Raw genomic sequence first — 72089 nt, 5'->3', positions numbered from 1 at the left:
GTACTACACTCACGACCGAACAATCAAAAAGTTTCAGTGACATACCTAATTATGGAACGGCAATGGCAGGTGGAACCTTTTCATTGCTCGCCAGTGTACTTACGTATTTCTATGGGATTGATTTGCTAACTACCAATATGACGCTAGACGAAGTCTATAGAACTTATTTTACAGGGTAACTCAGGGGTTATTCATCCGAAATAACTTTTATTCTCTACGAATCTTGAAATTCTCGAAAAATATCATCTGTTCCTCTTAGTAAAAAGTCAAGTGACTAAAGTGTTAAAATAACAAAAGTTGTTCAGAATCTTAATAGGGGATTAAGTACCTTTTCTTGCAACACCCTGTACAGCACACAGTACCCTACATTTCCTCGTGGTCTCTAACCTAATTGGGTTAATAACTTCTCAATATCAATTTCATAGGTAAAACAGTATAATTTTCAACTTAATCGCGAGTACCGTGGCCTTTGATGAGCAACCTTCACCTGTTGAAGGCATTGTTATGTCATCACAATTATGAGGCGGCTAGTTAAATGTGGAATTATTGAGTCGACATTAACATCATCATCAGTCTAGCATTCTGAGACCTAATTATGAGGCAAGGACACTGAAATCGGTTTAGGTTTAATTAGGTTTAAGTTTGACAGCTTTATGGTACCTATTAAAAGTTTTTATAAGGAAAAAAATAGTACTTATATCTAGGTATGCTAAGACAAGTTGGATTGATTTTAAACATAGAAATATTCTTCTTATGATGTCGGTGACAAATATTGGAGTTGAACTAGGGTAACTAGTCGTCGTGGTGAGAGCTATTATTCAGTCACATCAGGTTGTCAGTCACTGAAGGACCTGTATACTTGTACCTTAGGGAACCGGCAACCAATGCAACACTCGCTCGCGTGCATTGAAAAAGTCCCACTCATAAAATGCCGACACCAACAATAACACTTTTTTATTTCATTTAAAATTTTAACACAATATTTTAGTTTTTAGTTGGTAATATCCAGACGCGCTGTAAAATGTACTGCATACAGCGTCATTAACCTCGTCTTTTCCGCTTATTCCTTTAACTTCTTTCGTTTTGACTTCGCGATAGGACCCTCTTGCCTAATTTCTGTTGTTGTTGACAAAACATATCAAGTAGCTACATCTAATTACGTTGGTGAAAGTCCATTTTCAGATATCCTTTACGACCGACAAGGTGACGATAAGATCTCATTCTAGATAACCTAGCTACTTAAACTAGCAAGACTACCCGTGTAGGAGATAAATGTGAGATTTCAATTTATTGATTACTGTCTGTGCCCATGATAAGTAAGCTTACCTAATTACTCATTAGATAGGTAAGTACTGTTTATTTATAGATGTGTAACTATTGTTGTAAGCATCCAAGAAGAAGAAGATTCAGTTGTAAGAAATCAGCAATTTTCCGATGATTTCCAAAAAATATTTTCCATATTTTTTCAAAGCTGTAACCTGAGCTACCATTGTAGTTGTAAATATACTTAACAAAAGTTATTGAGTCCTGAATTACCCCCTTTCGGCTTACTCTACACAACTCTAACACATTTCTATTCTACACTGGCCTGTAGATCATGTTCACTATAAAAGGCAATTATGCTTTTTATTATACTTTTTATAATGTGCCTGCATGTTGATTTATAGCTAAGTTTCAAAACGTAAAATATATGCTCGATTTTCCTAAGATTATGTTGTATTAAGTAGGGTAACGTAACGTACCTTAGGAGGGTCTCCCCTCATCTCGCCTAATCTATATTGCACAAAACTCGTTTCGCATAACTCGTAAGGTCTAAACTTTTTTGGTCGAATCATCACTTTGCAAAATCTTAAGTGGCAGAAGACTCGTTATGTCTAAAACTCTTTTGGCACAATCTTGAAACACATAAGTCTCGTTTGCTCAAATTGTTCGTATAGGTATAATCTTGTTTCTCCTAATATTATCTAAATAAATCATATATTAAGTATGTTGTAAATGAACAAATTGTGGTGTTTTTCTCCTACATCCCGAAAATAACGATATTGAATGATCATAACATCGAAAGTGAATGACCATTATAATTATTACAAACGCCATTAAACCACATGGGATCGAAACCTAAAGATAGGTGCGACGACGAGCAAAGCGAGGAGGAGCGTGTTAGGTGCACATTTTCGTCAAAAGCAAAGCGGAGCGCAGCGAAGCGGAGCGGAGCGTTTCCTACATACAAGGAAACAATACAAGGCACCAGTTGCGCTAAGTCGCCCCATCCAAGTTAAAGCCCGAATATTATTACTTTATATAACCTATGTCATAGCATTATTAGACTATTCAAGATTTGACCATACCATTATTAGGCTAAACAATATTATGCGAAATAACTTTTTACTAAACGAGATTTATGCCATACGATTTTCGGCGAAACGAGACTTTGACCAAACATTACTATGCAATACGAGATTAGGCAAACAAATCTTATGCCAAAAAAGGTAGAACCCCTACCGAATAAAGAAAATTTCACATTAATATCTTGGTTGCACGCTGCGATAGCTTCATTCAAAGTTGGGGTAGTCGAAAATGTCCCTAGGTACGTTACGTTACCCTACTTAAGTGCCAATTTCGCCATAGTGGGTTAGAGCATAACCAGCGATTATTGCTTGACTTTTGACAAATTGATCAACCTTTCCCTGGTTACGATCTAACCGACTATGGATAAACAGAATGTTAACGGATGTTAATTGTTATGTTGGGCCATAAATTGGTACACATCTAAGTATAGGTACCTACGTACCATCTACAAAATACTAATGTAAACAAGTCTGCGTTATTACATAGGTAACTAGGGCTAAACCAATAGGGTAAAGGTCTTGTTCACACCAACAGTTAAGTGCAATCTCATTTACAGCTACAGCTATGTAACATACCATTCCCATCACCCTGAACTAAAAAGTTGCTGAACATTTCGTACAGGTACTAGCTATTCCCCGGAGCAATTTCCTCCACGTTCACATTCGCTGTATTGCGAGCGCACCACGCTTCCGCCGTAGCGCCTGCAGATGCAATGTCGGCAATCTCACAAAAATGTGACTCTGCATTCTACATCAGCTAGGAAAATCATATTTCAGAACGGTTCACTTGAAAATCAGTACAATTTTATTTATTTATTTATTTATTTATTTATTTATTTATTTATTTATTTATTTACTTAGAGACAAACAGTCATACAATTTATCTGTAAACATAACTAGGTAGTATATTTTAGACCTATAGTCCCATAAATAAAGTATTTATAACAATAATAAGCTTAAGATCGAAAAGTTAGTATTTAAGTAAGTTAGGCTTTAATCAGTTACATTCGGCATCTTATTAATTTTAGTGGAAACAAGTTTTTTGTACTTAGATAAAGAGGCTGAAAAAATATCTATATCAGATAACACATCGTTATAAAATTTGCACGAGCGTCTTATAAAACTATTTTGTACATAACAGGTTTTACACTTACTTATTTTGAATAAATGTTTTTTACAACATGTGCGCTCACGCCTTCGAGGTACACGAATGTTTATATCTTGTAATAGTGCGGGGGCATCGACTTTTGAGTTAATGATTTTAAAATGCCTGCCGGGTACAAAATGCCTGCATACGTTACTGTCTCACTGTACCACCTAGAACACACGTAACACCTTTCATAAATAAAGCAGGGATCTTGAAGATTGAGGCCAGAATGAAGTTACATCTTTCCGTTCTACTGTTTGGTGTCGTAAAAACGCATAAACCAGCGTACCTCTTCACTGAGCTTTCCTGGCGCAACTCGCTGCGTCGGTGTACAGCACCTTTGTTAACTCCCCCTTACCGTACAACAAAATTTCGAGGCTGTTTCAAGTATATGGCGACCAAATGCTGGAACAATATACCCCCTCCCATCAGAGATCTTATCAATAAACACACTTTTAAACTGCGCTTCCGACTTTACTTGCTAGCTGTACAAAAGCAGGCTGCGTAGCTTACGTTCTAGCATTCTCTTCGCCATATACTTTTTCTAGGTGTCACCCAGCAAATTAACTACCACATCACTTGCTATCATTTTCACACATATCACTTAAACTCACATCACAATATATTCGTTTACACATACTACATAGCATACACCCATAATCATTTAACACAATTTATTGTTACATATTATTATATACATACATTCATAACATAATATATAAATATCTATTTTATTTTAGTATAAATATAATTATAACGTACCACAACACACTTTTACATATTTACTACACACATATTTATGTTTAGTTGAGGCTCCACTCCCACTCACTAAAATTGGTCCTGGCAGAATACCAGCGCTGTGATTATTTAATTATAATCATAGTATTATGCTGAGTCAGAACCCTTTTGCTAACATGATAAATACACATGTTGCTTTTCTATCTGCATGTCTTTTAATAGTGTTTTGTGTTTATGTAATCTTAAACTTTATGTTAAAAATCTTGCTGTGTAACCTGTGTATGTGTTGTGTTAAGTAAATAAATAATTTATCTATCTATCATCTATCTAAAAAGAAAAATGGCATCAATATAGTCCCGGCGGTGTTTCAATAATTCTAGCTTGTATCGTTGAGCTGATGATTCGTAATCTGTATAGTTATTACCCATTCTGTAATCAAGTGACTTAACGAATTTCTTTTGTAATCGTTCAATCCTATCGATATGGTTTGCATAGAACGGGTGCCAGACAGGACACGCAAACTCTAAACGACTGCGGACATAACTATTATATAGAAGCCGGTATGTAGAAGCATTTTAACGTTGTATTTTAACGTTGAAGATTTTATTGTAGTCCGAAATTTGATAGATACTTTTAAACTATATTATATACTTTATTCGGCAGATAGCGACTCTGATTTCTGTCAGACTAACTACTTTGTCCTTTCACCACCGTAAAAAATGGTAGAATAGCACTACAGTGCAGATCACAGGATTCGATACTATTTTCAAATCTACACGAAGGGTCACTTTTACCAAACGCTAAACGTATTTAAATCAAATTTTAAATACATTTTGTGCCGACGTATGACGTCGTTTAGTAGCCTGTCATACGTCTGAACGACGTACTTTCCCTTACATTTTGACAGTGACATTTGACGATACGCAACGTAAACGGAGGTTTCGAATCCTGTGCTCGCGGCTCAGTTTGTAGGTAACCTACACGCAGGATTTTATAAGTAGGTAAGTATCTTAATTAATAGACTAGCTAGTCCAATGTCCAATATCTATTTGTAAGTACTTAATGATTTATTGAGGTTAAAACCGATAAAATACATAATCATTATGACTATGCAAAATTGAATGTCATGTGACTCGTCTATTTTAGAAAAAATAAACAACACCGAAAACACGAGTAAGATTGAGGTAGCTACGTCTATCTTCTCCACGTGTCTTGCGCTTTCGGGTGGTCATCGGATCTTTGTATACGATTGTTATTGTATTGATAGCAGAGAACGTTGTTTTTTTTTACTACCTATTTGACTTAATTACGTATCAACCTACACCAACTGATATCGCCATGTGTATTTAAAGATGCTATAAGCTTGTACATGCTTAAAATAGAGTCAGTCGCTATCGCGAGCGTCTGTAAACATGTTGTTATTGGTAGCTCTGGCGGCGGTGGCGCTGGCGGCGCTGTACTGGTGGTCCACCAGCAAGTTCGACTACTGGAGCCGGCGGGGGGTGAAGTTCCCGCGGCCGGCGCCGCTGCTGGGCAACTACGGCGCCTACCTGCTGCAGCGCCGCAACCTCGGCGAGGTGACGCGCGCCATCTGCCGGCAGTTCCCGGACGAGCCGCTCGTGGGCGCCTTCTACGGGCCGCACCCCGTCGCCGTGGTGCAGGACCCCGCGCTGCTCAAGCTCATCACCACCAAGGACTTCTACTACTTCAACGGCCGCGAGGTCTCCGAGCACACGCACAAGGAGATCACCACCAAGAATATGTTCTTCAACAGCGGAGACAAGTGGAGGGTGCTCCGGCAGAACCTCACGCCGCTGTTTTCCTCGGCTAAGATGAAGAATATGTTCCATTTGATAGAAAAATGCGCGCGGGACTTTGAGGTGTTGCTGGAAGAAGAAGCTAAGAAGAGCGAGATCGTGGAGGCGCGCACGCTGATGTCGCGGTTCACGATGGACGGCATCGGCGCGTGCGGCTTCGGCATCAACAGCGGCGTCATGCAGAACGACGCTAAGAACAATCCCTTTGCGGAAGTCGGTGAAATGATATTCGAGGAATCCAAATGGAGAACCTTCCTGACGGCTTTCCGAGCAATTTTCCCGTCAATATTCTATGGATTGCGATTCTCTTTGTTCCCTGACGCTATCAACTCGTTCTTCCACTCTGTTTTAATGTCCGTGTTCAAAGAACGCAAATGGGAGCCCACTTCCCGCCAAGACTTCGTGGACATGGTAATTGGCTTGAAGAAAAACAAATACATAACTGGTGACAGCATGAGGAATATGAAGGGGGGTTCCGATAAACTACAGATTGAAGTGGACGATGATTTCCTGGTGGCGCAGTGTGTTCTGTTCTTCGCTGCCGGATTCGAGACGTCTTCGACCGCTTCGTCCTTTACTCTGTACGAGCTGGCGAGGCACCCCGAGCACCAGCAGCGGGTGATCGACGAGGTGGACGCCTACCTGGCCACTCGCGGTGAAGTCAGATACGACTGCACCACTGAGTTACCCTTCCTGGACCAATGCGTAGAGGAGGGCTTGCGGCTGCACACCACAATCGTCACTCGGGAGGTGGCCGAGGACTACACTCTGCCCAACGGCGTGAAGCTAGACAAGGGTCTGCGGGTCCACATCCCGCTGTTCCACATACAGAGGAACCCGAAGTACTTCGAAGACCCGGATGACTTCAAGCCCGAGCGCTTCTCTCCAGAAGAGAGGAAGAAGATCGTGCCGTACACCCACTTTCCTTTCGGGGAAGGACCCAGAGCTTGCATCGGTAAGTGATAATTATTTTGTACTCATTACGGTAATAGCCATGCAGTTGATCAGGGGTTCATAGTAATTACAGCCAGATTTCGTCGCCACCTATTAAGACTTCTTGATATATTCGCTGCAGCATATTATAATTAAAGCAGTAATAACAACATATTATAACGTTTCGAAGATAAGCAAAAGGTAAATAGATAGTAGCTGAACATCAAACCATAGATAAGGGATCAAAGGATGGTTAAGGTAGATAGTAAGTAGCTGAGCATCAGTCTTCCCTCTAATTCTATGCACATCCTCTCATAAACCACCTCTTCCTCAGGAATGCGGTTCGCTCGGATGCAGATGATGGCGGGTCTAGTTACGGTGTTCAAGAGTTACCGAGTGGAACTGGCGCCCTCCATGCCTCGAGAGCCGCAGTACTGCGCCGGGACCATGGTGGTGCGGTTCAAGGGAGGCATCCAGCTCAGGCTGATCCCTAGAGAGAACGGACAGAAGTACAAGCCTACGTGAATAGTGAACGGTGTAGAAACTGTAGAATATATACATTCACCAGCAGTTAAAAAGTTCCATTGCCGTTTCATATGTTACTGGAACTTTTAAATAGCTCGTGAGTGTAACAGACTGAAGCTGAAGAATGGTAATGTTTAGTAATAATACCTAGTAAGGATAATTTAGTTAAGTAAGGTATATTTAAGTTAAACAACAGTTCAAATTATGTTTTAAGTAAATAAAAATATAAGCTTATGTTTATTTAGACATTTTAGTTACTTACCTACTTATAATAATTTAAGTTGTACGTATAGTTACCTACAAAATATCATTAAGTCTGTAGGTACGAGTATATACTATATAGGTACCTACGTTGTGTACTTTGCCCTTGTTGCCTTATAAAATGTGTCAGATGTTTTAACAAATGCCCTATCGGCCTCATATACCGGTTACTTACCTAACACCTACTTTTAAAAGGGTACAATTTAAATCATCACCAAAAAAAATATTTGTACGCTAATACATTGCACCAAAAAAAATAATTAAAACCAAATTAATTAAACCAACTCCAAAATCGAAATCCCAAAAAAATACATTTACGTTCCAAAATAAATAAACACGCCTCCAAATAATTGCAAGTTTACAACAGATAATCTTTTTTGTCACCAAAACGGATAAATCATCACCAAATCATGTGTCCTATAATATTGTAGAAATGTTGGCACTATTTACACACCATAAAAATTATATGAACATCATTATAATTTATTTCAAACCAAATAAGGTTGCCGTCCCCGTCCCGTCCCCAAGGTGTCCAAGGTGTCCAAGATGCCCAAGTTCCCCTAGGTGCCCAAAGTGCCCTAGGTGCCCTAGGTGCCCCAGGTGCCCCAGGTGCCCAAGGTGCCCAAATGGCCCAAGATGCCCTAGGTGCCCTATGTGCCCAAGGTGCCCAATGTGTCTAAGTTGCGCAAGGTGCCCAAGGTGGCCAAGGTGCGCAAGGCGCCCAAGGTGCCCAAGTTGCCCAAGGTGCCCAAAGTGCCCAAAGTCCCCAGGTCCCCAAGGTCGCCAAGGTCGCCAAGCTCCCCACGATGCCCAAAGTCCTCCAGGTCGCCAAGGTCCCCAATATGCCCAAAGTCCCCCAGGTCCCCAAGGTCGCCAAGGTCGCCAAGCTCCCCACGATGCCCAAAGTCCTCCAAGTCGCCAAGGTCCCCAATATGCCCAAAGTCCCCCAGGTCCCCAAGGGCCCCAAGGTCCCCAAGGTGCCTAAGGACCCCAAGGTGCCTAAGGTCCCCAAGGTCGCCAAGGTCGCCAAGGTGCCTAAGGTCCCCAAGGTCGCCAAGGTACCCAAAATCCCCAAGGCCACCAAGGTCGCCAAGGTCCCCGTCCCCATCCCCGTCCCCGTACATATTCCCATCCTTATCTTAATTCGCATCCCTATCCCCACCCTTATTTGAAGATATTATAAAGATATATTATTGTAACTTTGGTTTAGGGTACAATTAATATTTTTTTGGCTTAGCAGGGTTACTAAATTGGTACTCATAAAATAATATATTGGTTACATCTACTTAGCGACAATATAGTTTATCTGGTTTGAAATAAATTTAAATGGTGTCGATATAATTTTATGGTATGCAGTAAAAAAATAATTGGTAAATTTCTGCAATATTATAGGACACATGATTTGGTGACGATTTATCCGTTTTGGCGGAGATTTCGAATTTATTGGAGGCAGAATTGAATATTTTTTGGTGGAGGTTTAAATACAAGCCCTTTTAAAATATGGGTAAGGTTCAACAACCTAAATAGAAACAAGTTATTAGAGAGATACCTATCTACATACGTAAAGTACATAAATCATGGATCCACTTACAATAACACATATATTATAACACAACACGTGGTGAGTATCTATCTACCTATAACTATAACTTGGAGCAAAAAGCTTCCGTATTTGTCTAGCTCAGTAACAACGCAAAAGGTTTTATATGTACAGGCTGTTGCTAAAATATTCATCAGAAACATTGCCGATTAGACTGGGGTGCATAGTTACTAGGTAGTAAAACTATTCTATTCTAACTAGTCTATTCTGAGAGTGGGCGAAGTGCCTGTAAGTGGCTCTCTCGAGTGGAACCTTTGTACAGTAGGTATACCTATCCCCTTAATTTTAGCTCAGCCAGCCTAGCTCCCGAGTAAACTGGAGCAGCAAGCAATAGTTGAGTGAGGCGGCATATTAAAAATAATAAAAGCATATTTATTTCCTGGGTGAGAGCGGAGCGGTGTCGTAGCTTAGCTAAAGCTGCGTACACACCGGGCCAACGAAGGCCAACGAACGGGTTACGTTGGCCTTCGTTGCTGCAATCTGCCCTGTATTATGTATGATAAATATCCATCGTTGGGATAACCGTTGGCGTTCGTTGGCCCGGTGTGTACGCAGCTTAACAGGGACGCAATCTTCTAAGCGTGTCGTTCTAGAGGGTTTGTCACCCAGCCTGGTGTAAGGATTAGCTAGTCAGAAGAGCGTCAGTCGCTGACTGCACAGTTAGCGCCAGAAGTCTATAAAATAAAGTTACTTCACTTGGGTAAGGTGGGGTGGATTGGTGTAGCTACGTAAGTAGTATGTACCTAACTAGCAGGATTTTTACTTTAATTTCTTTCAATTAGTCCGGCCCTCAAAGAAAACTAAGGTAAAACTGACATAGCTTTAAAAATGTGCAAACCGAAGTGGTAGTGGGCTGGTCATAATTATCTGCCGAAGAACCGATAACCGTTGGGGTAGACGAGTTCTCGAGTGGAGACCAAGACCAGGCAAACGCAGCGTGGGACGCCCTCCTGCCCGCTGAACTGATGACCTTAGGCGGGTAGCCGGTAGTGGCTGCATTAGGAAGGCCGAGGACCGAGTTTTGTAGTGCTCACTGGGAAGGCCTGTCCAACAGTGGATGACTATTGGGTGAGGATGATGAATCCGGCCCTCACTAAGCAGATTTTCTCTTAGGAACCAATAACACCCTGTGTGTTGTTTGACCTCGACGTTTTTTGATATTTTGAGAGCCAATACGGCAAGTCATGAATAATATTAATATTCGGTGTAACGAGTAGGTGAGGCATGTCAGTATATTGATTTATAAGAACACACTTTGAACACAACATAATAGGTAACTATAATAAGTAATATTATGTCTTCTACATTTAGGTAAAAAAGATACTTACTTATGGGTTTTATAATATATGTACAGAGTGTTGCAAAAAGGGTATACTAAGCCGAAACCTACATGTGCAGCATGGTATATCTAAGCCTGAAACTGAAATCAGAATTTGAAAATTTGCGAAAAAAAAAAATCATAGTAAAAAGTCACGTGACCAACAAAGTTTCTATGGAAAATGAAATTTTTTTTTCGCGAATTTTCAAATTCTGATTTCAGTTTCAGGCTTAGATATACCATGCTGCACATGCTGGTTTCGGCTTAGTATACCAATTTTGCAACACCCTGTATATTAACCTGCTTGCGAGTAAACTCCTAGGTAGGTATACCATCCGATTCAAATGCTCCATGAAGCAATCGTTTACCTATCGGTATCGTGGGTATCGGGTCAAACAGACTTTCATACGTACGGAGAAACGGCGTCGGCAATGCCGCTGAAGTGGACGCACTGATGTGAATTACTTCTTACAAATTTTGTACAATTATATTTAATATTTTGTCCTTATAATGATTTAAAAACACACACGCACTCACGCCTTGTACTAATGTACTCCCTTGCGGGGTAGGCAGAGGTGCATTGCTGCACCCACTTTTCGCCAGAGTGTTATGTTAGTAATAGGGGGCGGGCCTATTGCCATTTTACGGGCACATCCAAGACCTGAGAACAAATATCTGTGTTTAAACAATATATCTGCCCCAGCCGGGAATCGAACCCGGGACCATAGGCTCAGTAGTCAGGGTCACTAAGCACTACGCCATTCGGTCGTCATAATGATTTAATAATACGGAATGTCCGTTGTGTACGATGCCGAAAGGTGCGCGCTTACCATAAGGGTGCCTGCACACGACCGACAATCGGTGACCTACATTTAGTAAAATAAAAATAGAACCTGATTGCTCATAAGTCAATGCTGATTGCAGTAATAAAATAAGTAAGAAGGTATAATTTTTTTTTTGCGAACTAACATAAGTCGTAGGACAAAAGTTGTGCAGAAAATGACCCATCCGTTTCTATCTGATGCCGTGACGGCCGGTCGATTGAGTTGCGATATATATACCTTTCTAAAGAGGAGATTATTTCTAACAGAAATTTATCTCGATGCTTGAGATACCGTAGGCCACTGTGTGTCACCGAACACCCTCTGTCGGCGTCACTGTGACGTAGCGGCGCCTACTTACACGCGCGGCACAAATCAGTGTACTTTATAGCAATCATACAAATCGGGTGCATTCACATCAAATCATTAGAATTATCATAATATCATAGTAGGTATTTTCGGTATAAATAAATAGTGTTAAACTTTAACCGGACTATCATTTTATCAATTACATCAAAGTAAAGTAGCGACCCGCACATTGGTCTTTCGAGCCGGATCTGAACCGATCTGATGCCGTGACGGCCGCGGAGATTATTTTTAACAGAGATTTATCTCGATGCTTGAGATTATCTCCGTAGTGGAGATTTTTTACATAGATAACTGTAAAAGATTGCCTTTAGCGGACACTGCAGTATAGTATTTTTTTTGACTAATATAGTCGAATAGATACAGGTCTTCATAAATCCACAAAATGAGATTGATGATATATTATGATGACTTTATGACACTATTAAGAAACCCATACCCATTGTAGTAAATAAATAAACTATTATTATGCCTACCTTCGTAAGCCTTCGATACTGTGCTAGGCTAGATACAAAATTATCAGATAATCTGAGTACCTACCTTAATATTTTATTTATATTTGTGTGAGCTTCAATCGAATCCCATCATAAATTTAAATAAGTAAGTACCTTATTATCTATTATATATACCTACCAATAAATAGATACTTAATCATTGTTTTCTTTAATTTGGCTAGGAATGCGTAGATAAGGCTTGTATCTATCAGTAGCTAGGACAATAATATATAACACATTGCGATTAGAACTAATCAATTTAATCACAGCCTTTGTTTCTAAGTTTCTGTCTATGATAGTGTGTAATTTACATAATCTTCTATGCCCTACGTAATAGATTATTTAGTGAAAAAAAAAATAGTATGAAAGTAACTACTTACTTATTAAGGTACTTTTATTCTATTATATTCTTATCTATTACATAATATGAAAATCTTATTTTATTATTTCCTTACATAGTTATACAAAACTAAAACTTACATTAAAATATTTTTCTACAAATCGGCAACGACGGACCAACATACGCAATGTTACGTTAACTTACGCAGAATATTCACATGTCAGGGGGGTCACTCTATATGACCAAAAACTAAGTTTTGGAGCGCTGCTGCGCGAGCCACGACACTATCTCGTTGTATTTAACGTGCCGATTGCACGACAGCTCTCGTTCATTCGTTTTTCCTCAATATAGAGTAACCCTTCTGGTCAGTCGCCGCCTTTAGACCCATCTAATTAGCGGTCTTCACACGAGGCACCAGTATCAGCTTGATGCCGGTGGTGAACTGGGTGACCATGGCCGTGGAGGAGTACGACACCTCCGTGGGCATGTCGGGCGCCAGCTCCACTCGGTAGCTCTTGAACAGGGTCACCAGACCCGCCATCATCTGCATCTTGGCGAACCGCATTCCTGGAAGGAGAGGAAATTGGGTTCAGGTTTTGTCACCGCTGGTGGAGTTTCGCCTACTTTGTGCAGGGTTTTGCAATGGTCAGGTTGGTTAGTAGATAGAAACTTTGCTATATAAAGTTGGCAGGAGACAGGTACCTCCTACTATCTATGTATTTAAGGCCAGTGGAGGCATAGGACGGTCTACTTTTAATAATCGCATTACCAAGATATAATTAATTCATCTACAATATTGTGACAATTAGATTGTTCTAACTCTCTAGAAATTATTACTGGCAGTAAAGTTGAATTGAATAGATATATGGATAGCCCTTATAACTATAAGGTAAGTAATCATACAGAACATAAACAATAATCTGGACCACTCACCTATACATATTCTGGGTCCTTCACCGAACGGGAAGTACGTAAACGGCACAATATTCTTCTTGTTCTCCGGCGAAAACCGATCAGGGTTGTACTCATCAGGGTCTGGGAAGTACTTGGGGTTGCGATGCAGGTGCGTCATGGGGATGTGAACTCGGAGCCCCTTCTCCAGGGTCAGGCCGCTGGGGAGCGTGTAGTCTTCCACCACCTCACGAGTCACCACCGGAAGCACAGGGTACAGTCGCAGAGTCTCCTCTATGCACTGCTCCAGGAATGGAAGTTCCGTCGTACAGTCGTAGCCAACTTCACTGCGCGTCGACATGTAGGCGTCTACCTCGTCGATGACCCGCTGCTGCAGCTCGGGCTGCTTCGCCAGCTCGAACAGGGTAAACGAAGATGTGGTAGAAGATGTCTCGAAGCCAGCCGCGAAGAACAGAACACACTGCGCCACCAGAAACTCATCGTCTACCTTTATCTGCAGTTTGTCATTTCCACCTTTCATGTTGTTCACGCTGTCACCGGTTATGTAGTTGCTCTTCTTCAGAGCCAGGATCATGTCTACAAAGTCTTGCCGGGAAGACGCCGTTAGGCTGCGCTCCTTGAATACAGTCATCAATACTGAGTGGAAGAACGCAGGTATTTGTGGCGGAAACATAGAGAGTCTTAAAGCATAGAACAGGGACGGCCATATCGACCTGAAAGCAGTGAAAAAGCCTCTCAATACTGAAACTTCGAAAATCTTATCACCGATTTGTCTGAAAGGGTTTACTTCGGAGTCTTTCTGCATGACTCCAGTGTTGATCCCGAACGCGCAGGCGCCGATGCAGTCCATGGTGAACCGGGAGATCACCGACCTGATGTCCACTCCGTTTTTATTCGTTTTACTCTGTTCATCCAACAGCTTTTCGAGGTCACGTGTACAACTTTCTATCAAAGGGAACATGTTCTTCATCTTGGCCGAAGAGAAGAGTGGCGTGAGGTTTTGTCTGAGCACCTTCCATTTGTCTCCGTACGTAAAGAATAAGTTTCTGGTCAAGGTTTCCTTGTGCGTGTGCTCGGAGACCTCGCGGCCGTTGAAGTAGTAGAAGTCCTTGGTGGTGATGAGCTTGAGCAGCGCGGGGTCCTGCACCACGGCGACGGGGTGCGGCCCGTAGAAGGCGCCCACGAGCGGCTCGTCCGGGAACTGCCGGCAGATGGCGCGCGTCACCTCGCCGAGGTTGCGGCGCTGCAGCAGGTAGGCGCCGTAGTTGCCCAGCAGCGGCGCCGGCCGCGGGAACTTCACCCCCCGCCGGCTCCAGTAGTCGAACTTGCTGGTGGACCACCAGTACAGCGCCGCCAGCGCCACCACGATCAGAGCAGCAGCATACAACATGTCTGCGGCCGCGCGGGAGGATGACTGACGCAAATTGTAATTATGGTCATTTTATAAAGACTCGTTAAGTAGATAAGTATTTCTATAGATGTAGCTAATACCCAGTTATCATTATCAGTTGTTGATTGTTGACATATTATTGTACCTTCATGAAGCTTTTTGCGCTATTACAATCACTTACCGCTGGACGTGTAAGTACATACTTAATCTTATACGGGATGGCCTTGGTTAGATTGTCTCTGACAGTTTTTATAATGTTCTCAGATCTAAATATCTAAATAGCTCTCAGTTTAGCTCCAATAATTGCAACCATCCCCATATTGCCAATAATTGCCACAAATGAAAAGCATCTGTTCCAGTCGTGAGCAGAAAAAAAATTAAAATCAATAAGTCTTGATTATTCTAATCACTTTTATTGAAATTGATTTATTTGTAGGTAAGGACATACTTCTGTTTAAAATATAAAAACTGGAAATTAAACAATGTTTCAGGATCAAGGCATGGTCATCATTATCTGAATTGAAGACGGCTGATAATACTGATAAAACATATAAATCTTTGCTTGAGTATACTGAGGTCAGATGTCATCTCGTCGGATAAGTTAGTAGCTATATCATGCATGTCGCGAAAATATGAGTAAACAATTATACAGCATACGTTATCTATATTTACACATTAAATTCAACTTATAATGGCACTATCTACACATCCACATAATGATTTGTAATTATTGTAACTAACAACAGCGCGAGGCCGTTTTTATTTAGAGATAACTACTTATAAATAGGCACTTAACAAATTTCTAAAAACAACATTATCAGGCCCATCCGATACCACAACATCATCTAGGTACAAAAATATATTTTCTGCGAGTCATCCTGTTCTAATAGGCCTATAACCCTTCTAAAGGAGACCCGTGCCCAAGCGGGGACGTGATGGGTCGTGATGTTGATCCTGTCCTAGTTGCTCTTGAATTTCTGTCCGCCGTCTTCTCTTGGAACCAGTCTCAGCTGGATGCCGCTCTTGAGCTGGGTGACCATGGCGGTGGCGTAGTACGAGGTCTCTTTAGGCATGGAGGGTGAGAGCTCCACGCGGTAGCTCTTGAACAGAGTGACCAGCCCCGCCATAAGCTGCATTTTTGCGAACCGCATTCCTGGAAGGAGGCAAAGGAATTGTTGTTAGGTTTGAGGTTATTCGGTATGGATGCCACGATATGAATGAGGGAAGTTTACTGTTAAGATACAATGTCTTGAGGTAAGTTGAAAGAACACTGCTGGTATGACAGAAGGCTGATCAGGGACCAATTTATAGCTCCTTCATATAACAAACAGAATCTACAGAAACAAACAAATCAAGTAACTGTCTCAATTACCTATGCATATCCTAGGTCCCTCGCCGAATGGGAAGTAAGTGTAGGGTGCGATCTTCTTCTTCTCTTCCGGGGAGAACCGGTCTGGCAGGAACTCATCGGGATTCGAGAAATACTTCGGATTCCTTTGAATATGTCTCAGAGGAATGTGGACACGGAGGCCCTTCTCGAGTTTCAAGCCATTGGGGAATGTGTAGTCTTCGGTGACGTCACGAGTTATGACTGCCAGCGTGGGGTACAGGCGGAGGGCTTCAGCTATGCAGCTCTCGAGGAAGGGTAGCTCGGTGGTGCAGTCGTACTGCACCTCCCCGCGCGAGGCCAGGTAGGCGTCCACCTCGTCGATGACCCGCTGCTGGTGCTCGGGGTGCTTCGCCAGCTCCAGCAGGGTGAACGAGGTCGTGGTCGAAGAAGTCTCGAACCCAGCCGCGAAGAACATCACGCACTGCGCCACCAGAAACTCATCGTCCACTTTTATCTGCAACTTTTCTGACCCATCTTTCATATTCTTCAGACTGTCACCAGTAATATACTTCTCCTTCTTCAAAGCCAGGATCATGTCCACAAAGTCTTGACGAGAAGATTCCTGTAGGCTGCGCTCCCTGATCACAGACATCAGTACTGTCTGGAAGAAGTTGAAGATTCTTATCGGGAATACCTTCAGACCTACGGCATAGAATGCAGTCGGCAGTATTGATCTGAAAGCGGTAAGAAAGCCTCTGACTGTCGACACCTCGAATATTTTTTCACCGATCTGCCTGAATGGATTGCTCTCGGAGTTCTTTTGCAGCACGTCCGTGTTGAGACCGAACGCGCAGGCGCCGATGCAGTCCATGGTAAAGCGAGCCATCAGCGTCCGCACTTCTACCGCGTCACTCATCGCACACTCTTCCTCCAAACACTTTTCGAAGTCGCGCGAACACTTTTCTATCAAATGAAACATGCTCTTCATCTTGGCTGAGGAGAAAAGCGGTGTGAGGTTCTGTCGCAGCACCCTCCAGTTGTCTCCGCTCGTGAAGAACATGTTCCTGGTCAAGATCTCCTTGTGGGTGTGGTCGGAGACCTCTCTGCCGCTGAAGTGGTAGAAGTCCTTGGCGAGGATCAGCTTGAGCAGCTCGGGCTCCTGCACGATGGCGACGGGCTGGGTTCCGTAGTAGGCGCCGATGAGCGGCTCGTCCGGAAACTGCTTGCAAATGCCCTGCGTGACCTCGCCGAGGTCGTGCCTCTGCAGGAGATACTCGCGGTAGTTTCCGAACAATGCCGTCGGCTCGGGGTACTTGATATTCTTCTTCTTCCAGTAGTCGTACTTGCTGATGGACCAGTAGTACAACGCCGCGAGGGCCACGGCCAGGAGCGCCACGACATACAACATGGCTGAGGGCGCGCGCGCGAGTTACTGAGCCAAATTAAAGTAACATTTACCTTTTAAATTAGAAATAATCAATCTTATCCTTGTTGTTATCACCGACTCATTCTCAATAAACAAATCTGCCCGTTTTTGATTCATAGTCCATATTGTATTTAAATACCTAGATACTTACCTGATGGGTTATTTTTTGTTCATCAGACGGATTTGATTAGTTAGAAGTGATAATTGTATCAAAGGTATGTACTTAATAAAATCCTTTGTCGTATGTTTCATGTCACTAATATATTGGTCTATTCATCATGATAGCATAATAATTATTTTATTGCTAGGCCGATAAGATATTATAGGTGCTAACTCTGTCAAAATAATTATATACTTAATAAAAACATTGTGAATTCTGTTCTCTGACCGGCTTACTTAGTTTGGAAGCTTTCAGTTTACTGTAGGTACGATCATTGAACTAATTTTACTTTACATTATAGAAGAAGGTATAATGTGTAAATCGATGGATTGTAATATATCATCTAGCTACTTACTTATTTATAGTTAAATAAGTACTTACTTATATTTTTTATTAATTTAAGTGTTTAACAAAACAATATCGTGCATCATGTACGCAGTATGTATAAATAAGTAGGTAGTAGGTAACTAAGTAGGTTTAATTTGTAGAAAACAAAAAACATCCGCAAAAACTGCCAGCTGGGATGACAGTACTCATTTTCCTAGTCATAAGTGGGAATATAAGTGGGTATAAACTACCAATTTAATTAGAGTGTTTAAGATAACAACACACTTCTGTACATATTGATAATGGTGCAATTTGCGTCGCGTCGTTTACAAAGTGGTCCGAGTGCTGTGAGATTCCGCATAGAAGAACAAAAACTACCAAACAAAAATAAATCCTAATGACATAGCGCTTACAGAGCCTAGGTAGGTACTTAGGTATTTATAATTTTGTTTTTTAACGCTATTGCAACCTACTCGTAGTAAGGCCTTGGTCTCCTATTTACGCCGTAGTTCGCGTCCAGCGTCACGCCGTAGGCCGCGTCACAATGCTCACTATAGAAATGTACTGACGCGGTCTCCCTCACACGCCGACGTTGGCGCGTAGATGTTATGAGTATCGTGACGTGGCCTACGGCGGTGACACTTGACGCGACCTACGGAGTAAGGCCTGGGTCTCCTATTTTATGCTATATGCGGCGTCCGACTTTGGCGTAAACGTTTCTGTCAACGTCCTATGGCCTACCTACGGCGTCTACGCGCCAACGTCGGCGTGTGAGGGAGACCGCATCAGTACATTTCTATAGTGAGCATCGTGACGCGGCCTACGGCGTGACGCTGGACGCGACCTACGGCGTAAATAGGAGACCGAGGCCTAAGGCCGGGGTCTCCTATTTACTCCGTAGGTCGCGTCAAGTGTCACTGCCGTAGGCCGCGTCGCGATGCTCATACATCTACGCGCCAAACGTCGGCGTGTGAGGGAGACCGCATCAGTACATTTCTATAGTGAGCATCGTGACGCGGCCTACGGCGTGACGCTGGACGCGACCTACGGCGTAAATAGGAGACCAAGGCCTAAATAGGAGACCCGGGCCTAAGTCAGATTTTAGATTTAACATACAGGGGATCTACATACTTTCTCTTGACGAGATAGGACGAAATAGCCGGTGCGTCACCGTATGTGACAACATATTTTCATGGTGGCTAAGTGGCTATGGCTGTATGGAAATTATTTTCCAAAATATGTGAATAGGCTTTTTTCCATAGTTAATTTGCGGCACAGACTCAACCTGGCGGCGGCGGTACTAGCAAACATTTATGTATGAAAAATGACCGAGACATAGGTACACCTTCATACACTTTAGCTCTCTCGGGCCTTACGGCTAATGGAATATCGCCTAATGCATATTTTATGATTCGAAAATATATTGATTACTTATTGATTACAATATTCATAGAAAAAATTGACAGCTTGCAAGTGTCATCGTGATACTCGAAGCAGAAAATCATAATTCGACCATCGTAATGACAGTTTGTTCTATGAAAATATGAAAAGGGGTATACTTAGGTACTTACCTACCCTAACAATTGGCAAATAAAAGAATTTGTTATTTATTTTTATGTATTTACTCACTTATCCAACAAAGTTTACATGCATATTCTAGTTCTAGTTTAGCTACTTCGATGCTAGAAGAATGATGATACCATGGTGTTTTTGGTCTATGCTATGCTACTACTAATATAATATCACACATTTATTAAATAAAAAATCCAACCACTACGTAATACAACAGTGTTCGCAAAACTACCTAAGCAACTAGGTACTTATCTAACTATACTATATCTCATTCTTAAATAATATAACTGGCAAAATAACTTTTACGTAAATTAAAAATACTTACAAATAACTTTAAAGTATTATTTAACTATCATCACTATTAGGTAAGTATCCTAGGTAATCATTAAAATCACAACCACTATCAAATATTAGGTTCCGTCCAAGTAATATTTTAGACAGACCTCGTCGAATATTACCTTATTGCAAAATATTTGAATATGCATTTTTGATCAGCACTTTATTTACTGAACGAAATTATTTATTAGGTACTACAAACAAAAAAATATTTACTTATATGCATTTAAATGTTTGGTGTAACATATTGGTGATGACGATGATGAAGACTTGTTGTTTCTCATCAAGAGCTCAAGCTTTAAACCTGCAATGGGCACATCACATCAAAATGCAATTAAATAATGGCCATTTAGCAATTTTGATACACTACGCCTCTAAAGAACTAATGGTAAAAAAATGTGATCCTACTCTCGATACTGTGGTAGTTTTCAAGTCCTTCCAGTTAGAGATCACTGGAAGGACTTGAAAACTAGGGTAAGGTACCCGGTCGTCTTATGTTGGTATGGGGTGGCCCGGACTTCATTTCCTAGTGTCTTGTCCGGAGGACCCTTGCTTTAACAAGGGCTTGAAAAAAATGCTCCCACGGTATGGTGACGATGGCGTGAGGGTCTACTGGTAGAGCCTGGTGTCCCATGGTGAAGATGGCGCGAGGGTCTACTGGTAGAGCCTGGTGACGATGGCGCGAGGGTCTACTGTTAGAGCCTGGTGACGATGGCGCGAGGGTCTACTGTTAGAGCCTGGTGACGATGGCGCGAGGGTCTACTGGTAGAGCCTGGTGACGATGGCGCGAGGGTCTACTGGTAGAGCCTGGTGACGATGGTGCAAGGGTCTACTGGTAGAGCCTGGTGACGATGGCGCGAGGGTCTACTGGTAGAGCCTGGTGTCCCAGCCGGCGCGCGGCACCAGGCGCAGGCGCAGGCGCTCCCGCGGCATGGTGACGATGGCGCGAGGGTCCAGCGTCAGAGACGAGCTCATGCCGGCCGCCAGCTCCACGCGGTACTTCTTCAGGATCGTGATGAGCCCCGCCATCATCTGCATCCGAGCGAACCGCATGCCTGGAACAAGGGACCGTTCAAACATTTCTAATGCATTTATATACTACGGATGCTTCCATGGTGGAATAGGGAGCAATGACGGGGAATTTGTATTTGATTATTTAAATAAGACCAATGCTTTATGCAGTTATGATCATAGTGAAACCGAAACACTGAAAGAAATACCAAAGCCGGTGATAGTGCCCTCTAGTCGGATTTTTAAATGAACTATATCTCTAACCGGGATATCAAAAATTATGTTTGGAAAAACAATGCCTACAGTAAATTAAAACAAACTCTTATCAGGACAGTAAACAAAGATAAATAAATGATTAATAATATTAGCACCGTTACGCAACATAATTTTGTTGCTAATCAATAGACTAGACACGGCAAAAACCAACTAAGTTTACAAATAGACTCACCGATGCATATCCGGGGCCCCTCCCCGAAGGGCATGTAGGTGTACGGGAGCAGGTTGTGGCGCTCCTCGGGCGAGAACCGCTCCGGGCGGAACCGGCGCGGCTCGGGGAAGTACCGCGGGTGCAGCTGCAGGTGCAGCACGGGGATGTGCACGCGCAGGCCCCGTGGCAGGCGCAGGCCGCCGGGCAGCGAGTAGTCGTCCACCAGCTCGCGCGTCAGCACCGTCAGCACGGGGTACAGCCGCATGGTCTCGCTGATGCACTGCTCCAGGTACGGCAGCTCCGTCAGACAGTCGTAGCCCAGCTTGTTCTCTCTGGCCCGCAGGTAGCGGTCCACCTCGTCGAGCACTCTCTGCTGCGCCTCGGGGTGCTTCGCGAGCTCGTACAGCGTCAGCGAGCCGGTGTTGGCGGACGTCTCGTAGCCGGCCGCGAAGAAGGCCATGCACTGCGAGATCAGGATCTCGTCCGTCACCTCGATGCTCACCTTCTCACTGCTCGAGGTCTTCATGTTTGACATCTTGTCGCCGACTATTGTACTATTTCTTTTGAACTCCGAGAGCAAGTCGATGAAGTCCTGTCGCTTAGCGTCGGTCTTCATGCGTTCCTTGAACACTGCACCCACGAACTTGTTGAAGAAGTTGACAGCCGAGTCCGGAAATGTCTTGAAGCCAAGTCCGTAGAATATGGCGGGCCATATCGCGCGCAATATCCACCTGAGACCACGCGAGTACGTGTTGCCGAGGATGGAGGCGCCAACGTCCCAGAAAGGGTTGTCTTTCTCGTTTATCATGGCCCTCGTCTCAATCCCGAACACGCAGGTGCCGATGCAGTCCATGGTGAAGCGCGCCATCAGGTTCCTGGCGTCCACCACATCATTCACCTTTATCTCTTTATCCAATAAACTCTCGAATTCTTTCGAGCAGTTGACGATGAGGTAGAACATGTTCTTCATCTTGGCGGACGAGAACATCGGCGTGAGGTTCTGCCGCAGCACCCGCCAGTTGTCTCCGTAGGTGAAGAACAGGCTCTGCGTCATCACCTCCTTGTGCGTGTGGTTGGAGATCTCGCGGCTGCTGAAGTAGTAGTAGTCCTTGGTGGTGATGAGCTTCAGCAGCTGCAGGTCCTGCACGATGAGCGCGGGCTCGGTGCCGTAGAAGGCGCCCACCACGGGCTCGTCGGGGAACTGCTGCAGGATCTTGGACACCACCTCGCCCACCGTCTCCCGCAGCAGGATGTACTGCCCATAGTTGCCCAGCAAGGGAGTGGGCTCCAGATAAGGCACATTTCTTTTCTTCCAATAACTGTACCGCCACTTTGACAGAAAATATAATATGGTTATCACTAGAATGAGCGCGGCAAACACGATGCTGAGTGCAGCCATGACTGCGTATATCTGATGTTAGGTTCGGTCTTAATAAAGTATTTATATTGCTACATACTTATCCTACTTAAGTAATTACTGAACGCTGCTATGCAGAAGTGAACCAGTGTTATTATATTTTGGAAACTGTCTTCGTTGATTGATATCAGCAATTCAGCACACATCAGCTACCCAACTCGGCTCGGTACGTGAATGTATGTTTACCGATTTTCATATTCTATTTTATTCTTGAAGGTAATCCTGGGTATGCTAACAGCTAAGGTAGGTGATATTTTAAAACTGAAGTGTTGATAATGTTAAGAGTCGTTCCTAGAGACTGTTTTTAGCACGCTAACAGAATGTGTTCGATTGTCTCATCCACTTCGTTTCTAATCGTTATTAAAGTGTTTATTTATTCATTTTTGATAAGTATTATATCAGATAGATACTACGGGACGGAGACAATATCGTGAGATTAGTGTTTTATGTTAATAATATTGTGGTGACATCTATCCTCGCTACGTGGAAGTTACAAATGGAACTATAGATCTCATGAAAACGTTCCAACGATTTTGGACAGATGGCATTGCAAAAGCTTCCCTACACATACAATGTATACTGTGCGCCGATAAATCAGAATTTATTTATTTGTTAACACGTAGTTGTAGTGTGTGTGGTCAGACACAGGTAGGTAGTTTAATTTATTTAGGGGACAGACTAATGAATCATTCTTAGATCACAATCTTTCGTAGATGCACATTCGACATTACGTCACTTAGCTCTTCATTCTGATTCAAAAATATGTACTCCCCACACACAAAGTAATTTTTGTATGCGGTATATAAAAAAACGGGATATCCCAAGTTTATTACAACAAAAGTTATTCATAGATCTTTTGAAGAAATACATTAGACAAAAATAAGTAGTTCTGTCTGTACTTACCTAGTTCCTGAACATTTAAATTATATTTTTCCTTAAACTACATACCTAAATAGTTTTTACAAAAAACGTATTATAAGCCAAATTATGTCAAACATATGTCAGATCCACAAAAGTAAGGTCAGTCATTTGACAAGCTTAGTAAGTAATTGCTAATGTTCGGTGGTGGTAACCCCACAGCAATAGCTGCGTACACCGTACGGGCTTATGATGATGATATTTTTGCCAGTTACATTGTGAGTATTGTGACGAATACCCTTCTTAAGCTACAGATGAATGTTCTGGCATTAGGAATTTTATCAATATCACAGCAGGGGAGAGTTTTTACAACCTACCTGATCTAAATATGCTAAATGTAGTTATTAAATACTTATATTATTTATACTTATGTAATTAATAAAGACAAAGACAGCTCATCCATAAAGGTTAGTACAGTTGAAGAAAAAATATAGCTTACCCAAGCTACATAAATAGATATCCACGAATGAAGTAGGTGTATTGTATACACCTAAGTGATCTATGGTAAGTAGGTACCTTACTTATCACTTTATTACCTATCTCACTCACTTCCAATTTTTTTGGTTGTTGACGATCTTTACGAAAAATGTGTCATGCGAAAGAGAATAAATAATTAATGCCTGTACCAAAACTACCAAATAAGACTCCTTTAACTTTAATATTAGTATAAATCGTTTCTGATTCTGAATTGACAGAGATGTTCATAAAAAGCCAAAAAAAGGAAAATGAAATACCTACCTATTGTAAAATTATAGTAAGTAATAGGTAACTATTCATAGATTTTTCTCATATTAAACCACCACCAACCATAACAATCACCCACTGGAACTTATTGGCTTTAAGCTTTTAATTCAGAAACATCTTCTATTATCCACATTGCGGCCCAAATATGGATTATTTTATTAATCGTAACATCATTTAAATCAATAAAACCAAAAGGTATAACAGAAAATAAGATAAACCGATACGACGACTGTTGGATAGTACACCGTAATATCGATAATATACAGTTTTTATTGTAAATCTAACCCACGAAGAAAGATAACTTTAGATAACCTTTTGACACTTTATGTTATTCAGTAAGTTAATCAATAATTATGTACTGCAATAATAAAATTATTGTAGCAAAGTGTATTTATTCTGTGTAGGTACATCTTTACTGATGTGAGCATATCATGGTGTCAATTTAACAACTCAAACAAATTCATAATCTACATAAAATACTGGTTCACTTCTGCATTAGATAAATTGTTATGGTCGGTAGTAATATAAATACTTTATTGAGGCAGTACGTAACGACAGTACATTCAGTCATGGCGGCGCTTAGCATTGTATTTGCCGCGCTTATTTTGGTGATTACACTTTTGTATTTCCTTCACAAGTCGCGGTACAGTTACTGGAAGAAAAGAAATGTGCCTTATCTGGAGCCAGTCCCGTTGTTGGGCAACTATGGGCCGTACATCCTGCTGCGGGAGACGGTGGGCGAGGTGGTGTCCAAGATCCTGCAGCAGTTCCCCGACGAGCCCGTGGTGGGCGCCTTCTACGGCACCGAGCCCGCGCTCCTCGTGCAGGACCTGCAGCTGCTGAAGCTCATCACCACCAAGGACTACTACTACTTCAGCAGCCGCGAGATCTCCAACCACACGCACAAGGAGGTGATGACGCAGAGCCTGTTCTTCACGTACGGAGACAACTGGCGGGTGCTGCGGCAGAACCTCACGCCGATGTTCTCGTCGGCCAAGATGAAGAACATGTTCTACCTCATCGTGAACTGCTCCAAGGAATTCGAGAAGGTTCTGGATAAAGAGATAGAGGTGAATGATGTAATAGACGCTAGAGACATGTTGGCGCGCTTCACCATGGACTGCATCGGCACCTGCGTGTTCGGGATCGAGACCCGGGCCATGGAGAACGAGAAAGGCAATCCGTTCTGGGACGTTGGCGCCTCTATCTTCGGCAACACGTACTCGCGAAGCATCAGGTGGATCACGCGTGCTATCTGGCCTGCCATATTCTACGGACTCGGCTTCAAAACCTTCCCGGGCGAGGCTTCCAACTTCTTCGGAAAATTCGTAGGCGAAGTGTTCAAAGAACGCATGAAGACCGACGCCAAGCGACAGGACTTCATCGACTTGCTCTCGGAGTTCAAACGGAACAGCACAATAGTCGGCGACAAGATGTCAAACATGAAGACCTCGAGCAGTGAGAAGGTGAGCATCGAGGTGACGGACGAGATCCTGATCTCGCAGTGCATGGCCTTCTTCGCGGCCGGCTACGAGACGTCCGCCAACACCGGCTCGCTGACGCTGTACGAGCTCGCGAAGCACCCCGAGGCGCAGCAGAGAGTGCTCGACGAGGTGGACCGCTACCTGCGGGCCAGAGAGAACAAGCTGGGCTACGACTGTCTGACGGAGCTGCCGTACCTGGAGCAGTGCATCAGCGAGACCATGCGGCTGTACCCCGTGCTGACGGTGCTGACGCGCGAGCTGGTGGACGACTACTCGCTGCCCGGCGGCCTGCGCCTGCCGCGGGGCCTGCGCGTGCACATCCCCGTGCTGCACCTGCAGCTGCACCCGCGGTACTTCCCCGAGCCGCGCCGGTTCCGCCCGGAGCGGTTCTCGCCCGAGGAGCGCCACAACCTGCTCCCGTACACCTACATGCCCTTCGGGGAGGGGCCCCGGATATGTATCGGTGAGTCTAGTTGTAAACTTAGTTGGTTTTTTCCGTCGATATTTTGAATATTAACAAAACATAACATGTTGCGTAACGGTGTTAAGGTTATATTGTTAGTGGTTTATCTTTGTTTATAATATTACTTTTGTTTTTTGATAAGCGTTTTTAGCTAAAATTGATTGACTATCAAAATTACTGTGGTGCCTACTGCGGCACTGTCTGTAATAGATCAAATGCAAATTCTTCTCATTCTTCTGATCGAAACCACCCTTGCTAGGTACCCTAGCCCCCTATTCCACGTTGGATGCGTCCATAGTTGATAGGTAATGATAAGTATCCATGCATGAGGAGTATTTGATTGGTCCCTTGTTCCAGGCATGCGGTTCGCTCGGATGCAGATGATGGCGGGACTCATCACGATCCTGAAGAAGTACCGCGTGGAGCTGGCGGCCGGCATGAGCTCGTCGCTGACGCTGGACCCTCGCGCCATCGTCACCATGCCGCGGGAGCGCCTGCGCCTGCGCCTGGTGCCGCGCGCCGGCTGGGACACCAGGCTCTACCAGTAGTGAGGGAGGGACCTCACTGGTTTCCCCCCTCATTGTAGACTGCTCGTGCAAAGCAGTTGCGATGCGCGAGGAATAGCTATCCAATGGATGGATAATACGTATACTTTACATATTTGACGTGGATCTTAAATGATTCGTATTTGAATGGTTGTGATATTTTTAAAGCTAAACTTTAATGTTTAAGGTTGCAAGGCACGTTAGGTTGCCAGGCACTTTAGGTTGCCAGGTACTTTAGGTTGCCAGGCTCTTTAGGTTGCCAGGTACTTCAGGTTGCCAGGCACTTTAGGTTGCCAGGTGCTTTAGGTTGCCTAATACTGTTGTTTTGTTATGAGTACCCATATACCGACTTACTTTTATTTAACTAGGTATGTAGTTAAATAAATGAACCTGATGACAAATTGTAAATTTATTGACAAATTATAAAATCTGTCTTTTCTTCAATTAAGTAATTATTTTATAATAGATTGAACTTACTTGAATTCATAAGTATTAAGAATAATAAAAAATCATGTTTATTATCTTACTCGTAATTCTAAATACTCAGATGTAGAATATTTTTTAAGTTAATAAATTAACAACTAAATAATGCAATGAATTTTATTTTGGCTACAACAAGCACATTATTTTTATAAATTTTTCGAAATATAATTTAGTATCCTTCGCCTACTAAATTATATTGTACTTAACTAAAAAAAAACTAAATGTTGAATGGTATTGATTGACAAAATGGAGGCCCTGGGGCTATGATCCAACGACCCAACTGTGTTTTAGTTGTTGTTCGAACGGTGACCTTTATTTTTTTGATATTCATTTATTATTATGTAGTTATTATAAGCTCATTAAAAAGGGTTTAGGTAGGTAGTTTTTTGTTGTTCACTATGAATGTTGTAAACAAGAGTTTTTTCTTTTACAAGTTCCTTGACTGATTTCTCCGTTTATTCACTAACGATCAACAGGTTAAGCAACGGCAACGCTTCTTGAGAGTTTGAGACTAATCTTGGATCGATTAACCACAATATTAAATAGGTAGATGCATTTATATGCATGAATATAATGAATGATTATAAGTACATATATTATGATGATAATATGAATGATTAAATAACTTTTCTTTCTTTCTTTCTTTCATTATTATCTAGCTTTTGAAATATTTGACGGTTTTTGAATAAAATTTACTTAGACCAAGTTTGACGCAGAGTGTTAAAATAGCGATTATCTAAAAACTAAACAGGTACTTATTCCCCAATATTGTACAAAAATCCCATACCCATAGACCTCTAGTAACACTCAAAGAGGCCGAGTAAGATTGTTCCTGGCTCGAAGTAGTTTTAGAAAGCTTGAAAATTTACTGCGACGCGACTCCGCAGGCCTACGACGTACCTAATTTCGTAGCTAATGGAGGACTGGCCCCTTTGACATACACTGACTGCGACAAGTAATATTGATACAATCAGTATATCTAAATATTAAAATATGTTTTATAATACTTATTATTTGTCTAAAAACAGGAATGAATTTAATCCCATAAGAGTTAAGACAAAGGGCATTTAAATTTTAAACCTAAAGAAAATCTGAAAAACAAAACAAAACAGAATCTTTTTATTCTTTTTATTTTCGCATCACAACTGGCCAGCATCTTAACCAAAGAGTTTGCATACTCGATGGTCCGATAACGCTCGCTCTAGGGTTGTCAGCTCGGAGATATAAATAATGTCTGGAGGCAGCAGCCTTCGCGGGGCTGCGGAGGCCGGGCCGCGCCTGCGCGCCGCGCTGCTAGGGGGACCACGCTGCAGGGGTAAGTGGGACAGAAGGGAAACATGGAAGGGAATTTTATTAATGTTTTGTAGATGAATGTTAACTTCCGAAAAAAATATAAATTAAATAAGATGTACTTAAAGCTTTCCTCGCGCTAATACTAATAAAATTATCAATAATTAAAATAAACAAAAAATGCGAAATCATATGAATGGCAATAACGTTGAATGACTCAAAGAACTTATAGATAAGTATAACCAAACTACGTAGTGGAAGAAAGTTGTCATTTTACTGTACCAATCGTAAAAATTGGTCAGTAATTAACGTAATTTTAAATAAAAGGAAAGATATGTTATTTTTCATTTTTAATTAAGTAAGTATTTCTTTTATATTTTTGTATTGAAATAAGTAATTTTCTAATTTTCCCATTTCTCTCGTACAAGTTTGTAAAAAGGAGTCTTAAGAATGCAACATCAAACATGAATTCATTTTTTTTTTAAACCGTACGAGTAGCAAACGATTCTTTCATAAAATGAAGATTGTATAAATTTGTACTTTTATGAATTGAAACGCCTGGCAGCTTCATAATTTTTCACGCACTAAGTACTTCACCAACAAAACTTTCAACCCTTTCAGTAGAAACAAGAACAACTAACAACGCGAATTAATCTTAATAAGTTATCCCCTAAGTACGAGCTAACTAGGAACGCCAAATAAACCTTGAAACTTTGCAATAATCGTGGACACCCTGTTCTCTCCCCTACGTCTGTTGTCAGCCAGTCCCATGCCGCGACCCGCAGCATCCAGGCAGCTTACACTACCGCAAAAAAACTAAACCCAATAAGATTTGAAATTTTGAAAAAAGAACATACACGACATTCAATACCAAAGAGTTTATTAACATATCCCGTGGATCTACATATCAGTGCAAGGAGGATCTGTTTTCAGTGATTTTCAGGCAGTGCTTTTTGAAGCTGATTTAAAAATAGTGTGATGGAAAAATATGAGGCTACTAGAGATGGGAAGCAGCTATAGATGCAAGGTAACATTATGATTAATAATCTTTGATAATGTTATGTTAGAAACTTAAGTACCTCTGTACTTACTTACTAAAGTAGATCTATATTAAATTTATTGTGCCTAATGTTATTTGCATGTTCCACCATCTGTTAAAATCAGCAGATAAGATTATTTTGTTTTAACATATAGGTACTTAATTAATTAAGTATTCATTGTCATTAAATATTTTACTTATCTCAATAATCACTATGTATCTTTGTCTATCTATCAGTATTTGATAATATTTATTCAAAATATTTCCATCACATCTTGCATAGTGACGCTCGATAAATACTTATTTATAAATATTATTAGCTATCTAATGAATAAATTATGCGAGTGTCATCTTATCTATAAACGTCAGTAAGTACCTACCTAAATAAGTTCCAGGTATTTTATTCAATTATATCCACTTATCACTTCACATATCCTGTGGTAGAAGGCGAAGAGGTAGAATAGCTACCAGCAGCAACACCAAAATATTGGACGCGTGTTGTAGTCTTCGACATCCAGTCGAAAACCAATGGAACTCTTTTCATGGGTAATATTTTTGACAGAATAGCTAAACAGGGTCATCTGTTACCTGTTGCCAAGTTAGCATTCAGTCACTAAACAGTCTCAGATAGGTCATTTGACTCATTCATACGGGGGTCTCCTGACCAGAAGGGCTAGCACGGGGTGCAAGACGAGCACATCAAGACGTGACAAAAGTTTTGCATCGCGCTACAGAGAACTTTTGTCATGTCGTGGCGTGCGCCCCGTGCTAGGCTAGCTGTGCGAATATACCTACGTTTAAAATTGGACTGTGCGCGTGTGATTGGACGTGGCAGGGTGGTTCCTTAGTTAATTCTAGGTCGATTTAACCCGGGAGGCATCGGGAGGAGCTTGATCCGCCGAATCTTCACTTTATCTATACTTAAGTAGATTTCTCTAATTTAAAAGCAAATCGGTTAAATTCTTTAGAAAATAAAGCAGGCCATTTTTTGGCAATATTCTGTTGCGCTGTTAAAATTAAATGTACTTTGTACTTACCGACTTCAATATTCCATTGCATTTTAGGAGTAATGTGGTGCTATGTCATTGGAACTTTTTCATTGCTTACTCGTAATACAACTTGAATTTATGTAATTATACTTACAGCTTACAGGTAAAGGAAACAAGTGTTGATGTACACAGCCCTAAAAGCGACGATAAACGTTAAAACGTTATCCCCTTTGGGCAGTAAAACTAGTCTTCATTTAGAAAACTCTTTCAGGAATAGTAATGGAGACATTCTACGTAATACTTACTGAGAGAATCGCTGAAAAAATAAAAAAAACTTGCTATATTGGCTTTTATCTTATTGTTACGGTTGCTATAGGAATAAGGCTTATTAGGAACGTCTGGCCTTCAGGCGGGTCCTGAAAGACAATTCTTTATTATTTGTTTCCATGTGAATTGTGAAATTAATAATGTTTTTTTTGTTATCGCATTGAATAGGTGTAATATGTATAATATAAATTAATAAACGTAAAGTTATACAAATCAAATGAAATCTCCTGTGTCGGTGGTGGTACGGTAGGTGGTGGCGATGAGGGAAGGCTAATCATTATGATGATCAATGTTCAATGAATCAATTTATGTGTTTGTGTGCAATAAAGAATTATCTATCTATCAATGGCAGTCTGGAGTGTATTGCAACCGTTCTTTCTTCTCCTAAGAATATAGGAGCCCTTTATTTACGATTTTCGTTACAAATTCTGACATTTTAAAACGAAGAAAAATATATTTCAATTTGTAGGTTTTCTATATCCATCTAGTGTAGTGAAGACTTTCGATTCTATTGTCAAGAAAGTATTTATTAACTCTAATCTACGTCTGATACTGTGAGGTCTTTGACCTGAAGGGCAAGTACCCACTAGAAATGCGCAGTCACGATCTTCATTCAACACGTCGACGACTATTGGTTGTTTTCGACAGACGCAACAAGCGCTAGCGAATTTCATCGGAATCAATCCTTATGTTTCAGTCAAATACACTAATTGTCACTAGACTAGACACTATTATAGCACCTCTTAAGGTGCAATAGGTTGTCGATGATATTTTATATTATGTAGGTAGTTGCGGCCGACGCGACGTGTCGCAACTTCATCACTACTGAGCCGCGAGCACAGGATTCGATACTATTTTCGAATGTACACAAACATATGGAAAAAAACAAATGCCACTTTTGGAACCAACAAATTTACATTTTGACAGTGACATTTGACGATACGCAACGTAAACGGAGGTTTCGAATCCTGTGCTCGCGGCTCTGATATTATATAAGTATCGTACACATTAGAAATTAACAATCCATAAGTAGCATCGCTCGCGTGTCAAACATATGTCAGATACATACAAGTTACTTCAGAATTGACAAACGAGCGATGCTGCTTAATGAAAGAAATAATTGCTAATGTTCGGTGGTGGTAACCCAACAGTAGTGTCGTTGCGACTCGTCGCCCGCCGCAACCTCATGTCGTCGGCAGCCAATTGGCCATGCTAACTTTCTGAACAAGAATGGAATGCTTAAAACCGTTTCGAGGAATATGCTTTCTGTACATTTTCTAGTTATCAGATTTTAAATTAAGTCTCTATTTTTTAAATTATTCAATAATAACTAATAACCTTCATTTGACCTTACCATTAGAAATTTATTGGGATTTATGCACATAATGCATTTGCCAATTAACAAAGTACTCTGTGGCATTTGTCTACAAAAAAACTGTTAACGTCAAAAGCAAACGTCAAAATCGTGTGTTTATTTATCTTTGCCATTTGTTACAGAGTTAGAAGTAGAAAAATAGATTTAATTTATAAATGGGCAGAAGTAGAAGGAAAGAGAAGGCCTGGAAGGAGGAAATTGACGTGGCTGTGCAATATAAAAGAGTGGACCGGTGTAAAAACCGTGGAAGAAACATTTAAACTAGTAAAGAATAGAGAGCGCTGTAAAGAGAGTTCCAATGGTGGAAAGGCACTACAAGAAGAAGATTTATCTTTTCTACCTTGTTTTGAAACTCTACTACGAATAAATAATAAACGAGTGGATACTACGATGGCAACAAGAGAGGCTCATTTCGAAAATGCTGCCTCTCGAAATTTGACTCGAGCTTAACCCCTCGGCTGTCGACCAACCTTTATAAGGTGGGCACAATAAATAGTCCACATATTATGTCCCGCCATTTCTAAAGATGTTACTGGTTTGCCGTATTTAAGTGTATTTATTGCCTATGTGAACTAAATTTATCTTGCTTTAACCTCAACTAAGTGTAAAAAAAAACGACAAGGATGGCATATAATTAACCTATCGCCTGTTAAATCGGCTCTCTACCGACCTTTATATCCTTATAAAACCTGGTGCTCGATTCGCCTCATTGAGGCGCGTTATTGAAAAAATATTAAATAATAAAAATGATCAACGAAGCGTATTGTTTTAATTTATTGGTGTAATATAATTAATATTTTGTACTAGTTTTCCTGTACCTCCTGTAGGTTGGCTGGTAGAAAATGCTCTTAGCACTAAGCCCTCATTGTGTACATTTATTTCTTATATTTGTGCAATGTATGGAAAAATCGCCGCGAGTACTAAACACAACTCTGGAATCAGCGTTAAAAAAAATGTTGTGATGATTGGATAATTCTGTATAATGGCGTATGTGGTTCTACCTTTTTTGGCCTAAGATTTATTTGCCTAATCTCATATTGCATAGTAACGTTTGGTCAAAGTCTCGTTTCGCCGAAAATCGTGTGGCATAAATCTCTTTTAGTAAAAAGTTATTTCGCATAATCTTGTTTAGCCTAATAATGGTATGGCCAAATCTTGAATGGCCTAATAATGCTATGGCATAGGTTATACCAAGTAATAATATTAGTTTGGCTTTAAATTTGATGGAGCATCTCCCTACATAGCGCAAACTGGTGCCTTGTATTGTGGCCGCTATGTGGGAAACGCTCCGCTCCGCTTCGCTGCGCTCCGCTTTGCTTTTGACGATAATGTGCACCTAAGACGCTCCTCCTCGGTTTGCTCGTCGTCGCACCTATCTTTAGGTTTCGATCCCATGGGGTTTAATGGCGTTTGTAATCATTATAATGGTCATTCACTTTCGATATTTTGATCATTCAATATCGTGATTTTCAGGATGTAGGAGAAAAATACCACAATTTGTACATTTACAACATACTTAATATAGTATTTATTAAAATAATATTAGGAGAAACAAGATTATAGCAATACGAACAATTTGAGCAAACGAGACTTAGGTGTTTCAAGATTATGCCAAAAGAGTTTTAGACGAAACGAGTCTTATGCCACATAAGTCTTGGCGAAGTGATGATTCTACCAAAAAAGTTTAGACCTTACGAGTTATGCGAAACGAGTTTAGAGCAATAAAGATTAGGCGAGATGAGGGGAACCGGGGGTATGTGTATCGTTTCTGAAGGAGCATACTTTGAAGGTGATAAAATAAATTTGGATGAATAACAAACATTTTTTAGGGTTCCGTAGCCAAAATGGCAAAAACGGAACCCTTATAGTTTCGTCATGTCCGTCTGTCCGTCTGTCCGTCTGTCCGTCTGTCACAGCCGATTTACTCGGAAACTATAAGTACTACAGTGATGAAATTTGATGGGAATATGTGTTGTATGAACCGCTACAAAAATATGACACTAATGAGATAGGTTGATTTAACTGTAATTTTGCTGCTACGGAACCCTTTGTGCGCGAGCCCGACTCGCACTTGGCCGGTTTTTTGTTTTTTTGACCCAGTCCCGATACTTTTTACACAGAGTAGTACTTAATCTTGTTTCTCGTAATATTATCTAAATAAATAATATATTAAGTAGGTATGAAGTAAATATACAAATTGTGGTATTTTTCTCCTACATCCCGGAAATAACGATATTGAATGATGAAATATGCAAAATGGCCGACAGGTGAGGGGTTAACAATGTTATGATTTTAGAGTTAGATGACAATGACATTCTACCTCGCTGACGTTAAGTAACACTTTCGCTTTTTTTTTGTAGCGCAGGCAAGGATAAATCCTATAATGCATTTATGTGAAGTCACATACATTCAGCCGGCCAAATTTTAAATAAATATTAAAAATAGTTGTAATTAATAAAATACAAAAATAACGATAATAGTTTCTTAAAATGGTCTATATTTTCAAAATAAATTATAAAAAATACATATCATAGATTGGTAGCATGGCCAATTGTTACCTTTACGAGTGAAAATAAAGACACAACAATGAAACTGTAACCTTCAGGGATTACATCTATATTGATTTAAATGTTGTTTCAGTCGGTGCCAGCAATCTTTTAACGAAGTTTCTTGGAATCCTACGGGGTTACTTTAGCTAGACAAACAATAAACAAATGAGAGCTGTCGTACAATCGGAATGTTTATTGCAACGAGATAAAGTTGTGGTTAGTTTAATGGCGTATGTATACAGAGTATTGCAAAAAGGGTATACTAAGGCGAAACCAGCATTTGCAGCGTATTATATCTAAGCCCGAAACTGAATACTGAATTTCAAAATTCGTGAAAAAAAAACATTTTCCATAGAAACTTAGTTCACGTGACTTTTTACTATGGAGAATGTATTTTTTTCGCGAATTTTGAAATTCTTATTTTAGATTCGGGCCTGGGTATACCTAGTAATACCTACCTAACATGCTGCACATGTTGGTTTCGGCTTAGTATACCATGCCCTTTTTGCAACACCCTGTATAAACTTCGTGTTTTATAAGCTAGAAGAGGTCACCCCCAGTTGAGTTTCCTCCGAGTGGGAAAGTCTCAATCTGATTAATTCTTGGTTCGTGCCTTTTCTTGCGAGCATTATACTTTCAGAAGCAATAAATGTATTATATGAATTGTTTCAGTAGCGGTTAGGACATTGTTGATAAGTATAGCTTAGCCACACACACACACACACACACACCGTAATACACTCGGGAGCAATGAAAAAGTTCCACTTACATACATGCTGTCCCGAATTATCGGGAGTTGTACCGATTTCGACTCACAGAATAATCAAGATAATTATTCTGAGTGTAGACGAGCCTTAATATTAATATCGGCGAGTTGAGGGTAGACTAATTTATCCACGTAAACGAGCAGCGCGGGAGCGCTTTTCCTTTTTTGTGAGCAGCCGCGGTGAGCAGACGGAGAGTGAGGGAGTTATCAGTGTCGTGGGTGCGAGAGGACCCCGCGGAGCGGAGCCGAGGCGCCCAGGCTCGGGGAGCCGAGGCGGGCGTGATGGCCCGGTTCAGACAACAGCCAGTTACTGCAAGTGCGCAGATAAGTGACCTTACTACTTACCTTTTATATCTCGTTTATGATTGATAAGTTATACCTACACTTGATTTCTTGATGTACCAATTGTGTTTATAATGAGTAAGGAAACTAAGGAGCTAATAATGTAAGGTTTAAAGGAGGTACGAGTACATACCGTACCCGTACCGTGTGATAATAGATAGATTAGATATTCAGTGCGCCAGGGGAAACAATCCCATGTGATCAGTGTAAGAAGCTAGGGAAACAATCCCATGTGATCAGTGTAAGAAGCTAGGGAATCAATCCCATGTGATCAGTGTAAGAAGCTAGGGAAACAATCCCATGTGATCAGTCCCAGGGAACAACCCTGCTAGCGAGGCACGGGGTGGCTATAGGGGAGGTTGGAGGCCACTGGGGTGAAACCCCTAAGAACATCAGGATTATCCTTGACATTCAGACGATCAGGTTATTAGACTGATCGGTCATCACGTGTGCGTGATACTAAGTAACTAATATGTTTATGATATATCCCATATTCAGTTCGTCACCGTGATTAGTATGTTTGTACTAATCACGGTTATTAACAGTTCAGATATTCGCGTTTACTCATATAAATAGTTTAATGAATACGCGACATGGTGGAGATGCTGGGATCTGAGTGCAGTGTTACAGCTTTGTTTGACTTACGTGTAATTTATTTTTCCCTGCAAAAGGGTTTTGCAAAATACAAGAAAAGTTATTTTGAAATATCATGATAAACGTTCACCAGTGAATACTTTAGTTGTTTGAGAGAAATTGGGGACTATTCTTGAGACTCGTGAAAGGTTTTAATGAAAATATACACATAAAGATTAAGATACAAGTAAATTAGTTTGGTGTAACTCTTATATTAGTAGTCAATAGTATTTGACTGATCTAAGCATTACTTATTGAGTATTTGATGAAATTACAAGTACCTATAAATTGAAGTAAACCTTTGAGAGTTTAAATGATACATGCATTAGAGTCGCTTTTAGAGTAGCGTAACATTATAGTGACAAGATCCTTCCAGTAGTGGATGGCATACGATATTTGAGAGGATTATGATTGGAATTTTGCAGTATGTCAATTTGCAGTTAGCAATTGATCAAATTTAGACCTGCAAATGAGCGAAGTCAGATTTGAATTTATTAGTTATCATACTGAAATAATGTGATAGTACAGTCCGTTCACCGAAATGTGACTTTTAGATAATGAGTATTGTAGTCTACAATCTGTTCACTCAGCATATATTTTTCCCTGAGTATTATAGATATACCTATTTAGTGAATTTTTGAGTAATATATCATAGCGTGTGTGAGTAATTTATTCCTGGCACTTATTATGGTGCAGATTCAGATATTTAGTGATTGAATTAGACGCCATCGGGATAATCAAGTGGTTGCTCACAAGTTATTGGACTGCAAAGATGTTACATAGTTAATGCTATCCTTGATAAATGAAGCACAAATTCTACAATTTTATAATGAAATGAAACTTGTAAAGGTTCAAGTCACAGTACGAGGCGAGTAGACAACAGGCGCCCGCGCTGGCGCCACCGCCCGTTTCTTTGTTATGTTACATTGTTGCAGTCTAAATAATTTGCAAAGAAATTTGTTTTTTATTGCCTATTGAATATGGTTCAGTTTAATGAAGGATTTCCCAGAAAATATTTTTTGATTTGATGATAAGTACCTAGTACAAAACTCAGGTGATGCTCTTGCTTGTGGGTAGCTACTCCTTGAAATTTAGAATAACCAGTTGAAAAGCTATGAGCTAAAGAATATACCTATACCAGATGTTCGAAAGGAACAGTTTGCCTATTACCAAACATTTTGTAGTTCTCTTCGGATTGATAATTCGAGGATATTAGAATTAGATATCGTGAAAGTTGGTAGAACTTGTACTAAGTATCTGAGTTCGGCCGCCATGGCGCAGTCCGCGTTGCACGTGCACATACGGGATTTCCACTGAACTTCTTAGACGGTCAAGATTAATCTCTTGACATGGAGTCAAGTAATTAAATTCAAAAATTGTACCGAATATGAATAGTGAAGTTGTCAGTTAATGAAGATTATACCCATGTATATATTGTTCTCTGAAGTTATTTTAATTAATTCTGCTTTATAATATAATAAAGCTTCAAGTTATTTAGAAGTTAAATGTATGTCTTACTTTAGTTCAATGTGAACTTTAAAATGTTTAGATTTCAGTAAGCGTTAAACTTTAGTTACAAGTGAATGGCCTTAACCAAGGAGCGACTCAGAAAAGGATCAGAATTTAAAGTACTTAGCTCATAAATCAAAGAACGTTTTTGGTTATTAATACCCAAGCAGGGTGGCCAATATCGGAGAATGAATCTCCTCTTGAAAATGAATATGATTCGCATTGTGCCCAATACTGTTAAGAGTGTTTGAATTGTCATTGTATTGAAACTCGTACTCTTACTGAGTATACTTACTTATACTTACATATATCTTAGCAATGTAAAATTTCAGATTAATTCTTGCGATTTTCTTCTCAAGCAGACCAAACGTAACATAAGTCTGTATAGTTGCTTAAGTACTGTACCTTCAACCTAAAGTTTCTGAAGGTAAAGGAAAACAAACTGTAAAATTGATATACTCAGATGAAATTAGATATATGAATACTGGGTTAACTAAGACTATTCTTTTTCTTTGCATATAAGTACCAAGTTGGGGCACACAATCACGTGCCAACGTTAACAAGATATATACCTTATAGAATGTTTATAGTAATCATATAATTTAAAGGATCACGAGTGATCTCAGAAGTTTTAGTCAATGAGTCCGAGACGAAAATAAGTAGTTTCAGTTTCATCAAAGTTGAAACAGTATGTGAGATGAAGTTGATTAGTGTCGTTACAGCTGTTAGAATTATATCACATTAGAATTATAAAACAAGTAATAAAGTAGCGCGACAACACTTGCATGGTTGCATGTTATGACCTATCAGTAACAGTAAGTTGCCTATACAGAGAGATCAAGTTAAGTCAGTCATTCAGAACGTTGCATTGTGGTATGTGGTATTCACCATATTTTTAAAATGAGTTATTTAGCTAATATTCAAATCTGTCGTAAAATTGGCCATTTTTATGAAAGTTCTGCTATGATTAATGTTATAACATTCTAGTAATAGCACGTAAAATAGCCCAGTTGCAGCAAAAGCAATGCTATTAAGAAATAAGAATTCAGATCTAGTTAAGAAGTTAATCTAGACTACTCATTGACAATGTGGAATACCTACAAAGTAACTAAAATCTTAGTGATAAATATCATGATGGTACAGTAGATCGATTATTAATTTAGAGTTTTACTTTACGAAACGTGGTCTTAAATCCATGGTTATAAACTTATAACAGTACTGATATAGAGGAACGCTAGATATAAGACATAGACCACCACAGACTTAAATCAGTCATCAAAGATAAAATTCAGATTCACGTTATTTTGAATCCAAAATAGTTATAAAAACAAGTTTGCCATAGGTAAATAGTATGGATAACTAAGTAGTATATAAACACATCCCTTTCATTGAGATCTGCAATATTCTTAGATTTTGTATCATTTTTAGAATCCAATTATGTGTGGTATACAATGTATAATTGTATACATATAATGCACATGACCTTAACTAGCATGTGGTATTGGTACTCATAAAGTAAAGTACCTACGTAAGAACAGAATTATATGTAGATATACATGGGTACGTACGTACGTCACCAATGTAAGAAGAATTCAATAGACAGATAGACGGTAATCCTCTTTATGTTTCCTTAACATACAGATGTTATATCAGAAGAATATTGTATAAATCAGAAGTTTAAGTAGTGTGAGTGTTGAGTGTTGAAGCAAAAGTGTACCTAAGTGAAAAATCCCAAGATCGTCCGGCGGTATAGAAACAACGGTGTCCCAGTTATGAATGAATCATATATTTCATTGACACAGCTTATTAGAAACCTGACTATTCCAAATACGAATTACACCCTCTGTAGAGGTTTATAGCCCTAAATAAGCCATAGATATGCTACTAAACAGATAACACAGAGGATGGATATCAATACCAATTAGTTACAAATAAGCCTAATAGAGGTCGTTGCCAGCGCCTCTGATAGCGATTGAACATACCGCCCGCCATGGACACACTGTCCATTAAATAAACTGTAGAAATCGCTATAGGTACATTGAAATAAACAAAACTAAAAGTACACAAATCTCAGTAACATAAACAAATAGTACACATATTACATTACATAGACAACACTTAAAATATAAATAACAACTCAACAAAACAAATAGCAACTGGTAAAACACAAAGTTAGTGTTTGATCACTTGACAATCTCATTACATCTTAAACTAACCACACGGGTGAGATTGTCCACACCAGCATGCCTTGCTGCTCTGTCATCATAAGTCCATGAGCCCGAGCCGTACCATTCTCCCTTACAATATCAATATCTCCGACTCTAGGTTCAGGTGTTGGATGTGCACAATTGTACTTTACATACTTGCGTACATAAAACCTAACAAGGTTTGTCCCACAGAAAATCCAATACTTGAATCGTGAATTCAATTTGAATGGCCTGAGGATTAGTTGTTTAAAGTATTCGTCACCATCAGCATTATCAACATCACCGCCCACCCTCAGGGCTCTCTTGGAACCAATGAACGGATTCAGATTGGTGTTTCCTGTGTTTTTTGACTCTACACAATAAGTAACAATAGCTGTTGCATTTGACTTCAACTCTAAATCAGCTTCTGCTACTTGTTCGGGGGTACTCAACTCTGCTGCAGCATCAATCAACAGATTGGATAACAACACTACTCCATACGACTCAACATGAGGTACGAAGATCTGTTTGATTGAGGCTACTGTCTGAGCAGCTACTAAGTTCACGTGATCTTCCTCCCCCCTTGCATCTACGATGCGAAACTCCACTGCTGCGACAAATGCTTCAAAAACTGTTTGCAATAGATCTGTCACCTGTTTGTGAATTTCGAAACCTTGTTCTACAGATTGACAGTCAGCCAGTACATCACCACTGACAGCAGTTTCTGTACACATCTGCTCGCGCTCTAGCTCTACCTCTATCTTTTCTTTTTCTTCGACTATCTGAGAATGCTGTGACTGAAATTGCCAAAATCCTTGAAAATCATCCTCAGATATCTTTGCGTGATTATTAACAACACTTGTGGTGGAACAGAGCTTGTTGTCCTTGCATTCGTTGGTGACTTGGCCGAAAAGTATCCAACCAAGTTTTGTGTTTTGGGCCAATGGGGTACCCGGAGGGCCCCTGATTAAACCATCGACTATAATTTGGCCACAAACCTCTGCCCCTAACAACAAGTCAATCTTTCTGGGGGTTGAGAATGTAGGATCTGCTAACTTTACCTGAAATAACTCTGACCACCATTGAAGCTTCACTTGTTGATCAGGAATAGAACTTGTAAGTTCTCTCAAAACGTGTGCCTTGACCTTAACTATACAAGCAGGGTCGTGTAGTGATTGAATTTGTATTTCTACGACATACTTAGAAGCACATGAAGGCTTCTTGTCACTACCGACACCTGAGACAACACATTTGTGGGGCACTCTTTGTAACCGCAGGCGCTGCACGGCAGCTTCGGTTATGAAAGAGGCTTGGGAACCCTGATCTAACAGACTGCGAAGCACTTTGTTTCCTGCTGAAGACTCGACCTGCACTAAAGCAGTAGCTAGGAGAACCTGACTCTGCATACTAGTGGAACAGGAAACAACCTTATTTGATTCACCTGGGACAGTTGGTGAATTGAAGGGCGTAACTCCTTCCTCGACTTTGTTCCCGGACAACCTTACGGGACATTTTTGTGTATGTAAGAGAGAATGGTGCTTTTTGTGACACACCCGGCATCGTGTGATCACCCTACAAAGGTACACGGTGTGGTTCGGTGCTAGACAATTGAAACAAAGCTTGCTGCTTCGGACAAACTCACGCCGCGTCTCTACATCCTCCTTACCAAAACTTTTACAATTAGCAATTTTGTGGGCATCTGAACAATATTTACAGGTTACTGAAGAACTTTCAGTTGTGTGCAGTGACTTTATATTATGATTACTGTGATTGGGCTGAGTTACCTTTGCATTACCTTTACCATCTAAAAACTCTAGAGATCTAAATCGTTGCTCAAGAAACTGTTTGAAATTAACTAACTCTGGGAGTTCTGATGATGAATCGCTGGTCCTAGCTTCCCATAACTTTCTCGACTCTGGATCCAGTTTTAAAGAGATTACATAGATTACAATTATGTCCCACGACTTCATATCAACACCTAAACTAGACAGTGCATGAAGACATTCATTTGTTGTATCTAGTAACTCCTTGATTGCACCAGCCGATTCACCTTGCAGAGGTTTCTGACTAAACATTTTTTTAAGTACACAATTTGCCAAATATTTTTTATTATTGTACCGCGACTCTAATTGTTTCCAACAAACTTCAAAGTTGTCTCTACTTATAGGGATGTGTCTGACTAACTGCTCCGCTTCACCTACAAGGTAGCCCTTTAAATAGTGCAGTTTTTGAACTTCGTCCAATGCATCGTTTGTTCGGATTAATGAGTCAAAGAGATCTCTAAAGGTAACCCACTCATCATATTTGCCCGAAAAGGTAGGTATGGATATCTTAGGCAACCTAATGTTACTGCTGCTATCGCTCTGCTTCCCCGACCCCGAAGGCGCAGGTGTCTGAATCAACCTTTGCAATCCACTCAACTCTCCCTTTAACTCGGACTTATATTCGATATAAATCTCTTCAGTTGATTCATACACATTGCCTTTCATATAAGCAGACGCATCTAACATTTTAGCATCTACCTCGGTTATCATTTGCCTATGAGTATTACAGAACAATGTCCAATCCTTCTCTAAGTTATCCAACCTAGCTTCTACATAAGCCGCAGTACGCCGCTCTTTGGGCGCCTTTTTATAGTTGACTCTACTTCTTGAAATATTATTCTGAGTGTCAGTTTGAGTTTTAATGTAAGTTTCCATTTTGAAATTACAATAGTCTATGCCAAATTGATGATTAAATTTTGAAAAGTTTGTTTATGTTCGAATCCAAATGTCAATGTCAAACTGAAATAACAAACTTTTGACAAGTCAACAATGTAAACAAAGCGAAAATATGTAAACAAAGAAGTCCATAAACTAAAGCGTAAATTTTCTAAGTTTTTTCTTGTCTTGACTTTAAGGTTCTAAATTGTCTGACTTTCTTGAATGTACCATTCACCCGATCGGCCTCCACTCAGAACAATGAAATTAATGTACTCACTCACTGCACAAGACACTAAACCTGTCTTGCTCGTCGACTGTCCCGCCACCAGGCGGGGTGCGCGGTGCGCCGTCGCGGGGGCTCCTCCTCGGCTCCACAGCCGCAGCTCGTCCTCGGGGTTGCCGCTCCCCGCAGGTCTCCGAGTGCAGCTAGGCTCCTTCCTCCGCTCCCGTTCAGGCACAAGCACTAAGCACTTTTTACAAACTTTTTAGCCGACGATAGCTTTATTACCAGCACCATAGGCAGCTTTATTCGACTCGTATAAGGACCATGAAAAAATGAAAATCTCAATTAAAATTAAAGATTAACAATTTTCATGTTAAATGTTGAGTACTTACTTACCTAACTAGAGAACGGATGTGCAAACTGGTGCTTACGTACTATGTATTAGGCTTGAAGAAGGATAGATAGAATATGTGCAACACATGTAGGTACATGTGATGCACATGATGTTGGCTGTGTTTTAGTGTGAATAAATGAAATGAATATTTGAGGCCCAATGGGGATGTAACTGAAATATTATGTAATTATAAGATAAGATAAGAAGACCTTTGTGCAAGGTATGCAGATTGGGGCATACAATTCCGGATAAATTTTTAAATTTACAACTCAATACCGGGATTCCGGTATTGGTGCCGGTATTAGACTTCATTGTAATAAATGGCATATATTGTGTTTAAAGGTCGTGTAGGACCAAATTAAACAAGAAAAGTTTTACTTACAACAATTGTGTATTAGAGTTTATATTTTAGAATATATATTTTTTAACATTGATTTTCGTTTACGCATGGACAACAGTAGATTTCCAACGTCCGAAAACTGCATTAAACGGTTGGAAACAAGTGGGCTTTCGTGGTATATAGGAACACAAGGCTAACTATATCTTAATCGCTTTATTTATAGCCTAAAAGGGTCCGATTCCGGTGTTACTTCCATGCCGGTATTAACGTTCGATACCGGTATTGAAAAAAGCATAAAGTTTGTCCGGGATCCCGGTAGACAGATATGCAAATGGTAACCTGTGTGCATTTTATAGTGAATGGGTACTACTATACTTGTTCATTGAGTCAGAGTCAGAGTCAGAGTCAGAGTCAGAGTCAGGGTCAGAGTCAGAGTCAGAGTCAGAGTCAGAGTCAGAGTCAGAGTCAGAGTCAGAGTCAGAGTCAGAGTCAGAGTCAGAGTCAGAGTCACAGTAAGAGTCACAGTCAGTCACAGTCAGAGTCACAGTCAGAGTCACAGTCAGAGTCAGTGGCAAAGTCAGTGCCCGTTGTAATTGGAAAGGTTGAGCTAATTTATAAGTAATGAACCTACCCATACATCTGAACTTTCATAGAACGTTGACCAGAACTATAGACAGAACATATAATTGCATATCAGTATCAGTATCAGAACCAGTATCAGCATCAGTATCGGTGTATGACTAACCGTGTCATCAAACTCTGTATAATAACCAAGTCCAGTGTCAGACCAAGAGAGAGTTAGCCTCAGTTTAGATATACTATTCTATTCTATTCTATTCTATTCTCTGAGGGGGTGTAAGTACCTGCACCTGGCTCTCTCGAGTGGAACCTTTGTGCATGTCCCCAAGGTCTAAACTGCCTTCCTAAGCTTGGACCATTTCCCACCACGCTGGTCCACTGCGGGTTGGTGGGTTCACATATCTAGATGTGCTAAATCTAGGTATGCAGGTTTCCTCACGATGTTTTCCTTCACCGTAAGAGCGATGGTATACATTGTACTTAAGTTAAAAGAACTCATTGGTACATGTCAGCGCCGGGATTCGAACCCGCATCTCTGGCGTGAGAAGCGGGCGCTTACCCGACTGAGCTACCACCGCTCCTACTGAGCTACCACCGCTCCTCTAGCTACCACCGCTCCTAGATATACTAAAGTATCTTATTCATGATCAGGACTTCTCTTGACTTTTATGTGGGTTTACTATCACATAATATTCCCAGCAACTTAGTCCTATTACAAATACTTGTTGCAATGAATGTTTCCAAACTTATATCGTAATCTGTTAATGATAAAGAGACAGATTCTTTAATGGTATTCTAATATGAAGGGATGAAAAGACAGAATAGCACTCCTAAAGTTCAGGCATACTATAAGAGTCTGATGACTACTAAGTTAATGTTTTATGGCAGACGGACAGACATAAGTATACCTGCTTTCACTAGGTATTTCAGTAACAAAATGGATTTTGTTGTTTTGCTAGCATTTATTATCATTACCAATCTATAATAACTAGCACTGTTTTATACGAATAGTCGTAAGGATAAAAGACTTGCCATAGGGCAACGACGTAATAAGTCGAATACAAATCACAATTTTTAACTTTGAACTGCTGTTAACTTCCTATATTTGCCCTTGAACCATGTATGTGTTGGTTCAACATTTTAACTGTCAAAGGCAATATGAAAGCATAACAATAATGATGGAGGTTACAGAATGTAAAATATTACAATACACAGAAATTTACTCTAATGCTTGTTATAATAAAAGCTAAGGCTTAGATGTTCAAATTAAAAGTTTTTCTGTGCCGGGGAGGGTCTTCGAACGTAGTTCAAGATAATAGCTTGTAGTAGCTAACACTCCACTTACCTATACCAAAACATAAATACATATAGAATAATAAAATTGAGTTACAGTATGGTTATAGATGAAGAGATTAATATAGTTGTTGTACATTGAACATTCATTTGGGATACCTACTAATATTTATATCCTTAGAATAGCAAACAATAAATACAATATTAATAAAGATAAATGATAAGAATATGACATGATTATATTGTTTAGTCTGAAGCGTTAATTTAGCTATATGGGGGACGTGTCGACACCGAATACATTATTGTGTGTTGAAATAGATGTATTCTATTCTATTCTGTGCAGAGAGGGGGCGATGTTTCTGTGCGTGGCTCTCTCGAGTGGAACCTTTGTGCATTTCCCCTTGGTTTCGGCTAGGCCAGCCACAGCTCCCGAGTAAACTGTCACAATAGTTTGTTTGCTAATTCTTATTTGATTTAAGATTATCGTTGATTGAGTATTAAGATTTAGAGTGTTCAAGTGTCTACATGCTGAAGTCAACAGGACAAATAGCTAAAAGCAGAAAATTGCAGTACAGTCGTGTGTATTATGTGACAGATATCAGTAATAAATGTTAATGCAAGAAGAGGTGTAGTAAGAAAAGAAGAGGTGTAGTAAGAATAAAAGATAATAGAAAAATAGGATGAACTATTATTTGTAATAGAAGCCACATAGTAGAAGTATCAAATAGAACTTGCAATAGAAAATTGCTTGAATTACTGGAATGTTGTTATGGTACGAAAGGAGAAGTGCAATTGAGGAACTTGTAGCAAAGGAGCCAAAACTAGAGATTGCTACCGATGTATGCTTTATTGCTTATTAATGAAACAGGCATTTATATAGACGTAAAATCAAAACACGAAAAATTTGAGAAGGGTCTAATTTGTCGGTGGCTGATCTATACATATACTTATGACCTATATTAGAATAGGTAAAAGCGTCTCACTCATAGAAACTTTTCTCTCGGCGGGAGTGTCCCGAATTATCGGGAGTTGTACCGATTTCGACTCACAGAATAATCAAGATAATTATTCTGAGTGTAGACGAGCCTTAATATTAATATCGGCGAGTTGAGGGTAGACTAATTTATCCACGTAAACGAGCAGCGCGGGAGCGCTTTTCCTTTTTTGTGAGCAGCCGCGGTGAGCAGACGGAGAGTGAGGGAGTTATCAGTGTCGTGGGTGCGAGAGGACCCCGCGGAGCGGAGCCGAGGCGCCCAGGCTCGGGGAGCCGAGGCGGGCGTGATGGCCCGGTTCAGACAACAGCCAGTTACTGCAAGTGCGCAGATAAGTGACCTTACTACTTACCTTTTATATCTCGTTTATGATTGATAAGTTATACCTACACTTGATTTCTTGATGTACCAATTGTGTTTATAATGAGTAAGGAAACTAAGGAGCTAATAATGTAAGGTTTAAAGGAGGTACGAGTACATACCGTACCCGTACCGTGTGATAATAGATAGATTAGATATTCAGTGCGCCAGGGGAAACAATCCCATGTGATCAGTGTAAGAAGCTAGGGAAACAATCCCATGTGATCAGTGTAAGAAGCTAGGGAATCAATCCCATGTGATCAGTGTAAGAAGCTAGGGAAACAATCCCATGTGATCAGTCCCAGGGAACAACCCTGCTAGCGAGGCACGGGGTGGCTATAGGGGAGGTTGGAGGCCACTGGGGTGAAACCCCTAAGAACATCAGGATTATCCTTGACATTCAGACGATCAGGTTATTAGACTGATCGGTCATCACGTGTGCGTGATACTAAGTAACTAATATGTTTATGATATATCCCATATTCAGTTCGTCACCGTGATTAGTATGTTTGTACTAATCACGGTTATTAACAGTTCAGATATTCGCGTTTACTCATATAAATAGTTTAATGAATACGCGACACATGCCGACACAACAAATATAAGTACAGTGTGTCTATAAAGTCGTGAAATTAAATGATGGCGTTGCTAACGTTCATGTAGCAACCCTTTATAGCCTGACAAAACGATTTTGATACTAGCAGTTTTTCAAGTAAAATGAGTAAATAAATAATATTCATTACAGTCATATTTTATGTTTGTTTTATTTAAATTATATACCTCTACTTATGAAAAGTTATTTAAACAAAGATTTACATACATATTTAGTCGAAACAAAATAAAAATACACAATCTGTATTTACTGTCTTTATTTTGCACCATTAAATAAAATTACAGAACATGAAGTACAAAAAGGCGGCCCAACAGCTTAAACCAATCTCTACCGGACAACCTCTAGATGGTAGAGATAAGTACTAATTAAGTTTTATGAGGTAGCTGTAGTGCGGGTATACTACATATACTAACAACAATAGAGATTGCGTTAACGCAATCTTGGTGGGTGTAAACATATGAAAGTTAGAAAATAGATCAATCGTCATCAAATTCCAAATATTCTACACCAAGAAATGACTCGTTACCGCTTTCATCAGCAGCGCTGTCAACTCTACAGCTGCTGTCACCGCTGCTGCTATCATCGCTGCTACTATCATCGCCTAAACAAATCACCAGCTCGTCTATGTCATGATACATGTGACATCCTCGCTCGTAGTATTCTTTTTCGAGTGTCTCGACGTGATTGCAACAGTTTTCCATGTTTCAGGCGTGATGCTATTGAAGGCCTCTTCAGCAAGTTGCTTCACATCACGTGACCCAACATTGTGTGCTAACGGTACTCTCTGATTTTCCTGAAAAAATAAAGTACAAAAAATTCAGTAAATGGAATGTTATGTTATGCAATATTATTTTGTAGAAAGATTACTTAACCTAGTACCTATGTGCCATAAAATTTCTGTCGCACAAATCGGCGGTCCATATATCGGAGATAACCATGGAAACAATATCTCATTGACATAAATCAATAATAATTGAAAATTGGTAGAAAACCATTCAGTTTATTTTCAGACTGAGTTATACCATTCTTAAAGTATCAAAAATTATGGTCGCACTCTAATATGACCCACTTACAATGTCAATCTAAACTAAAAATATGCATTGTAAACAATGCTTTTTATGGTCTCCAAATCGCAAATTCAGTAAATTTGTATCTTCAGGCAGACTAAATACAAACAATAACTCGATTACATACCGGTCATAGATGCTGTTCGGCCATAAACATCATCCAAATCCCACAAAATTTGTCCAGCTTGGAACTCCGCCATACATCGCTGGAAAACTTTAAAAATTACTTCCCGCGTACCACTCCGGTTCACTTTACTCATTTTACCAACCTATTCGCGTAGTTTGGCCCTAATTTATTGCAATTTAATCAAAACAATAAACAATATAAAAGGAAAACAGTATCAGAACACCACTGGATGACAGCAGATGTACTTATGTTTGGCATTGTTTGGTGTTGCCAGGCGCATAACTAATGTTAGTTCCTCAAACATTCATGTCACGACTTTATAGACAAACTGTAGTTGGTTATGGTAATTTTGCATACCCTAAAGGTACCTATAAGTAATTATATTCTAGTGTTTATAACTTTATAGGTATTTTAACAAATTATCTTTTTCCTCTCAGTCTATCGCACTACCTATAACTTTCTCCACAACACCCAAGGTTAGCTGGAAGAGAATGCTGTTAGCATTAATTTCGCCTATTTATTATTGTGCAATAAAGTATTTAATAATAATAATAATACCTATGCTATATTACAATTTAGTAAGTTACTACCTATTCAAGTCAAAGCTCGGAAAATACCGTGTGTGATTGGTGGAGGCATTCTAAGTTCTAAGTATCTCTTTCGCCTATTTCCAGAAGGGCGAAGTCGGCATTTGCGCAAATGAATACGCACAGAGAGAGTAGGTACCTTGAGGCGCAATCTTATCTGCTCTGTGTTAACGCCCCATAAACCCAAGATTGGGAGGCTCTAGCAGGCGCTAGTCTGTGGCTCTAAGCTGAGGAGCAATTTAATTGTAACTGAAACTCATAGCGTGGTTTTTGTGTACAGCTGATACGTAGGCAGTACAGCTGATAAGTACGCAGTATTACAAGAAAAATAGTCCAGAAGTCCCCTTCAGTCACCCCCTTTCGGCTTACTAACTTACTATGAGTACCTACTTACTTACCCTTTTTGCAACTCCCCGTTACCTATGAATAAAAATCACTGATAAAAATAGACTCTGTATCTTTGTATTATATTGCACTTGTCATTATTTGTCTATGCATTGGCATCATAGTGTAGGGTAAACGTACCGGTTTGCCGGCCACTACCCCTTTCCGGCCACTTCGCACATTATTTTGAATAATAGGATAGTATTGAGACATCTCCTTTCTATTTTCGCGCCATTCGACCCGGGCGAACATCACGGTTCATAATCCAACGGCATGACCTCGAAATTTGCGAACTAAGCCCTCAGTCACCATTTCAAAATTTGGTGTGTGGATGCGTGGCAAATTTAGCAGAAAAAATAGCAGGTGGATTGATTTTCAGAGGTAAGTTTTTAAGTATTCCTACTGTTTTATTAGTGATTGAATTGGTTTATGTGTATTAAAGTATGTTTAATTTCAATATTTAAGTGCCTAAGGCCTAATTTCACACCATTCGGTTAGGTTAAAAATACCTCGGTTTGGTTACATTTTGGACCGTTAAGGTTAGTGAGTGTCCCACCATGCTAAATCATGGGGTTAACTCCCTTGATCGCGTGATAAACTTAATTGCTGCTGTGGGGTTCCGCTAAGACTTGGTTAAGACCGGTAACCAGGCAACGGGTTGTTGACTTTTGACACACCTGTCAAGAATTCAAGATGGAAAAATGAACAGAGCCTTTGATAAACAATATATGAACTAGATGTTGTGTGACATAAAAAATGAAGCGAAATACTGTCTGGGTCTTATATACTGTCAACCGAGATAACAGTTTTAATTTAATGTACTAACCTAACTTGGAACCGCAATATAGAAACACAAATTGATGACCCTACCTGGAAATCGAACCCGGGATCCCTGGGTGATGAAACTGAGCTTCTACCACTAGACCACAGAGGTAGACATAAGAAGTTACACCTAATGACTTAATGAGAACTATTGAATTAAGTGAAAAATCTTCTAACAAAATATTTTAAAATAAGACCTTACTTAGAAATTGAGGTGTTATTTGTTGAGTCCTTTCCTTTGCACTGACACTCCATCTAGTTCGTTGTATTGTTTTTCAAAGGGCATGGCGTAATGATATTATTTTCAATGACGGATGTCAAAAAACAACCTCTATAGAAATAGTAACCATGGCAACCTCAAAACCAAAAAGTTTGGTTGTTTGAGGTTGTTTGACATTATAGAGACATAGACACCAATTTCAATGAATATGACAGAATATTGAATGAAGTGTGAGTGAATGATTCACATAATGCTTGATTTATGAATGGTCTATTAGATTTTCGTCATGGGACTCATCCAATTAACAAGGGTAATAATCCTTAAACGCGTCGTCAGCAAATCCGTTATTGAGACTGTAACTAACAGAATCATGAGAAACCAGGTCTAAACCACCCTAAACTAACAAACCTTTTCATAATTTGTAATATTTTCGGTGGTCGGACAATAGGTTATCGATTTATTTCAAAATCTAGTTTCCGGCCGGGTGGTCGGAAACCGGTATTAGTGTAGTCATTCAATTTTGCCTATATTGCGGAAACCTTAAATGCACTAACATAGATTCCATTATATTAGTGAACAGCTAGAATTTTGTGAATTGACAACTAGATTCCGGCCGCCAGAATACCTCATAGTTTCAAAGATATGACCTTAAAAAAATATCGAATGTTTAGTGGCCGATAACCAGTTAAAACAAAACCTGTTTCCGGCCGTCGAAATAAGCGGCCGAAAAAAGGTAAAAATTACACCTTATTCCGGCCGTCTGAAATAGTAGGCGGCCGAAAATAGGTAAAATTAAACCTGATTCCGGCCATTAGATAATAAAACGGCCGATAATTTTTATCGATGCCAAAGCCAAGAGTAGCTAATTTGACTTTTGATTTTAATTTGTTATTTCAAAAACCCTATGAACTACTGAATAAGACTCGTTTTTCTACTGTGATTTACGTGGCCGATAACCAGTGCACTGGTGGACGATAACTGGGTAAAATGGCCGATAACCGGTATATTTGCTATTTTTACAAAAAATAGATTTTTTTAAATCATGTATAACTGCTACGTCTATAAACTGAAGGTTTTATGAAACTAGACTATTGAAAGATCAAATGATATTTTTTTGGAAAATCTTGACACACAACATTATGACAGAAATTAACTCTGAAGTAAACAAGTCGCTTAAGTGGCCGATAACCGGTACTGTTACCCTAAGTAGATTTTTATAATTAACACCGTATACGCGTTGTTTAATGACTTAGTAAGTTGCTAATACGCTAGCATTAGTAATAGCTATGTGTAAATAGGTTATTTTATTAAACATAGCACCACACGTTATAATTACTTATGTAGACCTACTGAGTTATTTGATACCTACCCATACCTCTATACCAGTACTAAAATAATTCAGGAGCTTCTTCAAGTATAATTAAGTACACAGGTGAGTCTTTCATAGGTGCTTATCCGGAAGTACGTCACCAAGCTTTTGTTTATCATGAAGACAACAATTTAATAAAGTACCTACTTATTAGTAAGTACCTAAATATCGAAGCAAAACTAGAAGTACTTAGGCCCGGGTCTCCTATTACGCGCCGTGGGTCGCGTCGTGACGCTGGACGCGACCTACGGCGTAAATAGGAGACCCGGGCCTTAAACTGCAGCTGGCGCCATACAAAAAAAACACAAGCAAATAAACACTATCTACCACAAAGACTACACAGTCTAGACTCTAGACAGTAGACACACACGTAAAACAAATGAAATCAAACCTTGAGTTTAATGAGTGTTAGTCTCAATAAGTATCTATTTAGCAGGTAGGGTAGGCCTAGAAGTAATCGGAAAACCTTTTACCATTGTTTGGGGACATCCCAAAACCCAATACAAACACCACCTATTTATCTACGTACTTATACATAATTTAAACTAATACCTGACCATGGTGCTTTAGTTAATGTACCTATAACGAGTCACGTACCTACCTATTTACTTACATACATGGTAAAAAAACGTATTTTAATAAACAAGTGCCCCGCTGTGCAAGTCATTGTCAATCACACTCGTCACGATTGGCGGTTGGTGTTGGTCTTAGATTAACAATATGCGAACCAGATAGTAGGGTAAAACTGCCAGTTATTAGCCATCGTTAGTTACTGGCCACTATAAACTTAAAAATCATAAAATAAGGAATGAGGCATCACCTGCCATCTGTAATTTTTAATAGAACTTTGTTATCTAACTGACTGTGATTTTAGTACAATTTTTTGCCACTATGAAAAAAAGCGCCATACTATGCCGCCTTTTTCTGACAGTTGGCGGTCGGACTTCCGCTTGTACGCTTCAGAGTAACGTATTTCTTAACGAAACACATTTCTTCAAAATTGTCATTATTGGTGATTGAACGCAATTTAAGTGATTTCCTTAGCATATTTGTATGGTGTTAATGGTAAGTTTTATTAATATATTATAGTTTCATGCAATTACCTTTGGGAAGGTGAGTTTTTGGAGGTGGCCAATAATTGAATCAATATATTGCAAATTTTCTGTTACTGGCCGCCTATGCCAATAACTAAATAAAAATGCAAGTACTCTATTTAGATGAAAATCGACTGTTTTCACAATATTCATAAGTTGTAGTATCGTGTGGCAAAATATCACGCACTTTTATCAATTAAATTCAGTTACTGGCATAGGTGGCCAGTATTTAGTGGTGAAGTGGCCAATATCCGACCGATGTATTTTGTTACAGTGCGCAAACCATCAGCAACGGGATGCCACCTAAATGAAGACAGAATTCTTCAGATGACTTAAATAAAGCCTTCAAATTCATAAAAGACAAGACATAAGACAATAGAAAATAGTTTTCATAAATTCAACAATATTTTATTGAAGGATATCGATCGTCGATATCGTCGATCGTCGAACCGTCTTGCCCAAAAGCTCGACGAGTTTCAGCCCCCAGAGCAAGCTGGGTTTCGAAAAGACTTTAGTACAATAGATCTACACAGTAAGGCAGATTATACAGAAGACCGAAGAGTAAAACTTACTTATGGATGCAATAAAAGATTGAGTATTGAGTATTGAGTATAATCAGCCTCTGTGTCTAGTCTTTGAGGACTATGAGAAAGCCTTCGTCTCCACCGAGACGGGCAGTTTTGGACTCCTTGGAGAGATGCTAAATCGACTGTCACTATATCGGGTTGTTGAGGTGTCTATACAATGCTGCTACTATGACTGTCCAAGTACAGTACCACAAGAAAAGACCTATCCAAAGGCAACGAGGAGTGAGACAGGGAGATGTGATATCTCAGAAACTGAAGACCGATGCATTAGAAGATGTCTTTAAGACGTTGGACTGGAACGGACACATGTCACACCTCCGCTGCGCAGACGACATCGTCAATATGGCAGAATGTCTGCCGGAACTCAGCTGGATGCTAAGTGGCCTAAATGCTGCTTCCCAACCTGTAGGCATACTAGGCATCCCTCAAAGCCTGAAGATAAAAGTCTAGTAAACCACTGCATCCTGCACAGTGATGACGTATGGTGCAGACTGGTGCACCGATTTAAAGTGCACATGCTATGGAGAGAGCTATATGCTTGGGGTTGCTTGATAGATCGTATCAGAAAGAGGGTTATCTGTCAAAGAACTAAGGTTACCGAAAAGCTTAGCGAAAAGGTTAGCTGTCAAAATGTGCTTAGATAAAATGGCAGTCATATCTCCCGATTCTGCCGAAGAACCGATAACCGTTGGGTTAGACGAGCTCTCGTATAGAGACCACGAACAGGCAAAAGCAACGTGGGACGCCCTCCTGCTCGCTGGACCGACGATCTTAGGCGGGTAGCTGGTAGTGGCTGGATGAGGAAGGCCGAGGACGAGGACCAAGTGTTATGTTTGGGAGAGGCCTATGTCAAGCAGTGGATGAGTATTCCCTGATGATGATTCTATGACGATGAATAAAATACGCACGTACAGCGTCGGTAGATCTTGCTTTGCTTGATTGGTTGTATGTAAAGTACGCAGGAACGGTGTTTATTAAGTAATTATATAATTATGTATACAAAAAACATGTACCTAATTGTAAATGTTATATTCCTAGTATTTTATTCTTAGAAAGTTGATTGATTTTTTTTGTTTTTGAAGTTTAGCCGTGGTTAATATTATTCTGCAACTGATTTTAATAAAGTTTTTATTAAAGGAGACAAAATTTTTTGAGGTTTAAAGCTTTTTTATAAAATTATTTCCTGTGGCCAATAACCAGCCTATGGATGGCCGGTAAGTGATTTTTTTGGCCAATAACTGCAATTTTACACAGGTTTGCAATAACATATATTGTTTTATTGGTTATAGTTTTCTAAATAAATTATTGATTTACTGCGAGGCAAAAGTAGCTTTTCTAGATTACATTCATACACCATCTGTCAATTTTGGTTTAATCTGTATGAAATAATTCAGCTTTGAAGTGGCCAATCCGCTTAGTTGGCCAATAACTGGCAGTTTTACCCTATATGTCTACAAAAACAAAGCAAAAAACTGTCCGCATTTTTTTACTGTCAAATCGTTTTAATTTCAACCTAACGACAACCATAATAGTACCGATGAGTAAAGTTTAAAATCTTCGAACTGAACAATTCCAAAATAAGAGCTTACTTGTAGATGTGGTGTGTTTTTGTCGACGTTTTTTTTGCACTGATACTCCATCTATTTTGTATTAAAATATCGTTGGTGTTGTTATATAGTAGATTTTTGTTCTCATCAGGAAAAATAACATCTAAATACCTACTATACAGGGTGTTGCAAAAAGGGTATACTAAGCCGAAACCTACATGTGCAGCATGGTATATCTAAGCCCGAAAATTCGCGAAAAAAAAAAACATTTTCCATAGAAACTTTGTTGATCACGTGACTTTTACTATGGGAAAAAAATTTTTTTTTCGCGAATTTCCAAATTCTGATTTCAGTTTCGGGCTTAGATATACCATGCTGCACATGTAGGTTTCGGCTTAGTATACCCTTTTTGCAACACCCTGTATAATACTACAGACCTATGTCATACATGACATGCTTGACCCAAACACACTATATATAAGTATTACCTATGTGTGAAGTTCTTTTTAGACCCATCTAATTTTATTTGCTCCGCTGCGCCGCCGCCGTAGCATAAACACTCACACCTTTTACTAATGTACCTACTCCCTTGCGGGGTAGGCAGAGGTGCATTGCTGCACCCACTTTTCGCCAGTGTTATGTGAGTCCCAATGTAATAGGGGGCGGGCCTATTGCCATTTTACGGGCACATCCAAGAACCCGAGAACTAATATGTGTTTAAACAAATATCTGATCAGCCGGGAATCGAACCCGGGACCTTCGGCTCAGTAGTCAGGGTCACTAACCACTACGCCATTCGGTCGTTCCGCCGTATGTTTTTGCTATTCATGGATCTTATGTATGTTAGTAAAGTTAACCTATGAGATATGATTGATGCTGATTGTGAAGGCTCAAAATTTAATTTTAGATCTGTCAAACTAAAATAAATATTTTCTAAATTTTAATTACTAACAGTAGATTAGGTTTAGATTAAGTGTTTAATTGTAATGTGTGTTGATAATGTTGCTGTTTATGTGTTGAATAAATGTTTTCTATTCTATTCTAAAATTATAGCTGCTTCTCTGAACGAAAAAATAAAAACACATACTTAGGTAGCTACATTTTGCCAGTAGAAAATGCGATTTGCAGATGTTTCTGTCTCGAGAGTAGAATTTTAAACAAAGAATTTAAAGTTTAATTAGGCACTTAAATTAGAATTTGTTCCTTCAGAAACTACATCATTATCCATCATTCGTACTTACACACAGCCCGTAAAAAGTCCACTACAGGACATGAGCCTCCAGCAAGACTGGAAGGGTATTGTCCTACCTCCACGCATGGCAGGATTGGCAGGTCTTTCATCGGTGGCCACAGCGTAAATAATGGCGATTATGAACATTAAAAAAACCGGCTAAATGCGAGTTGGACTCGAGCACTGAGGGTTCTGCACAAAGTCTACTTACCTGAGAAAGTTTTCTTTTAATTTCGTCGTATATGTCTTATTTACACCACTTCATCATCACGACCCATTACGTCCCCACTGCTGGGGCACGGGTCTCCTTCCAATGAAGGAAGGGTTTAGGCCTAGTCCACCACGCTGGCCAAGTGCGGGTTGGTGGACGACTACACCACTTCACCACTTCACGTGGAGGTAAACCCCAAAAAAAACATAATAAAATCTACTTTGTCGGGGTTGTAAATTTGTATTATGTGAAATAACAGCTAGGTATATTTACCCGTTTCTGAGAAAAACTGTGACAGACAGAAAATCAGGTGGACGGACAACAAAGTGATCCTACAAGGGTTTCTTTTTGTCCTTTTGAGGTACCTACGGAACCCTAAAAAGCTCCCATCCCTGTGTTAACGCGCGCCTCGCCTCGTGAACGGACGCTGCCGCGACTCGAGACAGATAAATGACACACAACAGGAGCTAGTGATGGGACGGTTTCATCTAAATTGGTTCAGCATTTGAAAACTAATCTTATATGAAACCGTGGAAAAGCTCGCGGGAAAAGGTAGTACGAAGGTTTACTGAAAAACTAATAGCAAACTCATCAAACTCCAGGCTAAAAATACAGCTGTCACTACTTTTGCACATGAGAGGTTATTCAGTAGAAAATTACGCTAGGGTGGATTCTGGGAAACGCATGTCCAATAATCCACCCTGGGATGAAATTGGATTGATTCGCTTGGGGCCTCACGTTGAAGTACTTATTTACTTATTGTTATCGCACTGTAGGTGACTCCATACGAAGACCAATGTCATGAAGAGATTATAATGATTGTCTTCATCCTCATGATATCAGCCGCCGCTACACGGGTTCGTTGTTGACGTCGATAAACTCGTTTAATGCACGTTCCACGAATCACAGCGCATTAATGGCGAAAGGCAATACACTGACGTTTATATACGTCGATAACGAACCCGTGTAGCGGCGGCTAAGGACGATCGGCCTCAATGAGTGTGCTTAAAACACACAGCCCGTTATAGATCCGAGAACTAACATGGGTGTTTCTACAAATATTATCCTCGGCCCGGATGAAAACCCAGATGGAAAAACGGTTACCCTGTATAGTTTACATACACAGTCAGGTTAGTTTAGGATGTGAAGATGTTATAATAAAAACCAGTGGGATTAGGTACACCACCGAACATTTGCTAAGCTAACTGTCGCTCGGTTGTCAAATCTGACGTAACTTTTATTGATCTGACATTATGCGAGCGACGCTGCTTATATCTGGTGGTACGATAGCAGGTCTTTCATTTAATCTGCCCTAGTCGCGATTCGAATCCGGACCCTCCCTACACATCCACACGCCATCCCTACTCGCCGGCACTCATTGTTGTCGGTGACATACATACATAGATGACTTTGTCGGTGAGGTAACGTGAAACTATACGTACAATACACCCCCTGAAACTGAAACATACATAAGCTAGGTACGTAGCTAAGTAGTTATAGGGGAAGACATGACCTATATATAGACATGACCTATATATTTATGAATATTGATAATAATTATAATACTTACAATGAATGATTGAGTATTGAATAAACTTGGACTTTGAATTTTGCACCGTAGGTACCAGTCGAACAATATTTATGATATACTTAACTAGTTATCATCATCATCAGCCTATAACAGTCCACTGCTGGACGTAGGCCTCTCCCAAAGCACGCCACTGGATGCGATCTTTAGCTTTCCGCATCCAATCATATCCAGCCACCTTTCGCAAGTCGTCACCCCATATCTAGCCGGAGGGCGTCCCACACTACGCTTCCACGACTCCAGATTGCCAAAGTCTGTCTTTTACTCTGAGCTGTCGAATGGGAAACGGAGAGTCGGAGGCCAGCACTTTCGGTACAAGGACGTACTGAAGCGTCACCTGGTATCGTGCGACATATCTTGTGAGACGTGGGAGGAACTGGCCCAGAACAGACGCGAATGGCGAAATGCAGTCATGAAAGGCACGGCCAATTTTGAACACGCCCGGCTCCAAGACCTTGACACCAAACGCCAGCATCGGAAAGCTCGCCCAAAGCCCACCTACGACTACACATACAACTCAAGTGGCCAGCTCTTCTGCTACACCTGCCGAAGAGTATTCAAGACAAAGTTCGGGTTCGCCAGCCACTGCCGAGCACACGCCCGGAACTAGCTCGGTGTCGCCGTCGACGGATACGTCGTGGAGGACATCACTTAACTAGTTTTAATACATGTATACATAAGTTACTACTTTACGAGACACACACATAAAAGTTATGGCTAGATTTTTAGAATATCAAGGGTTGAAATATTTATTCCGAACCTATTTATTTTCGAAGCTACGTAAATTATGCCTGTACGGGCCTTTGCCTCGCCAGATGTTAGCAAAAGTTACCGTAACTTCGAAACCCTAATATAAACCGCAAAGCCCTTTTTAACCGTCAACCAAGAGGGAATATAAGTTTTACGTCCACCTGTGTCCGTTACTCTGAAGCTATGCGGATATGTGCCTCCCAATGGTACCTAACTTTGTATTGATAATATGAATAAAGAAAACGAATTTCTGAAATAAGTCACTAATTTAACCAATTTGTTTATAGGTAAAGTATACTTGAATATACTTGATATTTATTTAAGGTCCATTATGTCTGTCGTGCGGTCGTGCGTGCTTGCTAAGATGCTAAGCATCCAATCCGATCCGATGTTTAAAAAACTGATTTTCATTTTTACAGTTTTCGAGGATAGCTACTTATTCGATCTAGCCTGTTCTTACGTTAGCCATGATTCATAAGCCTCGTTTTTATAAAATACACGGAAAAAAAATCGAAAAATAAATCTCGTCCCTAATTAAATTCCTTGCCTCTATTTTCCGGTCGATTAGATCGCATTTCGTCTGGCTCCGCCCGGTAGCTCCAGGGCATGTCAAAAAGTCTCGTCCTAATGAACACAGAGTAGGTTTCCAATAGCCTTCTGACCTACTTAGACGGGGTCTGTGACCTCTGCAATTTATTTTTGGGGCTTTTGTACAATATTGGTATCGATTCTGAAGGGCACACTTCCTAATTTTAAAATGAGCTAAAATTTCTAAATTTAACTGACAGCGCTAATTTTTGCTATTCTGAAGGCAACGATTTTAACGGCCAACTAAATTTAGAAGGCTCATTTGACGTCTTTAAAATGAGTGTGGTCATGTACTTAAGGATATTACAATCGAAAATATCGATTAACTTTTTTAACCTTAACACATTGATGGACACTAGATTAACGGTGAAACTCATAAAAACGCACAACATTTTTGTATGGGAGTTGAGTGATGTTTTGCTGGTGCACATGCCGGCACACTGCCTAGACCCAGTAAAGAAAACACGACGTCGGTGACCGTTGTGTGCGTGTGAGTGCACACTTTTTTTTGTATGAAAACTTATTGCTGTGTGAAAAAAAGGTACTCTGGGTGCACATATAACTTTGAAATCCTGCCAAATAAAGCACAACAAAATGGTCTTCATACAAACTCTAGGTAAAACAGGACTGCATTGACCGTTGTTGAAATAATTAGAAAAAGAGTGGGGACTGCATTCGACGTTGTGATTTTATTCTAAAAGTGTGGAGGACGTCAAATGCAGTCAGTGTCCGTCAGTGGGTTAAAGTACTCCAAATAAATTTAATTATCCTAAATAGTAGTTGAAAATAATTAAAAGGATTAAATAACCTTCATTTATATTAGTTTTGGTGATAATTTCAAATATTTATGTAACATATTCATAATTCATTATTGCAACTGGTAACTCTGGCTAGAAAATGCTTCTATGGTGTTCTATGGACATTTCCGAGTGATTTAAAAAATATAATAGAGTAGAGATGGGGTAAGTTGATAAAATAGTGAGAATAATCGAATATAAGTAATCGATTATTGCACTAGAATATTTTAAACAATAGTTTTTTTTAGTAAAGTATGTGTTATCCACGATATTTAATGTAAGTACTTACTTAAATGTTTAATAGTTGATGATGATGTTACGTTATAAACTTAAGTAGATGACTGTGTAAGGGATGATATTCATATAAGAATATGAAAAGTATCGAATACTTACAAAAGCACCTTATCAGTAGGTACTTACTTAAGTATATTTACCAAAAACGCATATGATTATAAAAAAGTACCTACCCAGGAATCGATCCAGCATCGATTATTTTTTCATTCAAGCATAGTTCGGAAGCAAGTAACATTGCACTAGGTACATCTCTATGGCGCATTGGCGCATGCGCGCTGGACTGCAAGAGAGGCGCGGCGCCGTCGGCGCGGCGCCATCACCGATCACCGCCATATTGAATTTTCCTTTCCGCCGAAAAGTTTGCCGCTATTTTTTAAAAGTATTTTTGTTAAGTCTTTATAATACAAAACAAACATCTATTATAAATTATTATGTTTGTGTTTGCAATATTCAATTGTAAAATCCATAAGGTGCGTGTGTGCAAGTTTACCATTTATTTTAGGAAGTTACCTACGTAAAATCTAAGTAAATATTTTTATCAGTTGGGCATCTGGTTACTTATGTTTGTGTTCTAGGGTTTTTGTTTCTAATAAGGATAAGCTTATTCTGGCAACTATGCATAAAACTTACCTATACTTACTTTATTTTTGTGTACCTATACTTACTTTGTTTCAGTGACAACAACAAAGAAAATGAAAAATCAACCACACCCATAAACTGAACATGAAACGGTGGATACAAGATATTAATTCCTCTCTGGGACAACGATACTAAAACAACCATCAGACCACCTAGTTACCTATATACTAACTAGAAGGATAATGGAAATAAGATACAGAAATGAAATCAAGCAATTGTGTATATTGTTGTCAGAAAAATTACTCAACCAGTGTGTGTTGTGTGTGTTATTCACCCAAATAAAGTTTTACGTCCATAAATTGTATTTCTTCTTTCATAAAAAGTAATAGTATAGTAGTAAGTACCTATATAGTTTCTTAAAGTTAGGCATATTTTCAGATAAAAGGTAACCTAGGTAGGTATAGCTTGTTTTTTCCTGTAACAAAATAGGTAGTTAAATATTTGAGCTATGTAGAGACTACTTTGAGTAAAATATTGTTACAAGTTGAAAGGGGTAAGTAGAGAGTTAGATAGGTACACAGGTAGGTGAGTTAAGGTTAAGGTGTTCTTCATGTATGTAGAGCCGGTCCGTTTAGAAGAGGAAAGCCGAGGTGTTAGGGCTAGTGTAATCCTGAAGTCGATCGGTAGGTGTGTTGATTAATTTTTAGACCTAGAACTATAACTTAAGTTGTTTTAAGCAACCCGGTTCATGCCTACCTTGTCAGTAACACGTTTTTCAGTCATTCAGTCCAATGATCCGAAATAATAATATGACAAAACAGAGTCACTTTCACATCGTAGTTTCGCAAAAAATATTAAGTTAGCGTCGTTGCAATTAGCTTTACATGCTTAAACAACACATCAGCTCTAAGTTAAATCCATATTTATGCACCTACAACAACAATTTTCCATATATTTCACGGTTTTACTTTTAGAAATTTTAGTATAATTTTAACAGGCACCTGTTTAGACCCCTTTTAAATTTAGGAAGAAAGTTGCTAATTTTAAGTTGACAGCGCTAAAAATGGCACCTTCAGAATACCAATTCGACCATCTAACCTAAGTTGAATAGTTTTAACGCTGTCAGATTCAAAATTTAAAGTGACGTCTCTAATTTTGGAGATAAACGGTGCCTTCAGAATGCCAAATAAATTTAGAGAGAATGTAAGCGTTTTTTGACAGCGTTAAAATTAGAATGTGCCCTTCAGAATCGATACCAATGTCAAACTTAATTTGTGCCATCTCCTGCTTCCATTGAGTATGAATGGTCTGGAGACGAAATAGGCAGACGTTCCCCTCTGGCGGGGTGGTAGGCCAGAAAGGCCCACCGATTTATAAAAACTAGTTGCAGTCTCAATTTTCACTAGACTCAATCTAGTTGCCAAAGCGTTCGTTGCATAGAAAATGATTTGTTTACATACTAAAATGACAGCTTCAATTCATAGAATATCCGGATTCCGGATTTGATCACAGATTTGGTCATGGTTTATTGTTATTAGCTGTTTCCTAGCAACCAATGTGAAAAAATGCAATAGTGATGTACCGGTATGTAGATATGTATTAATCGACAAAAAAGGTCATAATTGGGAAGCGTCCGTAGTCGAATTGGCTTCAGTAATCGTAACTGATCACTGAGGTTAAGCAACAACTGACACGGTCAGCCATTAGTAGGTACAGCATGAGTTACCGATTTCAAATGGTTCTTTTCTGGACGCTTCCGTGCTTCGGACGGGACGTTAAGCCGTGGGTCCCGGTTGCTGCTTCGGCAGCAGTCGTTAAGCCTAGTCAGAGGCCGCCCGAAGGGGCGGCTTGAAAGCATCTGACCATCGGGTTGCCCACTTACTCGACAACTTCAGTGCATTGTACTCATTCAAAAACGGCGATACGGCTCGCAACCTATCACGTGAGTATAAATGTACAGCGAAAAGCGGGTGACTTCGTTTATTAATCATTCCTAACTAAATTTAACTATACCTAATTAATTTTAAATTAGTATTTCTAACCCATGTTCTCGAATTCATCGATAACACTTATCGATAATTGTTACATCCATTGGCAAGAAAAATTAAGACACTGTATTCATTATTAAATGTCACTTCACGTAACCCTTATTGCTGGGAATTAAAACTCATAATGATATGTCCCATGAGACATAATCATGGTAAACGGTAAAATTTCCCCCTTGCAAAAATTGGCAGACTTTTTTGTATCAAGAAAGATCGCTATGACGCTTCCCGAGGGTACACCCGAGTCCGCGTTGTTCTATGCCTGCTTCTACTGAAGCATGACCTAAATGTTATTATAGATGATAGAATGTTTTACTACTATTCATTTATTTTATTACTATTAACAATAATTATGTAGTTACTTTCTCATTTAGCTGTGGTTGGGATGTATAGAGGTACATATACACATAAATTGATAAGTTCATCTGTGATGTTTAAATTTTAGGAGGGCTATACTCCTCTTAAGAACTCAGCTCTCCTGCAGATTTATACAGTTACACCCAGTATTTGATCTGAGTACCTAAATCTATCCAACAGGTGCCATCATCAGGCAATCACAGCGCTGCATTTCATACAAAAATCCGCGTCACTTGTCATTCTCTTGGTTTCATGAGCTCCCTAACTTTCTTAACATCCTGTACTTAGGTATACCTACTCTGTATGTTTGTAATCCTAACTAATATTATAAATGTGAAAGTAACTGTGTCTGTCTGTCTGTCTGTCTGTCTGTCTGTTACTCTTTCACGCCAAAACTACTGAACGGATTTGAATGAAATTTGGTATACATACGGTCTAGACCCTGGGAAAGAACATAGGCTACTTTTTATCCCGGAATTCCCACGGGAAAACTTTTTAAGGCGAAGCGAAGCGCGCGGGGACAGCTAGTTACATATATGTATAGGCTACCAAACCTATACAGTCACATGCATACCTAGTTACATCTAACAAGAACTGCCATGCTCGTATCATGCTTGAGATGACAAAGTTCTACAGTGTTAACTTCGTCGAAGTTGCCATAGAAAGGAACAAGTGGAGTTTCGAGTCGGATGCCAGTTACAAGACTTGAGACGTGTGACTTCTGTAACTTCTGTAAAGTTTATTTGTTCAATGTCTTACATACATTGCTAAAAATGGGTAAGTATAGTAAGAAGAAAGATGTAGGAATATAAACTCGGAAGGTATTTTAGAACAACTTTACTTATCGTTTTATTAATCGTCAAACATCTTACTAATTTAGCATTTGCGAACCTTCTTAACCAGGTTTCATATTCCTAAAGTTACGGAAATCTTGGTAAGGAAATAGAAGAGATGTCTAAAGTACTCTAAAGTTTATAAACCTGTCACAAGTTTGCAGTTCAACTAACTTAGGCAGTATCTGGTAGCTCAAACTCAAATGCGTCGGCGTAACTTTATTCACAGTGTAGTAGTGAATATTATACATACTACATAAAGCCGAAAGAGACAGATTCAGGGGGGCATCATGAAAAAATTGAAAATGCACTAAGTAGTTATATAAAAATAGTTTTTTGTTAATTTATGGTAAACGGACATGATTTATTCACCCTACCACAAAATTTGGTCAGCTATACCCACCTATGTAGGTACAATATTCTTCAGTTCCCTTCCTTCTCCCACCAGGCATGAAGAGGTGAAAGAAGGTGTCAGAAGGAGGTCGCATGGGCAGTCTGCCGGACCTGACGGAGCGGTCGCGCCCGCCGCCCCGGCCCGCCGCCTCGCGCACCATCTCCGACCCGCACCGACATCGGACGCAGCTGGTGAGATAGACCCCTACAAAGTGCTGGTGTCCTGGTAGATAAGCGTATCTCCGATCGGACGCAGCTGATGAATTAAGGCCTTGGTCTAAGGTTGTGTCTACGCGCCAACGTCGGCGTGTGAGGGAGACCGCATCAGTACATTTCTATAGTGAGCATAGTGACGCGGCCTACGGCGTGACGCTGGACGCGACCTGCGGCGTAAATAGGAGACCCAGGCCTAAACCTCCTAGTGAGTGCTGCTGTCCTGGAAGCTAAAACAGTTGCTATTGACACAGCTCGCACCGGCATCGGTGCGGACGCAGCTGGTGAGTTAGACCTCTTACTGAGTGCTGCTGCCCTAGTAGCTAAAGCGTGAATGGAGATACTACGGCTCGGTGAGATATGGCCCTGGTAGATATTGAAGTTATCCTCCCAATTCAGCTAATCACCTTTTATTCGAAACTCTTTCCTTACCTTCGTGCCAGCTAGCTCTTCGATCTCATCAGACTAAAAAATACCTTCAGACTCTCAACAGCCTCCCCTATTTTTCAGATACCAGTAAGCACAATATGCAAGAAGGAATGGCCGTGGAAGAAGCAGAACCCCGCACGGGGCGGGCCCGCCTCCCGGCGGCGCGACTCCGTGGCCTCCTCCGTGGGGGCAGCGTCTGTGAGGCGCCTCATCAACCGGCAGCCGCCCAAGGTCAACCCCCTCGTCGTGCGGAGGTTCACTCTACTCTGCGTATCCAGCGCTTTCTGCGCCACCGGCTTTCTGCCGTTCACTGCCTTCGTCGGCGCCGAGGCCGGCGGCATGGCGCTGGCGTTAATGCACGCTGTAGCCGCCGTGGTCGCGCCGCTATCACCGCTGATCCTACAGAAGACTGGAGTTAGAGTGGTGATCAGTATTGGTCACGCGCTGGTGTGTGTTTTAGTGACGGGTCACACGGTGGACACGCCGCTTCCCGTGTTGTATATCCTGTATGCTGTGTGCGGCCTGACGTTGTCCCCGCTGTCGCTGGCGATGACGGCGTCGGCGACGACGTTCGCGCAGCACGCGGGTGATGAGGGGCGGCGCAAGGTGGCGCTGCGGCGCGCGCTGCGGGCGCTGCGGGCGGCGCAGGACGCGGGGCTGGTGGCCGGCGCGCTGCTGATGGGCGCGGCGCTGATGGCGTGGCCGGACCCGGCGCTGCCGCCCGCCGCCACCGCGCCGCCCAACGTCACCGCGCCGCGCTGGCCACCGCCCGAGCCGGAGTACTTCATGGAGGATGATTATGAGGTTAGTCTGGATTCACATTGTCTTTATGTAATCCTAAAGAAGGTTAGATTATCGTAAATAGGTCGTCAACTATAGTCGTGAAAATAAATGCAACTCGTTTTCATTTTGGACTGAAGTACATTTAAATACATTAAACATCCCCCAGAATACCAACAACCCCTTACATCCACCAAAACCTCAACAGGAACAAACCTGCGGCGCAGCAGGCTGCCCGGCCACGCAATCCGCGGCGACCTCCGCCCTCAGCATGGAGGGCCGCCGGGTACTTCTCGCCGTGTGGGCACTCCTGGCCTTCTGCTCCATCAGCCTGGGCGTCTTCGGGGCGGCCTCCACGCCCTCCCCGCCGCCCGACACCAGCTCCATCCTCCGAGACCCGCGGACGCTGCTAGGCGTGCCAATGGGACTGTTCATTGGGCTGCAGCAGGGGTTTATTTATACGTCGTATATTAAGGTGAGTAGACCGGGTGTTAGGCGTTTGGAGTGATGGTTGTTCAGCTACAGAAGTTTCTGGTTAGGTTGTGTAAATTGCGATAGATGGAAAACGAAGGAAACGTGATAATTTATCCAGAATAAAACTGCGAATTCGATGTGCAAAGGTATTATTTTGGATTTATCTAGTCATAACATAAAATTTATTATGGTCTCTTTCATAGAATTTAACACGTCGCCGTAACATTTTAACGATGGGAGCCCATAAAAACTTGAGAATTGAGTATTAAATTGTGGAAATTGAAACTGTGGTTAGGTTTGTTTAAAGGGAATAATGTTGATTGTTGTTAATTGTGTATCCAAGTGAGATGTTTGTTTAGGACGCTCGTGCTTCGATTTTAATTGAGTATTCAGTGGTATTGAAATAGGTTTGGAGGTACTCCATCATTTTATATTACCCGCTCACGTCCCTTATATCGACTCATAACAAAGTTACTGGCACTTAATTTTATAAAACAATCGGGTCAGATACTTATGGGAGGGTAGAAAATATTGGCCCCTTTGTCTTATCTTATTACAAAACGTGCTCTTTTGGTTAGGTTAGATCATTGATTACTCTACTAAAGTTCTTGGTAACAAGCCCAGAACTGGATATCTTTTAGTCAGCGTGTACAAGAAGGGGTATACAAATAGTAACGACGGCGTATAGAGTTATAATTAAGTGCCCATGTCCAATATGTGTATCCGATAGTGTTTAGACGTCTAAGCTCTGTCATCGTCAATCGTAAAGCATCGCAGATAGGATATAGATTACCAACCATTGAACCTATTCAATAGCGTAGCGTCAATCATCCAATCGAAATCTACAGGTTGTTGCTACAAGTTCTAGAGGAAGCCGAAAGGGGTGACTCGGGGGGTCATTCTGTAGAACTTTTGTTCAACGAGTCACGAAAGGGTACTTTCGGCTTACTATATTAAATTTGCAACCCTTTGTATAATACACTCACGAGCAATGAAAAAGTTCTACTTAAAAAAAAGTCGATAAGTACTTACCAAAATTATCCTAATTTTTATGGAACTTGATTTAATTATACATTATGTATTTTCATTTTTGGTTGGTGATATTCAAATGCGCTGTTAAATGTTCTTCAATATCGCAGACGGTATCCATTGAGCTAGTCTTCCATTTAGGAGTAATTTGGTGCTATTGTGACTGGAACTCTTTCATTACTCGCGTGTGTGTTCTATGTAATATAACTGCAAACATACCACTTAAACATCATGCATTCCCGCTCCAGTGGTACGGCGTGTGCGTGGGCGGCTGGGCGTGCGCGTGGCGCGCGCTGCTGGCGGCCGGCGCGCTGCAGACACTCGCCGCGGCCACGCTCAGCATGGCAGCGGCGCGGGGGCGGCGGCGCGCCCTGGCTGCTGGCGGCGCGGCTGCACACGCGAGCTTGATGCTGGCGCTACTGAGGTAGGAGACTAAACCACTTAAAGATTATGAACTTCTTGTACAGTGGGACGGCGGACACGCTCAACATGGCGGCGGTGCGGGGGCGGCGGCGGGCCCTGGCTGCGGGGGGGGGCGGCGGCGCATGCGAGCTTGATGCTGGCGCTGCTGAGGTAGGAGACTAAACCTCTTGAACATCATGCACTCCTGGTACAGTGGTGGCCACGCTCAACATGGCGGCGGCGCGGGGGCGGCGGCCGGCCCTGGCTGCGGGGGGGGGGGCGGCGGCGCATGCGAGCTTGATGCTGGCGCTACTGAGGTAGGAAGCTAAACTTCTTGGAGTCTATGCACTCCTGGTACAATGCTACGGCGTGTGCGGCGGCGCATGCCAGCTTGATGCTGGACGCTGCTCAGGTGCGGTAGCTATAAATACACCACTTGAAGACCATGCACTCCTGGTACAGTGGCGTGCGCGCTGCAGACACTCGCGGCGGGCACGCTCAGCATGGCGGCGGCGCGGGGGCGGCGGCGGGCCCTGGCTGCGGGGGGGGGGGCGGCGGCGCACGCGAGCTTGATGCTGGGGCTACTGAGGTAGGGAGCTAAACCACTTGAAGTCTATGCACTCCTGGTACAATGGTACGGCGGCCACCCTCAGCGCATGCTGGGCGCTGCTCAGGTGCGGTAGCTATAAATTCACCACTTGAAGACCATGATGCACTCCTGGTAGGTACAGTGGCAGGCGCTGCAGACCCTCGCGGCTGCCACGCTCAGCATGGCGGCGGTGCGGGGGCGGCCCTGGCTGCGGGGGGGGGGGGTGGCGGCGCATGCCAGCTTGATGCTGGCGCTACTGAGGTAGGGAACTAAACCACATGGAGTCTATGCACTCCTGGTACAGTGGTAGCTTGATACTGGCCCTGCTCAGGTAGGGAACTACACCACTTGAAGTCTATGCACTCCTGGTACAGTAGTGGGCGCGTTGCAGACACTCGCCGCGGCCACGCTCAGCATGGCGGCGGCGCGGGGGCGGCGGCGGGCCCTGGCTGCTGGCGGGGCTGCGGCGCACGCGAGCTTGATGCTGGCGCTACTGAGGTACGAAACTATCTGGAATAAGGTCCAGTGGCGTTACCACCGAACATCAGCAATTCGCAAATCTGACGCAACTTGTATGGGTGGATCTTGGCTGAATCTCTGGCAGATGTTTGACAGGCGAGCGACGCTGCTTACGGATTGTTAATTGCTAACTCATTGCTAATATCCTGGTGGTGGAACGGTAGCAGTTTCTCACTTGAATAAAAGTATAGAAGCAAGAAAATCTACTTACAACGTGACGTACATAGAGGTCCCACTCAGTCCCACTCAATGATAATTTTGCCACTAACAGCGCAGCATTCGATACTTAATGTGAAACTGTTAATGACAGGCTTTTAAACTGGACATCATGCTCCACGGGTCCACCTGCTATTATAATCCTGCTCGTGAGAGGATATCACCAATGCCACTAAGAAAACCGTCGGTTCTATAGCTATGTCCCTATATAATTAAGTCTCTCTTTCCCCAGCTACAAAATGTAAGCTTTGCTCCTTTCATGCATGTATTTCTTTGTCTAGTAATGTAACAGATGACGCACGTATTTTCAGGTGGCGAGCCGTGAAGACTGATCTGGCGTTGCCGGCGGTGGCGGCGGCGGCGTGGGGCGCGTGCGCCGCGCTGTGGGATGTCTTGCAGGTATTTTGAAAGCGTGTCTGTAACCTAAAGGTACAGGTGCACATCCAACTAAGCCCCTACTGTAGGATTGCCATATAATATGTTAACAGATTTCCAAACAAAGTTATCGCTGGCAGCCAACGTGTCGGCTAGAGCGCCCGTCTATTTTCAAGCCAATTTAACTGTACTGCTTGACCCTGCACGAGGGTTGCAGTTACATCTAGAATCACCTGAGTAACTTCTTCTCTTAAAATATAACCCAAATCAAAATCCGCAAATGCGAGTTCGTCTAAACAACAGCGATAATGTCAGCGCTAGCTTTTCGTATAAACTCTGTTTAACCAACCAACCTTCTTGTTTCGCAGTCAGGCATCTGCATAGGCGGCCCCGGCTGGCGCGGCCCGTGGTCCCTCGTGCTGTCGGCGCGGCACCTCGGGCTGGCGGCGTCGTGCGCTGCTCGCCAGCTGCTCTGCGCCTCCTCCCAGCTGCTGGCGTTAGCCGCTGCGCTACTGCTTGCGCTAGCCAGTCATATCACGCTGGAAATCCACGTGAGGAAGGCTGCTGAAGCGCCGAGACATAGGTACTTAATGTGAATTTAAATATGGTTTTCCCGCTTATTTGTTCCCGCTACGGCTATCTGAGCGCAGCGATAGTACAGATTAATTCTGCATCAGATTTAGCATAGCCAAACAACCAATAAGACGCAGGCACTTGCACCTCCACAAAGAATAGCATAGATTTAAGTCACGACCTCCTCTTTTCTCGCTACTCCTGCGAGGTGTCTGGGACTGACACCAAGCGCTTCTCTGTCGGTGGCCAGTAAGTTCAGTTCTGGCCACGAATCCCTTTCTCTTGGGCCTCGCTGTGTATGGAACGCCTCCGGGTAGCTATCTACCCATATTGTCCTTTATGTAATTAATAATAATGATATCTATAATGATGTTGCAGGTCCTAGCGAAGGGCCACCGCGACGCCACTGGTCGCGCTGGGCGCCGCGGGGGACGACGAGCATCACGCTCTGGCCGAGACCGTCTGCAACGTCATCACATAGTCAGCTAATTATATAAGAGCTGTTGGGACAACCAGGGGGTCACTGTATATTACGAAATCGAACAGATGTGGACTATACGACGAAAAACTAAGTTTCGGAACGCTGTTGCGGGAGCCATCTCGTATTAAAATTTCGACAGCTCTCATTCATTCGTTTTTCGTCAGTATAGTAAGTTAGTAACCCTCCTGTGGCCAGTAGCTATTGCGACCTAAAAGATCCATTGTGACGCTCAATCTCACTCTCCAGGTATTCTATAAACGTGACGATCTTACCGGGAGGGGGAGACCTAACATCTATAGAAGCCAAGAGCCAAGCCAAGAAGCCAAGTTGCACCTTGCACCTAGGGACTAGCCACCTATATAGCCAGGCTTTCCGCCTGATATTC

The 72089-nt window shown here is 41.0% G+C and overlaps 5 protein-coding genes across 8 annotated transcripts; 3 read left to right on the top strand and 2 right to left on the bottom strand.

Annotated features, from left to right (window-relative positions):
- The first annotated feature begins 5591 nt into the window (after positions 1-5591).
- LOC105386467 (cytochrome P450 6B6) lies at positions 5592-7721 on the top strand. Its single transcript, XM_011557029.3, has 2 exons — positions 5592-7005; positions 7318-7721. The coding sequence occupies exons 1-2, from the start codon at positions 5646-5648 to the stop codon at positions 7506-7508; spliced, it is 1551 nt and encodes a 516-aa protein (XP_011555331.3). The 5' UTR covers positions 5592-5645; the 3' UTR covers positions 7509-7721.
- A 5316-nt stretch (positions 7722-13037) lies between these two features.
- Positions 13038-17843, bottom strand: LOC105386477 (cytochrome P450 6B6). 3 transcript variants are annotated; one of them, XM_048626424.1, is made up of 2 exons: positions 16383-17835; positions 13038-13275 (listed from the first exon to the last, which is right to left on the bottom strand). In XM_048626424.1, the coding sequence occupies exons 1-2, from the start codon at positions 17746-17748 to the stop codon at positions 13097-13099; spliced, it is 1545 nt and encodes a 514-aa protein (XP_048482381.1). In that variant the 5' UTR covers positions 17749-17835; the 3' UTR covers positions 13038-13096. The 3 variants fall into 3 exon arrangements, with proteins under 3 accessions (XP_048482381.1, XP_011555342.3, XP_011565578.3); XM_011557040.3 differs by lacking the exon at positions 16383-17835 and adding an exon at positions 13642-15054 and having other exon boundaries at positions 13045-13275; XM_011567276.3 differs by lacking the exon at positions 13038-13275 and adding an exon at positions 15942-16163 and having other exon boundaries at positions 16383-17843.
- A 2929-nt stretch (positions 17844-20772) lies between these two features.
- LOC105386494 (cytochrome P450 6B6) lies at positions 20773-23038 on the bottom strand. Of its 2 annotated transcripts, XM_048626423.1 has the most exons (3): positions 21621-23038; positions 21039-21216; positions 20773-20968 (listed from the first exon to the last, which is right to left on the bottom strand). In XM_048626423.1, exons 1-3 carry the CDS (start codon positions 22996-22998, stop codon positions 20956-20958), a joined length of 1569 nt encoding a protein of 522 aa, XP_048482380.1. In that variant the 5' UTR covers positions 22999-23038; the 3' UTR covers positions 20773-20955. The 2 variants fall into 2 exon arrangements, with proteins under 2 accessions (XP_048482380.1, XP_037974399.2); XM_038118471.2 differs by lacking the exon at positions 20773-20968 and having other exon boundaries at positions 21014-21216; positions 21621-23036.
- Positions 23039-25163: 2125 nt separating this feature from the next.
- Positions 25164-27194, top strand: LOC119693815 (cytochrome P450 6B4). Its single transcript, XM_038118470.2, has 2 exons — positions 25164-26625; positions 26983-27194. The coding sequence occupies exons 1-2, from the start codon at positions 25188-25190 to the stop codon at positions 27171-27173; spliced, it is 1629 nt and encodes a 542-aa protein (XP_037974398.2). The 5' UTR covers positions 25164-25187; the 3' UTR covers positions 27174-27194.
- A 2280-nt stretch (positions 27195-29474) lies between these two features.
- LOC119693880 lies at positions 29475-71790 on the top strand. Its single transcript, XM_048626444.1, has 8 exons — positions 29475-29970; positions 65680-65816; positions 66348-67070; positions 67255-67521; positions 68798-68973; positions 70587-70674; positions 71019-71233; positions 71602-71790. The coding sequence occupies exons 2-8, from the start codon at positions 65718-65720 to the stop codon at positions 71606-71608; spliced, it is 1575 nt and encodes a 524-aa protein (XP_048482401.1). The 5' UTR covers positions 29475-29970; positions 65680-65717; the 3' UTR covers positions 71609-71790.
- Positions 71791-72089: the final 299 nt, after the last annotated feature.

This window comes from Plutella xylostella, chromosome 16, assembly GCF_932276165.1.
Source record: "Plutella xylostella chromosome 16, ilPluXylo3.1, whole genome shotgun sequence".
Classification (NCBI taxonomy): domain Eukaryota; kingdom Metazoa; phylum Arthropoda; class Insecta; order Lepidoptera; family Plutellidae; genus Plutella; species Plutella xylostella.
Note: the sequence above shows the minus strand (reverse complement) of the source record. Positions and strands in the feature narration are given on the sequence as shown.

What these genes read in the sequence shown, in the direction of transcription:
- LOC105386494 (XM_048626423.1), bottom strand. Translation starts at nt 22,998, where the DNA reads ATGGCTGCACTCAGCATCGTGTTTGCCGCGCTCATTCTAGTGATAACC. An exon ending in GGGGCCCCGGATATGCATCG is followed by an intron (nt 21,217 to 21,620) that starts GTGAGTCTATTT and finishes CCCTTGTTCCAG; the next exon opens with GCATGCGGTTCGCTCGGATG.
- LOC105386477 (XM_011567276.3), bottom strand. Translation starts at nt 17,748, where the DNA reads ATGTTGTATGTCGTGGCGCTCCTGGCCGTGGCCCTCGCGGCGTTGTAC. An exon ending in GGGACCTAGGATATGCATAG is followed by an intron (nt 16,164 to 16,382) that starts GTAATTGAGACA and finishes GCCTCCTTCCAG; the next exon opens with GAATGCGGTTCGCAAAAATG.
- LOC105386467 (XM_011557029.3), top strand. Translation starts at nt 5,646, where the DNA reads ATGTTGTTATTGGTAGCTCTGGCGGCGGTGGCGCTGGCGGCGCTGTAC. An exon ending in AGGACCCAGAGCTTGCATCG is followed by an intron (nt 7,006 to 7,317) that starts GTAAGTGATAAT and finishes CCTCTTCCTCAG; the next exon opens with GAATGCGGTTCGCTCGGATG.
- LOC119693880 (XM_048626444.1), top strand. Translation starts at nt 65,718, where the DNA reads ATGGGCAGTCTGCCGGACCTGACGGAGCGGTCGCGCCCGCCGCCCCGG. An exon ending in ACCGACATCGGACGCAGCTG is followed by an intron (nt 65,817 to 66,347) that starts GTGAGATAGACC and finishes CCTATTTTTCAG; the next exon opens with ATACCAGTAAGCACAATATG. An exon ending in TCATGGAGGATGATTATGAG is followed by an intron (nt 67,071 to 67,254) that starts GTTAGTCTGGAT and finishes AAACCTCAACAG; the next exon opens with GAACAAACCTGCGGCGCAGC.
- LOC119693815 (XM_038118470.2), top strand. Translation starts at nt 25,188, where the DNA reads ATGGTCGGTAGTAATATAAATACTTTATTGAGGCAGTACGTAACGACA. An exon ending in GGGGCCCCGGATATGTATCG is followed by an intron (nt 26,626 to 26,982) that starts GTGAGTCTAGTT and finishes CCCTTGTTCCAG; the next exon opens with GCATGCGGTTCGCTCGGATG.